Source organism: Dendropsophus ebraccatus, chromosome 7 (assembly GCF_027789765.1).
Source record: "Dendropsophus ebraccatus isolate aDenEbr1 chromosome 7, aDenEbr1.pat, whole genome shotgun sequence".
Lineage (NCBI taxonomy): Eukaryota > Metazoa > Chordata > Amphibia > Anura > Hylidae > Dendropsophus > Dendropsophus ebraccatus.
The window spans coordinates 32,828,921-32,898,078 of record NC_091460.1 but is presented as its reverse complement, the minus strand read 5'-3'; the positions used below and the strand labels follow the sequence as shown (position 1 = coordinate 32,898,078).

The following is a 69,158-nucleotide window of genomic DNA, read 5'->3' as shown; positions in this document are numbered from 1 at the left end:
CCCTATGTTTTTTTCCTTCCCCCCCCCCTTTAACTCCGCCCGATTCCGCCCCCACACTTGTGTCATGGATCCAGCCCTCTTCATTATTACCATTACTCCTCCCCGGCCTCACGACATACAGCGTCATATAATCCATATGCCACATTGTCCAGCGTCATCCGGCACGCCCGCCCCGTCCCACTCTATTCCGCCCACCTTACCTAATCACGGAGCGTCAGCCAATCACGCTCCTCCACGGCCGCACGTCACATAGCCCCTCCTCCGATCCACTGCGCATGCGCCGCTCGTATATAGAGCGGCCCGGCGCAGCTGTACGACGTCATCATCCCGCGACTAAGCTTCGCAGAACTACAAGCCCCTCAGCAGATCTTCGCCCAGGTAACCATGCTCTTCTCCTCTTTTCCTCCCCGATTATACTGGCCATCACCACTCACCTCCCTCTTCCCTCTCCAGCTGGACGATCCGGTGCCTCATCCCACACAGTGTGGAACCCTACATCCCGCCCGGAACTACTCCTCCAGGGTAAATAGTAACCCCAATTCTACCCACTTATGTAACATCCTCTCCTCAGTAATCTATACACCTCATTCCCCTCAGCAGGCGCAGCCTTGTCATATCAGCTCCATGTTCTACCTTCCACTCCCTGCTGACATCTACTTCCAGGTATTATTCTTTTCGAATCTTCTTTCCCCCCCTCCGTTTGTTCTCCTTTCCTTTGTTTTCTCCTTTTTTTCCCTCTTGACTATAGCACCTTGACTTTGCACTGTTCTACCCGGTACTAATGTTATCAGCTTACACCATGCCTGTATGTATATATGACTAATCCTGTGTATATGCTTTTTTCTGTAGCCATGGACTACACCACCACTCTCTCCGCTCATCCTTAGACCTAGACATTCCTCTGTATCCAATAGTTGTGTTCTTTTTGTACAAACCTTGATTATATACCCCTTATCCCATTTATTATTGCTTATCTATTATGTTGCCACGGGGTTCCTCCCCCATATCCCCTGTATCATGTTTACCATTGTTACCATTATTTGTGTATCATATCTATCATATTCGTGTATTACAACCTGATGTTTATCTCTGTATTTCATATTCATAGACTCCTTGAGAAAGGTGCATTCACCGAAACGTCGGGATATGTCTGTATTCACCAATGTTATTCAATAAATGATGCACAAAAGCACTTGCAATTAAGTACCTAAGACTATATTGTCCTTATTTCCATTATTTGGACACGGTGGATTACTATCTATACTAGATTTACTTCTTCTCCACCGCCACACACTACTGAGTGATACTCCTTCCTTCTACAAATTGTATAAGTACTTTTGGAGCTACACCAGTCCTAAACAACTATGGCTTTCCACACGACTTCATTCAACAATGATGAGGCACGAGAGATTATGGCACGGATCACTAGCTCCAGCCAGTTCTTGCAGATACCATCAAGCGAATTGCGGGGCCGTACCTATGAGAGAGAACTAAAACGCATCACATCTCTGGAATTACACAGTGCCACTCTGGCAGAATATCACAGAGTGCAGCGGATACCACGAGGTCTCAGAGTCAACCTCAGACCTACTCTGTTCAGCGAGAATCAAGATTACTGCACCAAGTTCGAAGGTATTCTAAATAAATGCTCTATGGACATAATCCTGTTATCATTGCAGTTCCTGGACCAGGCTATCAAGGATTGCAATACAAGAATTAGTACCATGGAAACCCAACTCCAGAACAGCCTGACACCTGAAGATTGGTCAACATTAAAACAGAACACTGACAAAACGACAAACGACTTCAAGACAAAGCTAGAAGACAAAAAGAGGAACAAGTTCTTCCGTGACACCGAAGATTATCTACGAGACCAGGTTTACAAATGGCAAGAAACCCTACCTCCTCGCCACCGCTCCCATAGACAACCACAATACTCATCAGAGGACCAGGCATCCTCAAGCTCGGGTAGCGATCTTGGACCATATCGAGGCAGAACCTTCCAGGGCCCACGGAACCGCAACCGCCAGGGTAACCGCACCAACCAGACTACCACTAGAGGATATCAACCCAGGATGCAGACCCGTTCCCAGGTAGGAACCGAACCTCTTGTTTATAACATTTCTTCTAAGACTTTATCACCAGCTGAGATGTCTCTCCTACAGAAGGGACTCTCATTTTGTCCAACACCACGATTTGATAGCTTCAAGCTCGATCAAGAACTTTTCCGGTTTTTCCGGACATTGCGCTTGAGGGCCCATTTTGACAAACTACCTACAGATACCGCAAGACCAACACCAACAGGGATGTTTACCCTGAAAGGTGTCGGACTTCGCAATCGCAGCTCCTACAACCCACCGAGGACCTACCACCCCATCGAAACGTATATCTCTCTAGTTCAAAGAGATATTAACCAAACCATAGGCAAGATACATAAGGGGAATTACCGTCTACAAAACAACTTCCCCCACACAGAACGCATAGCACTTGACACATTGGCCAAAAACAAGGATCTTATCATTAAACCTGCAGACAAGGGCGGGGCCATTGTAGTCCTAGATCGCTCATACTACATCTCTGAGATTCAGACACAGCTCAATGACACAAATACATACAGGGCCATTGATAGGGACCCCACCCCACAGATCTCTCGGGATATCCAATCCATCCTAGATAGATTCATTCAAAACAATACCATTGATAACCATCTACAAGAGTTCCTTACCAATAACAACCCAGTGACCCCGGTGTTCTACACCCTACCCAAAATTCACAAAAACCTCCAGAAACCACCAGGTCGCCCTATCGTAGCCTCAACTGACTCCATCCTGTCACCTCTGGCCATATTTGTGGAAAAAATCCTGACCCCCCTAGTCAGACAAACACGGTCCTTCTTGTTAGACACGTCTGACTTTCTGACGCACCTCAAGGAAGCTAGCCCCGTACCCCCGGACAGTATCCTTGTTACTCTTGATGTCTGTAGCTTGTACACATGCATCCCACATAACGACGGTCTCACTGCCACTAGTATACTCCTTAACAACGACCACACACTAACACAATCTCAGAAGGACTTCTGCCTTGAACTTCTCCGAATCATCTTAACTAAAAATTTCTTTCTGTTTGGAGACCAATACTATATACAGACGGCTGGCACCGCGATGGGCTCTAACGGGGCACCTCCATATGCTAACGCATTTATGGCCAACTTCGAGAATACAGTTGTCTATACACACCACCTGACACACCACATCAAACTCTGGAAAAGATTCATTGACGACATCTTCTGTATCTGGACAGGCACCATAGATACATTACTAGAATTTTTCAATGACATCAACCTCCACACACCAGGACTGAACTTCACTATACATTATGACACCTCTACCATCAGCTTCTTGGATACACAGGTCATCAAGGACGACACTGGCAGACTCACCACAGACCTTTATGTTAAACCCACTGACAGGAACAGCCTTTTACACTTCTCCAGCTGTCACCCACGATCAGTGAATAATTCCCTACCTAAATCCCAATTTTGCAGGGTTAATCGTATTGTCACTAACTCCACTACCAGACAGACACGACTGGACGAGATGTCTAGTAAGTTTACCAGTAGAGGCTACCCGCACCACACGACTGACCACACTAGGATTGATTTCATAAACAGACGAGTTAGATCAGAAACTAAACGAATAGCATTTGTCAACACCTACCATCCCTTCTCACCCCTCATCCAACAAAACATCAGACGACATTGGAACATTCTGACCCAAGCCTATCCTGATATTACTGAATTTCAGAATCCACCCCTCATGTGCCACAAAAGACCACCAAACCTACGTGACCGCTTAGTACGGGCTGACATAGGATCAACCATAAGACCGAACAAACAGACCTTTCTAGCTACACAAAAAAGAGGCACCTTCCCCTGTCTTCACTGTCACCAATGTTCTAACATCACTAAGGGTCCTTATGCTACCCATCCCCACACAGGCAAGAAATTTAATATCAATGGCTTTCACACATGCGATAGCAGCTATGTCGTTTATCTCATCAAGTGTCCATGTGGCCTAGGTTACGTTGGTGAAACCACCCAACACATAAGGGACCGCATCTCACAACACAAATCAACTATCAGATGCGCCCGCACTCTGCTACCCATACCAGCCCACTTCATCTCAGCCAAACACAATATTTCCCAACTACGCTACCAGGTACTTGAACAGATCCCCTCGGCACGCCGAGGTGGCAATCGGATCCAGAGACTGAAGGAACGAGAGGCCTACTGGATCCACACCTTGGGAACACTGGAACCGAGTGGACTAAACAGAGAGTACGAACTCATGTACAATTAAGTAAGAATGGGTCTACCTTGACCCTAGTGTATCCAGTAATACATACATCTTCATTTCAACAGAATATCCTACCATGTTTACATTCTACTGAGGATGTGATATGCTGATGCCACCATATCCCTGCTGTGTGACAATATTAACATCTTTATACCTCCTCACAGGTTTGACCCATGCCCGCTCCCGCGACTGACAGGTAGTATGAACAGTGCATAGCCTGACAGTCCCTCTGCTACTTCCCTCTTTCCCTCTCCTCCTTTTTCTTTCCTTTAGCCCCTGTCTTGTCTCTTATTCTATATCATGTTCCCTCCTAGTATATCTACTTACTATCCTATTTGTGTACCCTATTCTTAGCATTATCCTACCCAGACTAATTGTATTTCCCCGCCCCTAGTGGTTTATACATATTCATACCCACATTCAGGCCACTTCCCTCCTTCTTGATACCTCTCCCTTTCTCGGCCCTATGTTTTTTTCCTTCCCCCCCCCCTTTAACTCCGCCCGATTCCGCCCCCACACTTGTGTCATGGATCCAGCCCTCTTCATTATTACCATTACTCCTCCCCGGCCTCACGACATACAGCGTCATATAATCCATATGCCACATTGTCCAGCGTCATCCGGCACGCCCGCCCCGTCCCACTCTATTCCGCCCACCTTACCTAATCACGGAGCGTCAGCCAATCACGCTCCTCCACGGCCGCACGTCACATAGCCCCTCCTCCGATCCACTGCGCATGCGCCGCTCGTATATAGAGCGGCCCGGCGCAGCTGTACGATGTCATCATCCCGCGACTAAGCTTCGCAGAACTACAAGCCCCTCAGCAGATCTTCGCCCAGGTAACCATGCTCTTCTCCTCTTTTCCTCCCCGATTATACTGGCCATCACCACTCACCTCCCTCTTCCCTCTCCAGCTGGACGATCCGGTGCCTCATCCCACACAGTGTGGAACCCTACATCCCGCCCGGAACTACTCCTCCAGGGTAAATAGTAACCCCAATTCTACCCACTTATGTAACATCCTCTCCTCAGTAATCTATACACCTCATTCCCCTCAGCAGGCGCAGCCTTGTCATATCAGCTCCATGTTCTACCTTCCACTCCCTGCTGACATCTACTTCCAGGTATTATTCTTTTCGAATCTTCTTTCCCCCCCTCCGTTTGTTCTCCTTTCCTTTGTTTTCTCCTTTTTTTCCCTCTTGACTATAGCACCTTGACTTTGCACTGTTCTACCCGGTACTAATGTTATCAGCTTACACCATGCCTGTATGTATATATGACTAATCCTGTGTATATGCTTTTTTCTGTAGCCATGGACTACACCACCACTCTCTCCGCTCATCCTTAGACCTAGACATTCCTCTGTATCCAATAGTTGTGTTCTTTTTGTACAAACCTTGATTATATACCCCTTATCCCATTTATTATTGCTTATCTATTATGTTGCCACGGGGTTCCTCCCCCATATCCCCTGTATCATGTTTACCATTGTTACCATTATTTGTGTATCATATCTATCATATTCGTGTATTACAACCTGATGTTTATCTCTGTATTTCATATTCATAGACTCCTTGAGAAAGGTGCATTCACCGAAACGTCGGGATATGTCTGTATTCACCAATGTTATTCAATAAATGATGCACAAAAGCACTTGCAATTAAGTACCTAAGACTATATTGTCCTTATTTCCATTATTTGGACACGGTGGATTACTATCTATACTAAATGTAATTTTTATGTCATGAAACAGCAGGTTAGTCTGTCTCCTTCCAATGTCATTGCTTCCTGTATGTACTACAATGACATGAGGAGGAGGCCACATACCACTCTTTTCTTCAACTAGCTCCAAAAACTGGTTCCACTGCAACCCATGAATGCCAGCCCAATATTAGGCGTGTACACCCTCTTAACTGCTCTCCTATAGCACCCTAGCACCCATATAATAATCGGGGAGGAACCTAAAAGAAAAACAAAATTGTACACATACGTCAGGGCGAATATACAACCTAAAGCCACCAGATCTCCATTTACCCAAGCTACGAATGTAAGCATGTGGTATGTGAGAGACCAGACAGGTATGCCTCGGTGGCTGCCCCAATCCTAAAGGAATTCGCGCTGAAGCATCTACCATCAATGCCCAGTCTCCGAAAACATTGGTGACAAACTACAGAGAATTGAAACCTGGACAATGATAAACAGTCTTCATCAATCAAGAAAGAATCAGAAACAGCAGGTCTCAAACTGAAATAATCCGTAACAGCCTGGACGGGACAAGCCACCGAACTGCACACACGATTCAGCGACACAAGAGAACCCCTACCAGCTCGGTCAGTCTTAGAGCGTCTGATACAAATATGCAAACAGGCAGGTGTACAGGTAACATCCAACAACAACAATAAAGGAGATCGCAACCGTGTATTCATCACAACCAATTCCCCCAATCTAAAAGCTCCAAAAAAAAACTAAAATGAAAGCAGTTTTTAAAAAAAGCTGAGCGTCAAAGGCAGAAAAACACCCAATAATGACAGCAACACTCTAAAAGTAACAGGACGTCTCTTGTCTCTAACCACTCTAGAAAACCTTTCAACAGTTGCTCAACTTGAAATCGGGACGACATCAGGGGGTAACCGAGCCACCTCTGGGGAAAAAAAGACTCCACAAACAATTTTTTGCACATTAGAAAAAGATAGCCTAGCATGAATTAGCGCAGCTTATAAAGTGACAAGATCAGTACAAGCGGAACGAACGCCACAAGAATCACAAAACGCTTCCCATCTTCTCCACACAGCAGTATAGGACAACCACGATGTCCACGACAAAGAATTCCTCAAAATCCGAGAAATCAATCCCAAATGATATGCCACAAGTGTCGAGGGCAGAGCTGACCGTCTGCGTCCGTATCCGTAACGAGTCGTCGAAACCTCTGAAATTGGAGAAGGGATTAAGCATCCGTCATTAACCATACCAGGAACATACTTCACTTTACGCCAGACATTCAGTTGGAAACAAAGTAAAACTAAATGACGCAATAGTTTTACAACCAAATTCGATTTAGCGGAAAGGCAATTCAAGGCAAACAAAACGCCCTTATTGTCCGTATGCACGAGAATCCTCTTATTCCTGAAATGATCGCCCCACAACAGGAAAGAGTTTAAGGAGAACAATGTTACCGGTCAGACCATGTAAAACCCAGGATTCATCCCAAGCGCCAGCAAACCAGTGCCCAGAAGTCAAGCCCTCAGTAGCCAGATAAAGATGCTGTAAAAATATTATACCCATGGTGATAACCCGATCTGCAAAAATCAGATTGCCCAGCATACATTGCAGCTCTCTTAATATAACCTTTTTCTCAGATAGCATAGCAGAAATGAAGGAACAAATTCTGACCACCTTACATTTAGGCAAGCAAAGCTCCATCTTAGCAGTATCAATAACAATACCAAGAAATTCCAACTTGTCCAAGGCCAATGGGACCCTGAAATAATCACACAGAGCTTGAAAGGACCTCGACAAAAAAGAGCACTCCCCTGATCCACTGCAGCCAACAAACAAAAACTCATCAAGGTAATGCACAGTAGAGGTCAACTGACATTCATACCGCAGAACCCACCCTTAGGCTATGTTCACACTACGTATCAGACCGGCCTTTCCGTGACCCCGTCCGGCGCCCGCCCGCATCAGAGCTTCCCATGACACACAGTGAAGCAAGCGGCCGGAGCCGTTCGCTTCACTGTGTGAACTGACAGGTCTTTCTGCGGCTGGAATTCACTGAGTTCCAGCCGCAGAAAACTGACATGTCAGTTATTTGCGGCCCCGTATGGGATGTGTATACGCTCCGGACGGGATTCCATACCAGATAAGGTTATGTTGCATTCCGCAAAAAGTACGGCCGTTGTTGCCGATGGCAACAACGGCCGTACTTTTACGTAGTGTGAACATAGCCTAAAACTGAACTGAAAGCTTAAAAATAATAACAGGAGAGACTAAAACCCATGGATAGGGACTTATGGAAATAAAATTGACCATCTAACGTGAAACCTAGGGAATTATAGCCAAAGGGAGAAACAGGTAGTAAGAGAAACGCGGCCTTGATATCGACTTTGGCCAAGAAAGCCCATTCAAATGTACTAGTTCTATAGCATCATCAAACGAACGATAGGAAACCGACACCACAGCACCCTTAACAGAATCATTAAGCGAATCCCCTTTAGGGTAGGACAAATGATGTATAAGCCTGTACGTATGCGCCTCTTTTTTAGGGACCAAACCCAATGGAGAGATACGGAAATTAGGGAAAAAAAAGGGGGGGGGGGAGTAAATAGCCCCTCGACCCGCCCTTCACTATTCTCCTTCGCAATCTTCATCCTAACTATATGCATTCTCAACCAAGCAGATCTAAGATTGTCTACTAGCGCACAACTGACCCCTCTAAATTAAGGCACCATGAAACAGTCAAGAAAACCAGACCACAACAGCTCAGCCATAGGTTTGTTTGGGTAAATTTTGAGCCAGGGGCACATTTTTGTTACCATCACCGGTGTCAGTGCCTTTTGAAAATGCCTCTCTGGCAAAGGCTGACTGCTGTGAGGCCTGAGTGGCCTTTTTGAAACATCGGAAAACAGGGTTTACTTGCACTTGCCATACCACTTACATTGCCCGTCATTATAGGCGAAGCAGACTCCTTTACGAAAGGAGCTGCTGGTGGGCGTCATTGTAGGTCTGTTTTTTGCGGAATCATTAGGTTAATCCATAAACCCACATTTAATCCCAGGATCCCCCGATAGCTTTTTATCTAAACATCTCATTGTATAATAGCCAGGCGGTACCACCAAAATTTCTGTACGCCTCTAAAATAATATATAATAACACTTTTATCAGAGATATTTTCACCCAGAACAGCCGCATAGATACAAAAAAGACTGTAACCAATCTTAAAAATGTGGCAACAAGGTGAAAACATCCATGTATTCCATCTTCCGAAATTTTTCCTTAAAGGACAACTCCCACGGAATTTTTTTTTAGCTTATTTAACACACATTACAAAGTTATATAACTTTTCTGGCCACCTTCCCCCACTTTCGGACCCCCGACCCCGATCTGGTGACGACGACGTCAGAGCCGGGGGGCGGTCCCGGTCTTCTTCCTCCTCGGCGTCTTCATAGAGAGTGAATGGGACGGAAAAGGCTGCTGGTGCACATGCGCACCAGCAGCCTTTTCATTGGCTGGAGCGCATCACATGGCTTCCAGCTTGCTCAGCCCTGATTGGCTGAGGTTGCTGGAAGCCATGTGATGCGCTCCAGCCAATGAAAAGGCTGCCGGTGCGCAAGCGCACTGGCAGCCTTTTCCATCCCCAGGACCCGGAAGTCAGAGACATCGCTGGACGGCGGTGAGGGTGAGGCGGACGGCGGGCGAATGGAGTGGCGATCGTCACCGGAGGGATGGGGAGTATGGTGTCTGTGTGTGTCTGTGTTTTTTTTTGGGGGGGGGTCCCGCCGGAGTTGTCCTTTAAGGCTCTGTGTACACTGAGAAAACTGGCGGAATTCTGCCAGCCTCCCTGTCATAATGACAGTCTATGGGAGGTGGACAATTCCGCAGCGGAATTTTGCCAGTTTTGCTTCGTGTGAATGGAGCCTAATAGTCAAGGGAAGGTGATGACCCAAAGGTGACACAGTACAAGTAAGAGCCTCCTTCATACAAATGTCAGGCACACCAGGTTTAGCCACAGGGACGACAGAAAGCTCAGACTCACTGCTAGACAACACAGAAACCAGAGCAGGCATCTCCCAGTTTTTTCCCAGCCCGCTTCCTGCCCTTCCTGGATGGAGGCGTAACCAATTTCTTCTGCTGCCGCGCACGTCTGCCGGCGCGGCGGTGAACTGAACCTGCACCGCTGCCATTGGCTCCTCCTGTAGGTGGTCCGGACCTCCGATCGCCCAGAGGCCTTAGATAGCACTTTGTAGTATAAATCCTCCATGACAGGAAAGGTAAAGGAAGTCCCACTCAGGCAGTCAGAGAGTATGAAGTCACAGATCCAGTCTTCTCGGCTTGACCACGACGTCCGACTGAAACATCTTCCCACCAAAACTCCTTTTGAGGTCCTTGTCTCCCACGTGATCCTCTTCCAACTGTCAATCAGAAAGCTACTTACCTGCTCTCTGTGTAATCACCTAAATTCTTCCTGTAGACACCTAGATAAGGAACAATCTAGAAAGATTATACCATTTGCCCCATGAAGAGGGGGGCTTGGTTAAACCATTTTGTTATAACCCTAACTATTAAGAGAGAGCCCTAACAACCACTATACTCATAGCCCTGACCTTAACCTCACTAAGGAGAGAGCCGATGCAATCCCATGTACCCCTTTCATTAAAGGAGAAGTCCGGCGAAAATTTTTATTAAAGTATTGTATTGCCTCCCACAAGTTATATAAATCAATTAAGGCTTCACTTCCTGGATAACATGGTGATGTCATTTCCTGGATAAAATGGTGATGTCACGACCCGAATCCCAGAGCTATGCGGGCTGTGGCTGCTGGAGAGGATGATAGCAGGGGGATGCTCAGTGTTTCTCCAGTGCCCTGTGTCACTCAGTGACCCCCTGCCATCATCCTCTCCAGCAGCCACAGCCCGCATAGCTCTGGGAGTTGGGTCGTGACATCACCATTTTATCCAGGAAGTGACATCACCATGTTATCCAGGAAGTGACATCACCATGTTATCCAGGAAGTGAAGCCTTGGTGCAGTAGTAAGTGCAGGGAAAAAAGCACTTTATCTGCATTTTCCGTAATAAGTGTATATTGGTGATTTGTATAATTTTTTTTTTTGGGGGGTGGGGGGGTGTTTAGGGCAATACAATAATTAATAAAAGTTTTCGCCAGACTTTTTCTTTAACCACTCCAGAGGCCTTTCAGGAGAGGTTTTCTATAGAGATTTGCTACTGCTCTGGACAGAGGTGACAGCAGAGAGCACTGTGTCAGACTGGAAAGAATACACCACTTCACGCAGGACATACAGCAACTGATGAGTACTGGAAGACATGATATTTTTAAATAGAAGTAAATTACAAATCTGTATAATTTTCTGACACCAATTTTTTTCGCTGGAGTACCCCTTTAAACAGTGGCAAGTCCAGGTACAACCCATAATGATTGGTGAATCATGACTGCCAGCGCTTGTGATTGGCTGAACTTGCCACTGGAGTAGTCCAGAGAGTAACAATATTTCTTAATACATTGCTTTAGGAAAGTTATATTAGTTTGTAATATAACTTGAAAAGAAATGAATACTTTTTTTTGTTTTGTTTTGTACATCCATCTTCATTGGTGGCAGCAATAAGTAGCGACATGTGCCCCTCTGCTGCCATCACTAACTGCAGGGCTATATGAGCTCTACACTTCCTGGTCCCCTGCTCTGACCCAGCAATGTTGGTCCAGAGTAGGAGCCACTTGTCTACTTTGTATTCTTATTACAATATGCAGTACCCAGGGGGAAGCAGACTGGTAACACAATCGTCATTTCTTGGTCTGGTTAACTCTAACTTGTTACCAAGGGTCACGGAAGTTATTTTTCTAGTGGTTTCCTGCGAGATGTTAATATATATTATTTTTTTTTACAACCCTTTCACTCATGGCAGTTTCACAAATAAAATCTGAATTAAAGACAAAAAAAAATCATGCCAGTATGTCCTGTGCCTCCATATGTTGCATTTATTTTGAACTTTAATATGATGTCAGCCTAAGCCAGGGGTAGGGAACCCTGGCTCTCCAGCTGTTGCAAAACTACAACTCCCATCATCCCTGGCTTTTGGCTGACCAGGCATGATGGGAGTTGTGGTTTTGCAACAGCTGGAGAGCCAAGGTTCCCTACCTCTGTTCTAAGCTCTAGAACTAGAACACTCTAGGTATAATAGATAAACTAGCCTTGTCCAAGGAAGCTGTGTATTATTCAGTGCAACTTTTGGCACACTAAAGCTACGTTTACACGGAACGATAATTTGCCCAATCGTACAATTAACGATGTCGGAGTAACGATTTTTTTTCATAACGATCAGCGTTTAGACGGAACAATATATTGTACAGAAAAATCCTTTTAAGATCGCCTGGCCCCCCGCTCGCAGCCCGGCCCCCACTCATCCGCATCCCCCTGCGCCGGCTCGATCGCCACCCCCGATCGCCCTACCCCCCCGCCGCTCTGAGCGCCACCCCCGCCACTCCGATCGCCACCCCCGCTGCTCTGATCGCCATCGGCGCCGCCGCTCCGAGAGCCCCCGCCGCCGCCGCTCCAATAGCCCCCGCCATGAGCATACCTTACCTGCTCAGCGTAGCGGGTGTTCGAAATTCCCGGCTCCCCTCTTCAGTGCATTGATTGGCTTAAGAGGGGAGCCGGGAATTTCAAACAGCTCCTCTTCAGCCAATCAGTTCTGAAGAGGAGCACTGATTGGCTGAAGAGGAGCTGTTTGAAATTCCCTTCTCCCCTCTTCAGCCAATCAATGCACTGAAGAGGGGAGCCGGGAATTTCGAACACCCGCTACGCCAAGTAGGTAAGGTATGCTCGTGGCGGGGGCTATCGGAGCGGCGGGGGTGCTGATCGGCCGGCGGGGGTGGTGATCGAGGCGGCGCAGGGGGCTGTAGGATGCGTGGCCGGGCTGCGGGGGGCCGGGCTGCAAGCAGGGGGCCGGGCTGCGGGCGGGCGGACTTTCGCGACGACCGTTTACACGGAACGATCTGCAAATTTTTTTGCGAACAACGATTTAAGAACATTTTGAAAGATCAAAATGAACGATTTCTTGTTCGTCGTTTGATCGTTTGCTGCGTTTACACGTATGATTATTGCTCGAATTCGATCGTTATCGCGCAAATTCGCACGATAATCGTTACGTGTAAACACACCTTAAGGCTATGTGCACATTATGTATGAGACCGGCCGTTCCGGCCGCTCTCTGAAAAGATCATCTCGGCCAGTACTGCAGTACCGGCTGGATCATCTTTTTGGCTGCATCCGCATCAGAACTCCCCACTGCACATTATGGAGCGTGCGGACGGAGCCGCTCACTCCACAGTGTGCACTGACATGGTTTTCTGTGGCCGCTATTCACTGAATAGCGCCCACAGAAAACTGACATGTCAGTTGTTTGCGGCGCCGCTAGGGATCCCGGCCGGAGCATATACCCTGTGTATACGCTCTGTCCGGGATCCTATAGACTGAGAGGTAATGTATATTTTCGTAATAATGACAGCCGTTGTACAACGGCCATGATTTTACAAAAATATACGTTGTGTGAACATAGCCTAAAATGTTACATTACCTATTTTACATGCAAACTTTTAATCTTGAGCAGACAACTAAGGATGTACCGGTACGCCCTGGAAGTCTGTGCCCAGACGACTCTGGGCGTACCTGTACGTCCTTTGCCATGAAGCGCGCTCCGGAGCGCGCTTCATAGGAGGTGGGGGCCTATAAATAACCTATAAATAACAGGCTGCAGCGACCACGGCGTTTAAGTGTAAGTGACAGGGGAGTCCACTGTCACTTAACGATCGGGACTCCACTCCGGGAGTCCACTGTCACTTAACGATCGGGACCCCCGCAGTGTGACTGCGGGGGTCCCGATCGTTGTAACAGACCGCCGGAGGTCTCTCACCTGCCTCCGTGCGGTCTGATCGGCGATCTGTTCACTGAGCCTGAACAGGCAGGCTCAATAAGCAGATCGCCTATCACACTGATCAATGCTATGCCTATGGCATAGCAATGATCAATGTATTAAATCCAAGTAATGAATGTAAAAGTCCCCCAAAGGGACTTAAAATGTGTAAAAATCATTATTACACTGCCCCAAAGCCCTTCCCCGAATAAAAGTTAAAATCACCCCCCCTTTTCCATTATATAAATAAAACATATAAAAATAAGTAAACATATAATATACCGCAGCGTGTGTAATTGTCCGATCTATTAAAATATAACAATCGCATCGCAAACGTCGAACGGCGTACACGAAAAGAGCGAAAAAAGTGCACAGATTACCGATTTTTTCTTACATTATATATTAAAAAATTAATAAAAAGTGATCAAAACGTCCGATCTTGACAAATATGGTTTTAATATAAACTAGAGATCATGGCGGAAAAAATTACACCCCATACAGCCCCGTAGGGGAATAAATAAAACTGTTATAAGTGTCATAATAGGCCCATTTTCTTAATAATTAATTGCAAAAAAAAGGATTTCTTTAAAAAATGTATATAACATTAGAAAATCTGTGTAACCTGCATATGGTTGTGTTCGGACTGACCTATAGAATAATTGTATCATGTCGCTTTTACCATATAGTGCATTACGTAGACACAGGAACCCCCCAAACCTTACCATATTGCATTCTTTTTTATTTCACCAATTTTTTTTTCATAAATAATATTTTTGGGGTTCCATCATACATGTTATGGTAAAATGAAAGACACCATTACTAAGTACAACTATTCCTGTAAAAAAAAACAAGCCATTACATGGCCCTGTAGATAGAAAACTGAAAGTGCTAGAGCTCTTAGACGAAAACACAAAAATCTAAATTTGCGCGTTCCACTGGGTCATTTTGGGCTTTGTCCTCAAAGGGTTAAGCTGCAGTATATCGAATGTGAAAGAGCTGTAATTCTACTTGATGTGGTTCCTGGGCAGGAGACCTAAGACCATTAGAAATTTAAATAGTTTATTATTAATTTTATTATCACCATTGTGTTCCATTGTTATATTTTTGATGTATTCCTATAAGAGTTCTATTTTCTGTATTAATACAAGTGAACAACACCCTAGGCAGGTATACAGTGTGTATGAGAATTTATAATATATATACACATATATATATACATATATATATATATATATATATATATATATATATATATATATATAAAATAGTGTTACAAATGCACCTGTGACATTCCTTTTATAGTCCACAGGGTGGCGCTGGACATACACATAACATAACAGAGTGTATGTGAAACTAATTAAGTAATGTAGTGCAAGTTTTCCCCCAGTTTTAGAGTGATGGCATACTTATTGACTCTCCTAGGACCATCACCCATCAGCATATTGACAGGGCAGCAGCACTTCCCTGCACTTCAATCAGGGCTGGCGTTCGCACCCGACTTACCTGGGAAAGGGCTGTGGCCCAAACTTCTCTATGGGCTCCATTTTCATTTCTCACTCAGCAATGATCTATTATAGCTCATTGCTGAGTGAGGTCTGAGGAGGAACCACCATCCAGGGCCATCCCGGCAGCCTGGGATACACTTTCCTGGGTGAGTGCATCAGTAAGTTGAGCGCACCGGAAGAAAGAGCAGAAGAGAGCTGTGACAGTCGAGCTTCAACAATGGGGGAGCAAGTTTTTAGGTGAGGTTTTTTTTAAATCTGGTTTGCACATAAGAGCCATCTGTAAGGGGGACAACACAGAGGGGACCAGCAATATAGAAGACCACACAGAGCAGGCCATCAATATCAGAGCTCACACAGAAGGGGCCATCTGAAAGGTGGACAACACAGATGGGGCCATCTGTAAGGGGGACCACACAGAGCAGGTCATCAATAAGGGAGCCCACACAGAAGGGGCCATCTGTAAGGGGGACAACAGAGAGAGGGCAATCTGTAAGGGGGACAACACAGAGGGGGACATCGATAAGGAATCGCACACAAAAGAGGCCATCTGTAAGTGGGACAACACAGAAAGGGTGATCTGTAAGGGGGACAACACAGAGTGGGACATTAATAAGGGAGCCCATACAGAGGGGGACATCGATAAGGGGGAACCACACAGGTGGCAATCTGTTAGGGGGGGCCATATAAAAGGGGTGCTACACAGAAGGGTTCACTTCTTACTAGTTGCTCATTGGTGGCCTTCAGGATCAGTTCCACTGATGGGTTCAAGGTACACCTGTCCGACACTGGGGCTCGCTCAGACTGTAGTACAGCACAGATGTTGGGGCCAACCAGAGAATCATCCAGTAGGCGCCCAAGATCTGTGTTGTACGGCTGTCTCAAGAATCCTGGATGCATGTCCCAGATTCCCGGTTGAACATATATCTTCCATCTGATGAACGATAGAGGCAGCCAGCGACTTCTGGTATAGGCACTGTATTTGTACAATGTTGCCTCTGTTGGAACCTATGAGCGGAGAGTGCACTCTTGGAGAGAGCTGCTGGAGAGTGGATAGCATATGAGCTACATGGGGGCACAGAGGGGGCCTAACTACTAAACTGGGGCATAGAGGGGGCCTAACGCTACATGGTGGTATAGAAGGGGCCTATTATATGGGGGCAGGTTCTGCAGAGATAATTCATGGCTAGTGAAAGTCTTCATGATGGCCAGAGCCAGATGGAGAAGAAATAAGAAGTGAACAAGTCCAATCAGAGAAGATGCCCCCTGTGAGTCACTGGATGTAACTGTGCTGCTAACACTTAAATAGGGAAGGAGGATGGGGGTATGATTGGTTTATGGGGAAGTCCAAGCATATTTTTTGCACAGGGGACCTCTGCAGTCTGTGCCCACCAGTGACACACATTATTGTTGCTACATAACAATGTCAATTCTCGGTTCTTATAACCACAGGTTAACAGTTTACTTATTTTTAGAAGTGTGTCCTTCCTTTCTGTTCTATTATACCTCAAACTACTGTAGTCTTATCAGCTCGGTTAGTTCAGCGTCTTAGATCAGTGATTAGATAAAAACTTAAGGAAGGGGAAAAACTTTGCTTTACTTTGGGGAAGTTTTCCTTCTTACTCTTATTGACACCTTCTGTAAGCAATCTCTTAAGAAAGCAAACAAAATTTCTGGGTAGGGGAAAGTTACCTGCTGTCGAAAGCTTTGTAGGTCACATGACCATCTACAGACCACTTTCTTGCTTTCAGTTTGTACGTGAATAGAGAAGAAAACTTTTATGCCTCATTTGATTATATATATATATATATATATATTGTTTCAATTATTTTTTTATTTAATTTTTTCCCCATAAAAAAATGCTAAGTGATCAGTAGAAAATACAAAACATTTTATTATTAAGTGGAAATGTCTATACAAACAATTATTATGTCATTGTCAGTCATAAAAATGGCAAATAAAGTGCAGCTCTCACGCACAGGTGCTATATAACATGACACAGTTTTATAAGCCACAGTAGGAGGCAGCCGTTACATACACCCGTATAGCACTGTAATTTATGTCAACTGATGCAAATGGAAAAACATAGATATGGAAGGTAAGATTGGTTGCTATGGGATGATTATCATGACTTTTAAAGAGCATTTCCCCCTTGTGGCTGCAGAATGTCTCTTTCTCTGGGGGACTCAGTATGTCTCTACAATATACTGAGAATGGGAACTGTGTAATGCTTTATTTCTCCTGTTGTGGCGCTGCAGGGAAAGTTAATACTTGTTGACAAATACTCCCATAGGTCATAACTGATTGGTAGTGGGCAAATGGTCATTTGTAGCTTGAAGGCTGGAGATCAATGGCTGATACCTGGAGAGAACAAGTAAGAGGTCAATCACATGACCTATACTAGGACTGTCCTATCAAGGTCAAGAAGCCAAAAAGGGAGGGGTGGGGGGGCTAGTAGGCATGCATGATGCAGCTCAGCATGGCCTCTGTAAAATTGAGCTTAGAAGGAAAACATGATTTTATAACTTTGCAGACAATCAGCTAAGAGAAAGGTATCATTTGGTTTTATTTCCCTATCAGCTGTCTGCCCATGTCTGTAGCTCCCTAATGGGGCTCACAAACTCCTCAACAATTCTGAAGGGTTGCTAAGCTTGGGCAATCCCTATTTGTTAGAAGCGATCTCGAGGATCATCTGTAACCTGTGAGGAAACCTGATGGTAAGTGTTCAATTTCCCTGCAGCGCCACCACAGGTGAATGTAAGCATTACACTGTGTCCATTCTAATCAATGAGTTTATAAAATGTTTTCTAAATTACATCATTTCTTGAAAAATAAGTCTATGTACATATGAGTAAGTCTGTGGAGTATGAGAGGAAACCGGACCAGGGGAAACACCCACAGGAACACGGGAAGAACACATACAGTAAACCCGATTTTGGTTGGATTGACCTATGTATCTCCATTATGCTCAAAAATGTCATTACAAAGGAAACCGAAGACCAACCCTAACAATAAATCTTTACACAGATCAGTAAAATCCTAATGTACAATGCTGTCTCCAGAAATACATATAAGCCGTCATAGGAGGGTCATTCCTAGGTGTCCTGGAGAAATAAGAACAATTCTCTATAGAATATGGGGGTCTTCTATCTGTGGCATCATAGGCAAGCAGAAAGTCCGCAGAGAAGGCAATGCATTAAATCTGTCTTTTTGCCATATTCATATTACCATTCTTGTCATCCATGGGCCTGGTAAAACAGAAGTGGGACAAACGAGGGGTTAATATATAGTTATATATATTTATGCCAATACCTGACCACACTATATCCTACATTTTTTTTTCCATAGAATTGAGTGCATGTTGCTCCTAATGTTTCCTCCCTATTGTGTAGCTACACTCTGCCATGTTCCTTCATCTAGTGCAGAAGATGAAGAAGTTTCAGTCTTGTGTCCTGGTCCTGCCCATACTGCTCATCTCCTCAAGCTCGGCCCTGCCGCTCCTCCACCGCAATTTTTGCTTACGCCAGGTTTACGCTGATGTTTCTCCTGGTCTCGGCTTGCTTCTGGCCATAGCTGTAATACCATTCCTGTCCACTAGGGTGCACACCCATCTGCTTGCCTGGAATTTAAAGGACCAGTGTGTTTCCCCTATTTCTTCCTCCATCCACCTGCACCCATTTAAAGTTGCTTCATCTGTTCCTACTGGACTGAATGTTTTTAGTTCCTTGTGGTCCTGAGTGAAGATGTGTTCCTGTGTTTGCTTTTCCATGTATCCTGACCTGTGCCATTTCCTCAAATTAGGCTTATCTGACCCTGTATGTTGTTTACCTCTCCTGTTGTCAATCCGGACTGTCTGGCCTGCATCTGAAGCCACCTGCCCTGATTCTGCACCTGATTGGCTAAAGCTGCTGTCTTATCCTGATCCTGCTGCTGTCTTATCCAGATCCTGCCCTGATCCTGCTGCTGTCTTATCCTGATCCTGCCCTGATCCTTCTGCTGTCTTATCCTGATCCTGCCCTGATCCTGCTGCTGTCTTATCCTGATCCTGCCCTGATCCTGCTGCTGTCTTATCCTGATCCTACCCTGGCCCTGCTGCTGTCTTATCCTGATCCTGCTGCTGTCTTATCCTGATCCTGCCCTGATCCTGCTGCTGTCTTATCCTGATCCTGCCCTGATCCTGCTGCTGTCTTATCCTGATCCTACCCTGGCCCTGCTGCTGTCTTATCCTGATCCTGCTGCTGTCTTATCCTGATCCTGCTGCTGTCTTATCCTGGTCCTGCCCTAATCCTGCTGCTGTCTTATCCTGATCCTGCCCTGATCCTGCTGCTGTCGTATCCTGATCCTGCTGCTGTCTCATTGGCACTGCTTGGCTTACTAGAACTGGGTGCTACCCACATCGGGACCAGCGACCTTTCTGTCCTCTAGCTGCGAAAGTCCAGTGTCCGCATCCTGGAGTAGGATAAAGGGTGGAAACTTAGACTCTGCTCCCTGCGTGACCCAAAGCCAAACTGATTCGGTAGTGCAGCGGGTCCACATCCACTGCCCATTACAGGGAGTTACAGAGATATCCCCATTTGTCATCACTAGATGGACCATAAGAAAACTAATGCTTCCAGGGTCCATTTCAACCATTGCACTCTGCATAGACAACACATAATCTCTGAGAGTCCAGTCCTGTCCACGTCCATAGAGGAACTCCTACAACTTTTCCACAATGTGACATCTCCCAATGTTGCCATCTTCCATTGGGTATTAAAATAACATGGAGTTCCATAGATGACATTGGTTACTATACTACAGCCTATTTCTCTTAGTGAGTGTCCGGAAAGAGGGCATGTAATCGGAGACATTGTCCAAAAATGTAAAGGAAAAAATGAGAAGAAACTTTTCTGCAGTTACGATTATTAAGGAAATGAAACTTATGTGTGGTTGGGTTATTTTTTTTTGTGTGTGTATGCGCGACGGCTCAAATTCACAGAGTACAGTGGCCGTGATACCATGCTGACCACAGTGCTAGTACAGTCACACTCAACCACCAACCATTGGAAAAAAACTTTTGGTTCTCACCTCTCATTTCTGTCTCTTACATACTAGGGGATATGTGCATCTAGCTACCAGCTAAACTGTGCCAGGTACAGGGCGAGTCTACTATATAACCTCTTATTCTATGGTTCGTCAAGTTTCTGTATGGCACTATGTGGACCCCATTAGGCTCTATTCAGGCACAGTATGCCATTATTTGGGCAACATATTGCAGTACATGTGCACTCTATAAACATGCAGGAAAAGTATTGCCCTGACAGTGGTTCCTACAAACCTATACGTCCCTTACATCTTTATCGTCAGCACAAAAGTGGGGATTTCTCTGCCATGTGAACTGATATATCCCCACTATTGTGCTGCTGAGTGGACTAAGGGAAACCAGATTTATCTTCGAAATATTCCCTGGTAGAAAACCTTGGACAGATTGTACAATTACTACCAAGCCCAAGCCAACAAATGAAGGTAAAAAGCATCTTCAGGCAACTTTGCACCACTTTTTGGTGACTGCAGACTGTATACAGACCTCAATAGTTCACACTGCGTTTTTGCAGTCCGTTTAAATAACATATATGTTTTATGAAGAAAAAGAAAACGGATGGAAAAACAAATGCAATTGTGTGAAATCTGTTTGGATCCGTTTTTCCATTGACCTACATTATTTTTTTTAAAAAGTACAAAACAGATGGGGTTCCCCCCCTTTTTTAGCGTACACAAAAATGTGATTGCCCATGTTTTTGACGTTAAAAGTAACCATTTAAAAATTAATACATTGTTTCTATATGTGTTTTAAAAAAAAGTTGTATAGAAACTTCAATAAAAACTATCTGATTTAAAAAAACAAATGGATACATTAAACAGACTGCAAAACCGCAGTGTGAATCCAGTCTAACTTTTCTATGTTAAATCAATGTTATACATGTGGCGAAACTGTGCGCCAAGCTCCCTCTTGGTCTTTTCTCTGTTCAAAGAAAGAGGCCAAACACTGGTAGTCCCAGTCCTTTGCGCGCTCACACAAGGGAAGATACCAGTTTATTGTGCATGTAACTGTTGTATATCAACTAAGCAGGGCCGCTTCTGCCATGTGTATTCCGCCTCTGGTGGCAGATTTTGCATTCCTGGAGTTTGACTTGACAAATATGACAGCAGTACAGTCAGTACAGGACAGTCGGATTGGTGAGTGAAGTCTAACACCAATAAAGTGTAGTATTTACATGCGTATATCACTAGAGATATGGCCGTAGGCAGAATGACGGTCATTGGCAGTTAACCAAATGGCATCTGACATTTGAGAAAGGGCAGAAGAGAGATGTATAGGATGACTGATTGGTTAACTATGCACATTGACCTGGTGAGGTCACTGAAGGCACCTATAAATAAAAGGCAATAGTAGCGCTACCTAGCCACAAGCCCTACCCCTGATGACGCCCAGGCTACGGTGAAACTAGTCGAGGGGCTATACAGTTGTTTTTTTTTTAACTCCCCCCAGTACCGGTCCCGGTACGGAGATATCCCCGCGGGAAGCCCGGCGCGAGCGCCGCTGAGATGGGTCTGAAACTCATAGAGAATGAATGGTGAGTCCAACGCTCCATTCATTCTCTATGAGCGTCGGACTCATCTCAGCAGCACGCAAAGTATGAGGGGCTCAAGCGGGGGTCGGGAGCCTGTCCTCTTTAAGGCCACTATGAATTTTTTATTTTATTACCAAAAATCATTAAAAGTTATATTTTATACCCAGTGGGAACAAGCCCAGCTGTGTTTTGGGCTTTCCGCCCTATAGTGTATATATTCTTTGTTATGCAATAATTCAGTCATTATAATGTCACTGTGAGGTTACAGAGGTTTTGGTGAAGTGTGACAGGAGAGCTGACCATACAATGCAAGCACTCCCAGGATTCTCTGCTACTGAATGTGGATGTGTAGCGGCTGTACTCATGCGCAATAAAGGGAGACACCTAGTGGCCATATATATAACCTTAATTTAAACATAGAAAACTTTAAAAAAATAAATAAATAACTGCTTTAAGTGAAATCCAGTAAAATAGTTTTATGGTCACATCCAGTGATCATGTCATGTTGGGGGTTGTAATGTTCTATGCATAGAACATAAGAGATTGTATTGACGTCATGTCTTGAGGTATAGTCATTCTATGTCCGTCTGTATAGAGTTTTATAAAGCTGATAAGTCTACAAAAATACGAACAAACAGGAAATACCACCCGCATCTTTGATGTGTTTTATACCACATTATATTCAGCATTAATAGTCCTGCCTGATCTGAGGACAGTGAGAGTCGAGCATTGACCTCAGCATTGAGCTGTTCTCACCTTGGCTTACAGCGGCATCGCCGTCTTCTTGTTCCTAAAACATTAAAAAAAAAACCTTATATGACTTCAAATGATGGAATATAATGGGAAAAGAAATGCTCTAGAAGCAATATGGTTTACAGGTTCTCTAGTATTCACAACAAGCATATGGCATGATGGAAATAGAGAATGGTCAGACATCATGTATTAGGTGCTTTAGGCTATAGATACAATGGATAGTACAGCAATGTGGAAAGTAATGGATGGTGCTTACGTAGCACTGGCTTATGTGTTAGATGAGAAAAGTTACACGCTTGGATTTTATATGGATTCTATATTTTATTTAAAGCGAATATACCACTAGTACATTGCTTTTTTGTTTTTAACATGCACATACCAGTGCGGAGATGCTGGTGCTGTGGTCCTTTTTTTGAACCACCACCCGATTCCCGCGCACGGGGTTGGTCTATTACGGAGCACCGGCCGGGCGTGAAGCACTGGGGGCAGACCTGGCGGCCCCCAGTGTGATGAAACCCTCTCCCATGTGTGACTTGGCTCTATTAGGGTACTATTACACGGAACGATAATCGGCCCGATTCGCCCGATTATCGTTCCGTGTACTAAAGACAGCGATCAGCCGGTTGATCGTTGATATAAGTTCAGACCTATAATCGTCAGGCGCCGACCGTGCAACGCTACGTGTAATAGTGGTGCGCGGCTGACGATTAGCAAAGAAGAATACATACCTAATCCATGGTCCAGGCTTCCTCTTCCTCAGAGCTTCTTACCGGGTCCCGTGCGCTCCGGCTTCTCAGCGGCCTGTGTCAGCTGACAGGCCCCTCGGCCAATCACAGGCCGGATCCGCCGCAGCCAGTGATTGGCCGAGCTGCCTGTCAGCAGAGACAAGCCACTGTGAATCTGAAGTGCGCGAACCCGGGGAGAAGTTAAGAAGAAGAGGAACCCTGGACCATGGATTAGGTATGTATACAGTTTAAACAAAGGCTGCAAGGACATCGGTAACGATGTCACTGCAGCCCTTGTTTAACGATTATCGGGCCGTGTAATAGGCCAAGTAAACGAGCAACGATCTAGCAGATTGCTGCTCGTTTACAGGTATTATCGGGCCCCCATCGGCCCGTGTAATACCACCCTTAGAATACAAAGCCGCTTCACAGAGGACAGACTATCACACTGGGGGCCCCATGACTGGCCGGTGCTCACTAATAGACTTACACCAGGTGGCGGTTCTAAAAAAGGACCGCAGCAACAGTATCTCCGCGCTGGTATGTGCATGTAAAAAACAAAAGAGCGATGTACTAGTGGTACATTTGCTTTAAGAATGTTGATAAATTCTTTTCTCTTTGATGGTAGGAGATAAAACTAGATTTCCCACCCGCAGCCTTATAGATGGTCATAGAAGCTGCCTCATGTAAGATGCCTGATTGTAAGTATACCGAATATCACAATATCACCGGCCTCCTGGGATATAGATGGACCAAGTTTGCTTTTTTTTTATGCCGACAATCTTTTATGTTTCTATGATATATACTGTTTGTAATTGGTTACAGTAATTTATATTATTGTAGCTGACATATATGGTCTTAGTTATCATCAGTAATATATTACACATAGTCACGTTAAATGTTGCTTTTTAACTGTTTCAGTCTATAGATGCCCATACACCTTATAATAATCAATCATGGTGGATTTGGATGTTTTTCCAAGTGTATGGCAGCCTCCCAACTCTCTACCCATAGATGACATTGGATGGGTTGGAGTATTTCTGCCCAACCCTTTGTTGTTGGAGGGATAAACTGACATCAGAGCTGTCTGGCTGCGGCTTACTCCTCCCTCCCCATAGAGATGATATAAATGTTTGGCTGTGCTGAATATTTGTGTGTACGGGAATGACGGGAGAGATAACTGGTGGCCAAATGGACAGGTATTAAAAATGTACGGCCACATTAAGGAGTTTCCCTAACTCTGAGTCCACAGGTTACCGCACAAATAAAATCCATTCCATTATTCTTAAGTAAAGAAGAGGAGATCAAATAATGGGCTATTCAGCTGTCAGTATATAGAGAAAGCTGCAAAGTGATGTATTCTAATAAGGCTTAGTGGGGACGGAAACCAGAAAAAGAATCACAAGCTACTATTTTGAAGAAATTCAGAAGTGAAGGAAGATAGATGATAGGCAGATAGAAACATATAATCTAGATAGATAGATTTTACATAGATAGATAGATAGATAGATAGATAGATAGGAGATAGATAGATAGATAGATAGATAGATAGATAGATAGATTTTACATAGATAGATAGGAGATAGATAGAAGATAGATAGATAGATAGATAGATAGATAGATAGATAGATAGATAGATAGGAGATAGATAGATAGATAGATAGGAGATAGATAGATAGATAGATAGATAGATAGATAGATAGAGTTTACATAGATAGATAGGAGATAGATAGAAGATAGATAGATAGATAGATAGATAGATAGATAGATAGATAGATAGGAGATATAGATAGGAGATAGATAGATAGATAGATAGATAGATAGGAGATAGATAGATAGGAGATAGATAGAAGATAGATAGATAGATAGATAGATAGATAGGATACAGATAGAAGATAGATAGATAGATAGGATACAGATAGAAGATAGATAGATAGATAGATAGATAGATAGATAGATAGATAGATAGATAGATAGATAGATAGATAGGAGATAGATAGATAGATAGATAGATAGGAGATAGATAGATAGATAGATAGATAGATAGATCTAAAATATCTTACGGCAGCAGAGCATTATGGAAGTGATCAGAAGACAGATCAGGAATACTCCACATAGTCCTGCCAAAGGAGCCCATACAAACAGGTCACAGGATAATCCCAGGGCTTCAGGCTCTTTACTTTCTAAATAACCAAAATAAAATAATTGTTATATACACAATATATACAGAGACAACTTCCTATAATGTATGGCCACAATCTTACTGACTTGTCATAATCAGCGGTGAGTCGTATACTATTTACAATGTAATATTATAGGTAACATAGACTGCACTCTTGGAACAGCACGGACAGAGGGTTCGGCAGCAGGTGAGTATTTTTTTTTTTTTTACACTTTTTCACTCCATCTTGAGCACATACAGATATAAAAATTAATTCTCTGAATAGAATTACAGCATATACATGTTTTTTTTTTTTTTTTTTTTACTATAATTGTTTTAGGAAGTTATTTTTTATTTTTTTTTTAAGTTAAGTTAGTTCAGATGAGAACAGTTGCGCCATGTATAAATTTATAATCCCTATTAATCCCTTTTGTCATGTTCTGAAAGGGTTTTTCCAGGCCTAGAAAAACCTGGTCGCTTTCCTCCAGAAACAGCACCTCTCCTGTCTTCAGGCTGGGTGTGAAGTTTTGCAGCTCAGTTCCATTCAAGTGACTGGAGATGACTTGTAATACCACACCAAACCTGAGTACAAGGGTGGCACTGCTTTTCCAAGAAAGTAGTTTTTCTTTTTCTAAGCCTAACCCCTTTAAGGGAATATAGATGGGAAAGCTGAACATATGACAATGGGACCTAACATAGGGCGATCACTGCTTCTCACAAAATCATCCCTCTGATATCCTCTTGCCATCATGATTCCTGTTACCCGATTGACTGTTTTGTCCTTTCTTATGGTCCTTTTACACGGAACGATTTATTGTTCGAATTTGCACGATAACGATCAAATTCGAACGATAATCGTACGTGTAAACGCAGCGAACGATCAAACGACAAGCGATAAATCGTTCATTTTGATCTTTCAACATGTTCACAAATCATCGTTGATCGTTCGCAAAAAATTCGCAGATCATTCAGTGTAAACAGTCTTTCAACAATTTCACCTATGTGTGAGATAGGCTTAAGGGATCGCAAAACGATCGCATAGCGAATTTTCCATACGATGTGCCCTCAACCTCCTTCAATACACAGAACCCAGCACACACATGGACCAAGCCCCCTCCCCCGATACACCCATGCCACTCATACAAAAAGAATGCGGAACATACCTGGCGGACAATTACATGGATTTACTGCAACCGTCGTTCTAGCTGGAGGTGGTTTGGTTGTTTTTGGTTTGGGTGTTGTCACTTAAAAAAAATGAGTAAAAATAATCAAAGCATAAATATAGAAATATATATTTAGAAGATAAAATATATTAACAAAATATAAACACAAAACATAAATACAAATAAAACCTACGCGTAAACTGAATTAAAAACAAACTGGGAATAGGTAAAACAAAGGTTTTTTCTTTTTTTTTTTTTTTTAGAAAATAAAATATATAAACACACATATATAAATACAAACAAGAAATGCAAACAAATTGGAATATATATATACAGTATATTATTTATAGGTAAAAAGCATAAATATACAAAGATATTTTCTTCAGAAAATAAAGTATATGAACAAATCATAAATACAAAATAAGAAATACAAATAAACCCCAAAATAAATAGAAAAAATAAGGAATATGGAGAACAATGGAACTCAAAAATGTAATTTTTTTTATTGTTTGATACCAGAAGATGAAAAAACTGTATGAGGTGGTTACCTTCAGGATAGACGAGTGGTAAGCCGGGGCTTATTTGAAGCACTGAGTTTTTATTGATCATACAGTAGTAAGTGCCTTGGTCCATCTTATCGAATACATTTACTGTCAGGATGAACTGGGACCCTCCTGAAGTTGAAACTGACGTGAACTTTTCCGAAGTTCTGGTATCCTTGTATGTTGGCTTCCCTGTGTTGCTGAGATATAGAATAGATTCTGGAGATGTTTCCCCCTTCCTATGACGGAACCAAAAGACCCCAACATCTTTGGCTTCTCCGACATCAAGCTCACAGTACACCCTGACAGGCCCGGTGCTGCCCTTCTGCAGAGGAACGCTTGTTATCTTCAGCTGGTGAGTACCTAAAAGAGAAGCCCCATAAAAAGTCATAGGGAGATCATATGATGTATCATGGAGCAATGACCAATGTTGCATCTTATTTGTAGTTTTATTGTATTTTGTTATTATTATTGGCCATACACATGATGAATATGCTTGCCATGGTGGAGGCAGTAGTCACATCATGGTGATCATGTGAGGCAATGGCCATAGCTCCCTTCAATGGCAGGCATCAATGGGGGCATCTGAAGGCAAACAAGAAAACTACTGTGGCCCTTTTATTGTGTCATGGATCTGGCATCGGAGGACCGCAGGTTATTTTTTGTTAGGGCAAATCTAGATATGCAATAACCATTGCCTGTATACTATACCTGCTAATAGACAAATAGTGTCTTTTCTTTTTGTATATTAGTCGCACTTGAATGTTTTCGATCAACTACTTTAAATATTAGACAAAGATTACCCAAAATAACACTCTAAGATTCATGTACCGATTTATCTTATTTTAGCAAAAATTACCCTGTTGAGCCCTACCTGGCCTTGTGTAAAAGGTTTCTGCCACCACAGCCAGTTACCGAAATTTTATAGACAATCAGATTAAGCTTCACTGGCCAAACCCATGATGGTTCCTGTCAGATCTGATGGATTTACACACCACATTTGTAGAACTGGAACAGCAATGTGAAGCAGCTAGAAACCCTCAAAGAGCAGCATGTGATGCCACATTATAGAGAGAGTCACGTACAGATGCCAAAGTCATTGAAGTCTACCAGTCTGGGATGGATAACAGCACCATTACTAATGCTCCAGGATGCAGAATCACAGTGAGGGCTACACTAAAAGTTATTATCCACAGGATAGGGAATAAGTGTCTGATGGTGGTGGTGGTTTGACCACTGGGTCCCTGACCAATCATGATAATGGGGGCCCGACTCTACGAGTCGCTGTTCCAGAGTACAGCGCATGGACATCTCTAAAAACTCCTGTAGACTGAGCAGCAGCATCCATGCTGTACCGCCTGCTCTATTGTTACTGGATGGAATATACCTTAATGGTTACCCTACACAGTTTTACAATAAGAAACACACTGGGCAAAAATGGCTTCCATGGGAGAGTCACAAGGTAAAAAACCATACTACTCTAAAAAGAACACAAAGTCTTGTCTCACATTTATTAAAAAAATCCAGACTTTTGGGATAGGTTCCTGTGGACTGTGGGGGGTGGGGAATAACATGTGGGTTTCATTATACTAGCAGTGAGACATGGTAGAGGCAGTGTGATGGTTTCGGGCTGCTTTGCTTTTGTAGGACCTGGGTGACTTGTCTGAATTGATGGAACAGTGAATCCTCTCAATGCAAAAATCCTGACGATGACTGTCTGCCCATCGTTCCAGGACCTAAAGCTCCAGCTCTGTTGGGTTATACAACAGTACAGAGATTCGAGGAACACATGGGAGTGCAAAGTCAAATTTGAAACCCAATAAGATGCTGTGACAATGGCCCAAATTTTTGAACAGTATTATAAAAGACTAAAAGTCTGGGGCTGCTTGGCTTTTGTAGGACCTGGGTGACTTGTCACAGTTGATGGAACAGTGAATCCTCTGTACGAGAAAATCCTGATGGTGACTGTCTGCCAATTAGTCCAGGACCTAAGGCTCCAGCTCTGTTGGGTTATACAACAGTACAGCGATCCAAGGAACATATGGGAGCGTGAAGTCAAATTTGAAACCCGCTGAGATGCTATGACAATGGCCAAAATTCTTAAACAGTGTTATAGAAGTTGATACTGCTTGTGGTGGCACAACTATTATTATTAGGTTTAGGGACCTGATATAAGTTTGAAATAACCCCTTTAAATTTAAAAAGCAGAAATAAAAGTACACACATACATATGAAATGACCAATAAACATATATGTGGTATCCCCACAACCCCAAACTGTCCATGATTTGTATAACAATTGATGGTTAGTGTATGCTGTAAACAAAAAAAAATTTCAACTAGCAGAATTATACCCTATAAATAAAATCAGAAGTTGAAACCTTGTGAATGTTTGTGTAAATAGGATTCTCACGTTTTGATCTGTAAATGATCTCAGGTCTTGTGCACATATATGTGGGGTCCAGCATATTTGCCGCCTGCCCAAGAGGCACCATATCAAAAAGCATGGCATAATTGTTTTTTTTATTTTTTTTATTCAGGGAATCCAGGCTTGATGGCCGGATGGTACACACATCTGGTGTTGCACCCCAATTTAGCCTATGGGGCAACAGATTAGATATCGGATGAAGAGGTTCTAGCTTGTGGCATCTGGCCTTCCCATCTAGTCCCATCAGGGACAATGTCGTATGACTGGACAAATGTGAACCAAGCTTTATATGTTAGTTCAAAATGTCCAACAACCAAGAAATTAACCACTTTATCCCCTTCTACATGTAACAGGACAGTGATGGTGCTGCTTGATGGACTTGATTTACTATTACACACTCATTTATATAAAGTGAAGCCTATATTAGATCACCCAAAATTACCTTAAAAATAGTCTTCTAGGGCTGAGGTCTCTTTGAAGAAGATGCCAATATACGGTATATAAAATTAGGGAAATCAAAAATATCAGATCCAGACAAGAGGTGTGTTTTTTTTTAAGGAGGTGGAATTTTTCTACTTGACCCACAAAAAACAAGCCCTATAAAGCTATGTTGACCAAAAGTAAAAGTTACATGACATATATTAGACCTGGTCCTCAGAGGGTTTACAAAAAGTAAATATATATATATATATATATATATATATATATATATATATATAGACAGGAGACCCTAATACCGGCAGCATTACTGTTGTGAAGAATAAGAGATTCAGTATTACTGTACTCTTTTCATAGCTCTGTGGTAATCCCTTCAACTTTCATAGAATTGTCAACTAGTAAATCTATTTTCCTGTTATATTTAACCCACATAAGAATAAAGATGAGGTCTGAGTCTTATCTTAGATTACATTGTCTTACGTGGAAAAATACAGGGGTTGTATTGCAATGAAAAAAAAAAACACATTGTTTATATGCCCTATTGAGAAACATATGACCATTAACCAGAGTGGATGTACAGAAGGTGTCCATAATTATCGTCCAGATGATAGTTGTCTCTCTCGTTTACTTCATACACCCGGCTGTTCGGCTCAACCAAGCATTGTGAATGGGGAAAGGGGAAATAAGCCGTTGCCAGACAACTCTGATGGCAGCGTATCTCCCAGAAAACAAAAGGGTCAGGCAGTTGTAATCCAACATGCCGGATTCTTCTCTTTCCTGACAATACTGTTCAAATAACTAGACAAAAAAATGCAGTCAGCGCTACCTTCGGTCCAGTTAAAATCCAATGAAATAATGGACACTAGCCAGCAACAGCAGACCCTATTAAAGTCAATGGGGCCTGTCAGGCTATGTAGGTGCCCAACCTGCAATAGCTCCACTGGCTCAATTTACCCCTGTTGAATGAAATCTGTAACTAAGAACCTGGACTGACCCTTGAACACAGATGTAAAGCCACCCTTAGAGACTGATCTGGATGAATTGGTGGGGTTGTATGACCTTTCTCTAAGGTGTCCGACATATCTGACCATGGCAGGGGAAATGTTGCTTTACAAAGACACCACCTGGCAATAAAGGAGTCAAGCCCAACAGCTCCTCTATAAGAGGGAGCTATTTAGTGAAACAACACCTTTATTGGAAACTACAATAACAGAAAATCCACACTGATGAGGGGCAACACCCATACTGATGTTTCCCAGTAAACAATGCACCTAGAATTTCACTGCATTGAGCGCTTTAACTAGCAGCCTGCAGTGTCTTCTTTAGTTGGTCTCCCTGAGATCAGGGATCTGTTTGCCATATTGGCCTACTAGGCATCACTCCTCATTAGCCAGAATCCTGCTCCACGCTGATGAGGGGCAACAACTTGAAACAGCTGTCTGTGGATGAATACGTGGCCTTGGTATTTCTCTGGTCATATCATCAGACTTGTAATTGGGTTGGATATTGACTAAAGGGACCACCTAATATAGTAGTTTTGGCAATCTCTGTACAGGAGCCACCCATTTGCTAGATCCTTCCCTGGAGGGATATCTGGCTAGTCCCGTGTTTTGAGACTCATAACTGAGGCTCCACAGGCTCTTTTTGCAATAATAGAAACACTCGTGTCTATATTGCACCAACAGCTTCCATTGACTTTTACTCAACTGTAGAGATGAGAGAACCTGGAGCATGCTCGAGTCCATCCGAGCCAGAACTTTCGGCATTTGATTAGCGGTGGCTGCTGAAGTTGGATAAAGCCCTAAGGCTATGTGGAAAACATGGATATAGTCATTGGCTGTATCCATGTTTTCCAGACAACCTTAGAGCTTTATCCAAGTTCAGCAGCCCCAGCTAATCAAATGCCCAACGATCGGGTTCGGATGGACTTGAACCAGAACCAGGTTCGCTCATCTCTACTCAACTGTTATTGCTTACAAGTCTCCTAGTGACATGAATGCAGCAATGAAATTGAGTTTGGACTCCTCTTGGACTTCATCTTGGACTTCATTTTAACTCAGAGACTACAGAGGTTCAGCCCTAAAAAATCAAACGTGACCACCCCCCTGTGTATAAATGCTGCCCAGGGTCTACCAGCCAACAACTATGAGAAGCCCCTTGAAGGATGAGGTCTCTATTGCTATTTGATTTACAAGGATCCCATTTTCAAGCTTTAATTATAGCTCGTACTGAGTATCTGGTTGAAGTTTTTGCTGTTGAATAAAATAAGGAAAACTCTGTCCAGAGAAGCAGTTCTAGGACAAATAGTAATGTGAGATTTACCCTACAGTTTTTTTTACCCTACAACATTTTTTTTTTTAATGACTTGACTAAAGATTTCTACCGAAAGTTATGAAAAACAAAAAATGATGAAAAAAAATTTGTTGTAATGTACTGTAAGGCAAAGCTCACATTTGTCCGTGACCAATATTTTGTGTTATTGGGTTCCAGTCTGTAAAAAGGTTTTTTTTAAAAACATGATAGGGATTTTCCATCTATAAAAACCTATTTGAGTATCTTAAAGAGGTTATCCAGCGCTACAAAAACATGGCCACTTTCCCCCCTCTCTTGTCTCCAGATTGGGTGGGCTTTCAAACTCAGTTCTATTGAAGTAAATGGAGCTTAATTGCAAACCACACCTGACCTGGAGACAAGAGAGGGGGGAAAAGTTTTGTTTGAAAATGTTTTTGTAGCGCTGGATAACCCCTTTAAGCATTGATGCACATGTATATTCTTATCCAATAGCTAATAACGCACAAAACTCAAACACTCAAAAAAATAAATAAAAACAAAACAAATGAAAGCTATTTTGGTTCTTTCTGATGAAAAAAAGGTTCTAGCTAGATTATGGCAGACAATGTTACCTATACTTGTTACGCCCATGATCAGATTTGAAAGACGCATCCACTTTTACAAGGGTACACATACCCTTGAATCTACAGTATGTTTGGCTTTGACTCCCGGAGAAGAAGGATGCAGCCATAGGCCAGAGGCAGTATCCATGTTTTCCAGCCAGCCTAGGGCTGCATCCATCTTCTCCAGCCACAGGGAATAAATTGCCAAATGATTGGGATCACATGAAACTGAACATACTGTAGATTCACTCATCTATACTTAGAATGGTGGGTGGTGAGAACCTGTGTAGGCTTACTGAGCAGGTCCTACAATTCTAGCAAACAAGGGGTAATAAACTAAAAATCATTAAAATAGAATGTAAACAAACAAGCACCAAGACCCTCCGATCCTGAGTGGTTACGCTTGTGGACCAAAAATGGGCCCATTATAATCTTTGCTATGGGACCCTCTTAGCTCTATGTACTCCCTTATCCATAACAATCAATGGGAACCAACTCAAATATTCTTGAACCTACATTAAACTTTCCATAGCCTCTACAGTATGTAGAGAGGCAGCCTAAGCAGATAAAAGTAATACTCCTCTTTACGTCATACAATGAGATATATGTAAGCTAGAGATCCTTCATTACTCATTTCATCATAACTACTAACATCCCCTATGTTCTGCCGAACCTGTGTAACTAAAATCTGATTATATTCATATTGCTGCATCAGCTGAGCGTCCATTTTTATATCACTGGGGAAGCGCAACCTAGTACATCCTGTCCATTTTTTTCCCAACCTCAACCATCAGGGGACAGTCAGGAAATACTCCATGTAAACATGAGATTGTTGAGTGAATATGTATGATGGGCTTAACTTCATCATATACCATACCATCTCCTGGAACCACTCCAATGTAGATTTCCCATAATGGAACTTATTAAATTATAAAAATAATTAAATTAAAAAAGTAAAAAAAAACAACTAACTAAAACCCCTAAAAGTAACAGATAAATTGTTGAAATTAACTTCATGAAATTAGCCAAACCCAACAGGATCAGAGTACAGTATAATGTTTTCTGATTTCCATCACCCCAGTGATATGATCTCATAGATATTTAGACATCGTCCTATTCCCATGTGGATTTGAAAAAGAAGAAAAAAAAAAAAACATGCTGATAAATTAAAAATATCAGAGTTTGTTCTTACTTTGGTGAAAAATAATTTATAAAATATACTTAAATAGTCAACTAAAATACATCACAACACCGTAAAATCCCTGATATTTAGAGAGTAGCCATGTAATAAACAGGAATATGGCACAGTCACAGAAGGCTGTGTATATAAATATATATATATATATATATATATATATATATATATATATATATATATTTTTTTTTTTTTTTTTTATGAGAATATAGTACCATACCCCATGGTAGAGAAAAAAAAGCAAAAGGGCCTAATCACGCAGAAAAAGTTTATATATATATATATATATATATATATATATATATATATATATATATATAATTAGATGATTTTTAGAAATGTAAAATGATAAAAGAGACAATAAAAAATATAACCAGGTCAATAAAAGTAAAAAAAAAAATTAAAGTAAGAAAAAAGTAAAGTAAAAAATAAAAATGAAACTACAACAAAAAATCATAAAACAAACCATGTACACAATATATTACTAAAGATGAACTTTGGAGGCCTATGATATAATAATGGAATTTAATGCCTGAAAATGATAATGATGGAAATTAAAAATGATAAATGTGACTTACATGAGAAGAGGCAGAGAAGGATTGTAAGGGAGGTGAACATGGTGTGAGAGACCATGACGGGGCTGCAGTCCTCGCTGACTGGCAGCACAGGACGTGAATCACACACCTGGGGTCTCAGCATCAGGGAGGATGTGATGTCAGATTCACACACAAAGATAACATTAAAAATGCAGAAAACAAGTAAAACATAATACACCGTGTATAAGCATAGTGTTATATTCATGAAGGTACAGGCTGCCAAATAGATGGACCCTAAATATAAATGCTCGACATCCTTCTATGACTGATGGGAGGCTGACCTCGAGAGCCCCCACTAGTCCTGGGACAGAAGGGGCCACAATGTACTGTACTCTGCTCTGAGCGGATCAGTACTAAATCCTTAGAGCTGATGGAACGCATATTACCTGCACTGGTTGGTGGTGGTGGGAGGCTACAAGAAATTTAGGGACTTTGAGGGCACTGTAATGGGGATTAAACGGCGCGGCAGTGCTGTCTGGCTGCTGACGGTGAGGGCATAGTGGGTGATGGTCCATGCCCGCCCTTCATAACCCCTCCCTCACATGGCCAAAGGAACTTACTGTTAATGCAAAGCTCTGATGACAGAGTGAGGAGCCATTGTCTCCCTGCCCTGCCAATCACTGCTGTTGCCACAGGCAGCATTCTGCCTCCAGCCACAAGAGGCCGCTCCCTCCCTCAGTGCTCCTGTACACCAATGATGTCAATCCACATGAGTATGGCTTTTTTTCTACCACTGGGAATGCCTACCATGGGGGACACTATCTATTGGGGAGGGCAGTACTAGAGGAAATGCCTACAATGGGGGACACTATTGGGGAGGGTAAAATAGGGGAGAAGCCTACCATGCAAGGATGCTATCTACTGGGGGGTGAGGTATTAGGGGAGATGCCTACCATGGAGGACATAATCTACTGGGGGGGGGTACTAGAGGAGATGCCTACCATGGGAGGACACTATCTACTGGGGGCGGGGGGTACTAGAGGAGATGCCTACCATGGGAAGACACTATCTACTGGGGGTGGGGTTCTAGAGGATATGCTTACCATGGGAGGACACTATCTACTGGGGGGGGGGGGGGGGGTACTAGAGGAGATGCCTACCATGGGAGGACACTATCTACTGGGGGTGGGGTTCTAGAGGAGATGCCTACCATGGGAGGACACTATCTACTGGAAGGGGGGGGGGGGGGTACTAGAGGAGATGAGGAGATGCCTACCATGGGAGGACACTATCTACTGGGGGGGCGGGGGGTACTAGGGAAGATGCCTACCATGGGGGACGCTATCTACTCGGGAGGGGATAATAGGGGGGATTCCTACCATGGGAGGATGCTATCTACTGGGGGAAAGGGGGGAACTAGAGTAGATGCCTACCATAGGGGACACTTTCTACTGGGGAAAGGGGGGAACTAGAGGAGATGCCTACCATGGAGGACACTATCTACTGGGGAGGGGATAATAGGGGGATGCCTACCATGGGAGGATGCTATCTACTGGGGGAAGGGGGGAACTAGAGGAGATGCCTACCATAAAAGACACTATCTAATGGGGAGGGAGGGGCGGGCCGCACTGTAAGGCTGCAGGGTTGTTCTAGAGTTTTCATGCGGACGCATTTTTTTCTGTATGCAGCCGCGTGTCAGCGACTATAGCTACGCGTGTCAGTGCTAAAACAACATGTCATAGGTTCGCCATCACGGATCTATTGGGTGGGATACTAGGAGGTGTCTACTTTACTCATTACTCATTACTGGTGTTGCTGTATTACTATTCTAAGAATACAGTGCTATATAAAGCATAACACCCATGACTGAGACCTGCTACAGTCAATATCCTTTGAAATACCTAATGACATATCCTAATTAATTATAATGACAGGTACTCTCCCTCTCATCTCCCCTTCCTTGCTGTGCTGCTGCTTCTTTTAGATAGAACCTTGTACAGCCAGTGCATCAGTAACCCCTTTCTCCATTCACATGCTATCTATAGTACTGTACTGTAAATCAACCCCCAGCACATTGCCTGTCTGTTTAGTCCAGTGTAGTAGTAAGGACTAGGTGCTATCATTAGTTACACAAATAAAGTAAAGGACTTCCTGATTCAGGAGATACAACTTTTATTCTAATTGTCGCTCTAGCACTGTATAAGGCTTTAGAAGTTTTCAGCAAATTGGGAAATAAAGGCCAGGGGGAAATTTCCTGGGCCACCATTGTTCACAGGGTTTGCATCTACATGTCAGTATGGGAAAATGTTTAAAGTTTGTATCTTAGCGCTGGAGTGATGGATTGAAATAAGAGTTATATCTTCTCATTCAGGATAAGAAGCCCTATTGTACACTGACTTTTCTATAGTGAGGAAAAAGCTGCTGATGGCTTAGATTTAGGGCCAGTTCAGACGAAGCAAAAGCGACAGAATGGGTCTGTGAATTTTTTTCTGACACTAGAAGATGGCCTTCCTCGTCTGCCTCAGTGTCACACAGTGTGTCAGTAGGAGAGCTCACACGTCATGTCAATTCTTTGAGCGAAGAGTGACAGAAGCGGAGGGGCGCGAGCCTTCCCATTGACACACTGAGGCAGGCAGGATTCCGCGGCGTAGAGTTCTGTGTGAACTAGCCTTAAGGGCCAGTTCACATGGAGCAACAGCGGCGGAATGGGTCTGTGAATTTTTGTCTGACACTAGAAGATGGCCTTAAGGGCCGAATCATATGGAGCAAAAGTGGTGGAATCCCTTCTTCCTCAGTGTGTCAGTGGGAGGGTTCGGGTGCTTCTGCTTCAGTTTTTTCAAAGAATTTCTTTGTATCGTGGTTTTTACATTACTTCTGGTGTAGAAAGGGTTGGCAGAAAATTTTTGAATTTTTTTTTAAAAAGTTGCTTATAATAAATGTGGCTGAAAAACTCACCGCTTAAGCCACGCCCTGTTATAACAAAGCCACGCCCCTCTATCAGAGGAAGCGCAAGACTGAGTCACTAAAACACAAGAAAGTCGCACATTTTTGAGCACAAAAAGGCTTGTGCATAAATATAATAAATTTGCTGTATATACATGTGTGTATTAAATATTGTACATTTGTGCTTGTGTGTTCTCATTTACAAAACACGAGAATACCAACAATTTACACATCACTTATATTATTAATAGTGATTGTGAATTTCCTGTACGGCGGCCGTTTTACAAGCATGTGATAAACGTTTATGTTTTCTTAATATTATCTACATATAATTGCATTGTTTGCTACTCCTTGTGATATGTTCACATATAATAATTTTCATGTAAATTTCAATGTGTAAAACAAATGCATATTTATGCATAATACCCCTCCTCCCATTGATTGCAATAGAAATGACTTGCTGCAGTTGACTTGATGTGGATTTTTCTGCTGCAGGTTTGAAATAAAAGAAGAGAAATGTCACTTACTGAAGCGGATTGCGTGCAGACACCATGAGGGGTAACCACATGATGCTAATCTACAGGTAGATCCACAGTAGATCAAACCGAAAAATCATTTTTTTAACTGTTAAAAAATTTTTTTTATGGGTTTTAAATTTTTATGTAACACTAATCAATCACCAGTTTGCCCTTAAAGGGGTATTCTGGCAAATATTTAAAGAAACCCAAAAAACATATATATTTTTTTTACAGTTACATAACTTTGTAATATAACATTAATAAAGAATATATCTTTTTCTTTCTTTTTTTACATTGAGTGGCATCAGTAAGGGGTGACATGACCCCTCTAATATTACCAATGGCTGTGTTGGGAACTGTAGGGCTGCTAAAGCCCTGGTCCCAGCACAGTTACATATTGATATTGCTGGTGCATGCAGTGTTAGCGGTACTGATGCTCCGTAATGTCTATTCTAATGCATTAGATAGACACTAGATTTTATAAATCAGTCTGTGTCACGGCAGGTGTGGCAACCTGTAGCACAGCGGGCTGTGATTGACAGTTATCCCTTCTCGCTCTGCTTTAGGGCCCTTGCACACTATGGAAATTTCTTGGATAAGCTCCGGGGGATTCCGTGTGCTCACACCCCCATGCTTCCCCAAGTTTAATATTTATTCTATTGCTAACATGTGTTATAATTGATATCAGGGGATATGTAATACATAACCTCACCAGGACCAGGGCTTGGGCAGCCCTACAGTTCCACAAAAAAAATAAAATAATATATATATATATATATATTATACAGTTATATTATAAAGTTATGTTATATAACTTTATTAACGAAATGTAAAAATAAAAATCATGAAATTCTTATATAACAAAAGGGAATGGATGTACTAACCAGGAAAATTTCCATAACTCTTTGATCTACTATATGTATTCATTTTTTTCCATGTACAAGTTCTCTGCCTGCTGTCAATGTATGGACACATTAATTGTTTGCAAATTATTCAGGTCTATACTTGCAATTTACATATAAAGAAGATAGATCCCCAGCACTCACCATATGGAGATATAGGGGGAAATTTATTAATATATATTTTTGGGTGAATAATTGGATATTTCGCCCATTTTTGGCCTAAGTTCTATATATAAACCAGTATTTAACAGGTGAATATTTTTTAGATGCAATTTTTTTTTAATCTGCCTGTTTTGTGTATTCACCAAAAAGTTCCCCTAATCCGGGATTAGCGCCCAATTCATCATTTGCAACTTTTTAAAAAGTCACACAAACAGGTGCAGGCCTATGTATGGTCAGTACCAGGTGAATATGGATGTGCAATTTTTGCTTTTTTTGCTACTTTTTCTGCTACTTTTTTACTTAGATAAAGTCACTAGATATTGGAACAAGATATACACCAATCCCTATTCGAATAATCACACACATTAGACTGCTTAGTAAATGTCCCTCATAGTCCTTTATTTAAAGTTCAGGCCCCAGTTGTTTTGGTATCTTATAAGCTTTATTATTATTTCATAGACTCTAATTTATTACAATGTATAAAGTCCGGGGCAGTAAGCAGTAAATGTTAAAAAAAAAAAAAAAAAAGTTTGAATTATACATCTAAGACCATATTCACCCATTGATGTGTTGGTAATGTATGTGAGTGAAGTATTCAATAACCAATAAAACATCTGCATAAAATAAAATGACGACAAAATAGAATAGGTAAACCATCACAATAATAATAACAACAACAGAAAAACAAAAGTACAAATTATATATACTTGTAAAATATATACAAAATGAGTACATATCAGTCTGTAAATGTATTGGTTGGTCTAACCTTATGTTTACCACAATAATACTTACACATATGCTAACTACAAAAGACAAATCATATTCATATTTATATAATCTCATAATAATAGTAATAATAATAATAATAATAATAATAATAATAATAATAATAATAATAATAATAATCATTATCAGAGCATGACAAACTATATACAGTACTAACTGTATCTAATATAACTATACTAAAACCCCTGGTCGCTTGTAAAATAAATCAGTTGTGCATAAACCAAACACCACATCCCAAAAACATATAAAACAAAGATATATCCACCCCCCCCCCCCCCCTTTACACCCAACTCCCCACTTAAAACTAAACCCCAACCCTCGGTGCAGATCAAACACTAAAAATGATATATACATATATAAATCTACACAAATAATAAATATAATACAGTGGTACCTTGGTTTAAGAGTAACTTGGTTTAAGAGCATTTTGGTTTAAGAGCTCACAGTTTTTCAAAATTGTGACTTGGTTCAAGAACATTGCTTTGGTTTAAGAGCTCCCTGTACTGGGTTGGAGCGTGAGTGGGGAAAGGGGCATGGTCTGCATAGCGGGGTCTACAGCTCTGTACTCTGACCCAGGAAGTCTCCCTCATCTTCCAAATCATAGCAGCTCCACTTCAGGCTGGGGCTTACATCAGGGGACAGGACTATGGAGGTAATCTCTCCATAGCTGTAACCTCTCTCTCCCCGGACAGAGAGCGCTGCATGTATGTGCCCACATCTGCCCTGCTCATTCCTTCATGCTCCCTGCAGTCTCTGTCCGCCTTTGTGTTTGCCATCCTCTCCATTGTACAGTAACTTATAATATCACAGATTCTGCTGTTTCAGAATGTTTGTTTTATCTGTTTTACATGTTCTTCAGAATAATAAATCATTATTTTTGGGGTGTGGAACCAATTGTCTGCATATCAGTGATTTCTTATAGGAAAATTTGCTTTGGTTTAAGAGTGGATTTGGATTACAAGCACGGTCCCGGAACGAATTATGCTCGTAATCCAAGGCATCACTGTATATAAAAATACAAAATAAATACACACAAATACATACAAGCACTAATAATATGTACAAAAACAAATTACATGTAATAAACCTACAGACCAAGCACTAGTGAGGCCTTTAAGCCCCCCACACAACCTCTAAAGCCCAGGTTTAGCCCTACAAGTCCTATAATTACAGCCCGACCAAAAGCCTAATGTGTCAGCATCAGCCCACCCACCAGGAGAGGCGACGTAGGCCCTAGCAGCCCCGGCCTCATACTCCACAGAGCGCACCTTCACCAGATCACCGAGTGTGGCCCTATTTACCTCATCCACAGGGAGGCGACACTAAACACCGTGCACTCCACCTGTGGTACCTGACCACTATGCTGACTAGGAATAAAGTGCTCCGGTCCCAGCCACCAAGGTTTCTGAATGCTCCATAGGCCAATTCCGCATAGGAGAGATGGGCCAACCTGGGCCACCCGATAGAAGTACCCACCCTGTATTAAAGGGACAATGCTCCCTGCTTTCCAGCATGCCTTCACATTCATCCCGAGGACATCCCCGATCCTCAGAGCTCCTGCACTTCAGACTGTCCCTCACATACAGTTTTCCATGGAAGCAGCGCCAAGCTAAGTCCCACAATTTCCATAGGATCCTAATAGAATTCAACAGGCCCCAAGCAACCTCCAGATCCCGGCTTGGGTAATCCTTGAGCGCCCGCAGCCCTCTTGTTGAGGAATGTTCTTCACATAGTCCTGATCTTCTATATCCCCAAACCCCACCGATGAATTACCTTCAGAACCGGGGAAGCATAAGCCAGAAGATGCCCATTTGGTGTGTGAAGATTCTGCACTTGAGTGACAGCCTATATTATACTCCAGAGCTGCATTTACAATTCTGCTGGATCTCATACTAAAACCTCAGCTTGACTCCTATAGTTCAGTATGCCCTTCACTGGTCTACTCTACACCTCCCAGAAAGCAAATTACAAGACCAAGCTCTGCAAGAACATTGAACCACTATAGGATTCTGGAGATTTCAGCTCTGAAGCCTGTAGAATAATTAAAGCAGCTCTGAAGTATATTATAGGCTAGGATTACTACAGGATAAGTAATGCAAATATCATGTCTGAAAAAGTGGGAGGGTCAAATCAATAGTGTTTCTTGGAAAAAGTCATGTTTCTTATTTTTGTATGGTAGGAAGGTGTCTGCGCGGTGTCTGTACATCCATTGATGTTCTCCACTCGGCAGCAGATGTGCTCAGCCAGGTGGAGCATTTACTTTCTGAAGAGGAAGTGGCACACGTTCCTTGGGGGTCTTATAAAACCCACCACTGAAGTCCTGTGGTCCAAGTATCTGGTGTCTCTGCACACGCCTAACTCTGAGTGTAACCACAATTTACTTCCACCCTGCAGAAGGTGCCTGCGAGCAGTGTAAATGGAGGATCGCTGAACTCTCTCAACAAGTCTGCCTAGACCACAGCTACACCAGTGTTACATGGGAAAAGGTTTGGTGGTCTACTCAAACACATATCCTTCCCGGGGTTCATCTGTGCTTCAATACATCAATCTTATATAAGTTGTATAGAAAAATTTCTTCAAAAAACATCACTTTCATCCATAGACCATGACTGTTATCGCATCTCAGTCCCGATCATCTGCAGGACTTAAAGGGAACGTGTCGTTAGAAAATTACCTATTGTTTTAGTCTCACGAAATAAAAAAAAAAAGTCATACAGACAGGGGTGCAGGAAAATAATAAACAATGTAAAGTTACCCGTCCTTGTGACGCATAGCGCCGCTCCCAGGTCCTGTTTATAGTCGCTGGTGTCCTGCAGCTTATCCAGCAGCAACGTCACACACCCAACTGAGTGACTGTCCGTTCAGCCAACCAGTGAGTGGAGCTCAGCCTGGCTGTGATGTTGCAGCTGGAAAAGCCGGGTACGTGACATACCCATAATGTAAAGATGACAGTCAATGGGATCTGGGAGCGGCACAATAGAGGCAAAGGGATGGGGGAGTTTACTTGTTTAATATTTCCTCACACCCCCCATCTGCCATTTTTCAATTTCATGGGACGTCCTCTTTAAAGGTTCATTCACACATACAGGATCTGCAGCAGATTTGTTGCTGTGTTCAGTTATTTAGATCAAATCTGTTGCGGATCAGCAGCAGACAATCCACTGCGATACTGTGTGTGTGAAGCTACCCTAAAGATACATTTTTAACATTTCCCTCCATTTTAGTATTTTATTATCTCATTATAAAATATAAAATTCTTCTAAATTTAATATTTCTTATATTATAATTCATTTAAATGTATTCTTTTTTTATACCCCCCCCCCCCCCGCCTGCCATTTTTTTAATTTCCTGGGACTTCCTCCCAGGAAAACATTTTTTGTTAATCTTTCTTTTGCATTTTATCTTATTATAAAATATAAAATTCATCTAAATAAGACAGGTCATGTCTATTCTGCCTATGGACCATGGGGCTTGCTGTAAAGCACTTCTCTAAATGCTGTTCAAATGGCTGAGGCAAGATGGCTGCCCCCCATAATAATGTTTTGAACAAAAGAACATGTTTGAGTATCTGGTTCTGATCAGTAAAAAAAAAAAAGCAAAAAAACCCCCAAAAACTAGGCAATGCTTTCTCTGTACGAGAGCTGTCTTATGGTGTGCACACTGAGTAAATAGGACGAAAAGTCCGTCACGTAAAACAAACGCTCGCGCCCGCTCGCGGACAGCGGCGGGCGCGTGCGTCTCCGCCCGTGCCATAGTTTCCATTTTACTCGAGTTCATTCTTCGGGCGGAGGAAGGAATCCGTCTGTGCATAGAATGAAGTCTAAGGCACGGGCGGAGACGCGCGCGCCAACCGTTGTCTGCGAGCGGGTGCGAGTGTCGGATTACACGACGGACTTTACGTCCTATTTACTCAGTGTGCACATACCCTTACATGGAAATCACTGAAAAATATATACTTTAAAGGGTTAGAAACTCATGGCTGCCGTATTCCATAAATAGCACCACTCCCGTCATCAGGTTGGGTGTGGGTTTCGCAGCTCAGTTCCATAGAAGTGAATGGAGCTGAATTGTAATACTGCACACAACCTGAGGACAGGGTTGGCACTGTTTGTGCTAGAAAGCAGCTGTGTTCAACTAGTTGTAATCCTGGATAACCCCTTTAAATTTGTACTGTGCTGCCTGAGAAAGGTTTCACATACACTGAACAGTAATACAGAGTGTCGGAGAAAGAGGAGGGACATACAAGAGCCGTCTGTAAGGGGACTAGACCGTCAGCCTCTGTGAGGCCCTGTGTTTTGGATGGAACCACCTATGCTTTGTTACTTATGTACAGCTTCTGTTCATGCATACTAGTCATACTGATCACACAGGCGATGCTGCTGTCCCCTTGTGGGGAGAAGTCCAGCAATGGCGGCAGCGTATTCCTCGTCGTTAGGACATTGTTAATGTACTGGAATACAGAAATATAAAACATATAGAAGAACACCACACAAATATTGTTTGACAGAAGATAAACTTTATTAAATGTATATAATTATAAAATTAGTTCCAAGATATAAAATAATGTACACTTTGTGAGTATTAGGCAAGGAGACACATGGTACCTTTAATATATCTGTCTGTGCTTCCAGAACTTAGAAAAAGGCTTTTATTGTGTCCTGTGGAAAGTATCAGCGAGGTGTTCCCAAGCTCCGGATCTGCTGCAAGCCTCCTCGCTCCCCCTCCTTTCCCTAATATCATCCCACAAAGGGGTTGATGTAGTTGAGAGGAGCTGCTTGCCTGGAGGTCCTTGATCCGGCATACTCCCGATGTTCAGGGCCTGTCACAGCAACTCGCTATAGTAGAAAAAGAGAAGGCTGGATCTGCTGTCATGGAGCTGCTCAGTGTAAACCTCTGAGGCGCATACATATAGGTTGAATGCACATTTATTGTGTATAAAAACACACACTAAAACAATGAAACACAATCTATAGGGTAATAAAAAGGTTGCAGATAACGCATTTCGGGACCTAACGTCCCTTCACCAGATCTGTAGATGGATGGTAGAATGATTGTATTTATGTGTAACTGAGTATTTAAAAAACCATGAAAGCCCAGAGAGGGGGCTAAGTGTGGTACTGTATTGGTACGCATTATCTGCAACCTTTTTATCCTCCTATAGATTGTGTTTTTATTGTTTTAGTGTGTGTTCTTATACACAATAAATGTGCATACATTTTATATGCCTTTTGCGCCTTGGAGATTTACATTGAGCAGCGCCATGAGAGGAGATCCAGCCTTCTCTTTTTCTGCTATACAGAGTCCTCCTTACATAGTTTAGTACTTTCTTACTGTGCAATCCTTATACAAGGTCATTTTTTAGGTATTCCCATTCCCAAACTACAATTCCCATCATGCCTGGGCAGGTAACTCGAAAGCTTTGGCTGTTCAGGCACGATGGAAGTTGTAGTGTAGCTACAGCCACATGTGGAGTGCTGCATTAGGCTGGGCACTCAGTATAACACAGAACAGTATGAGATAGTATATTCTATTAACTGATACATAATATCACAGCGCCACCTACTGACGGGTCAGCTAACTGCACTATGCCATCAAGTCACACAAGAGCCTCATAAAGAATTCATAGATTGTATCAGTCACCATGTACTTCTCTGTTACCATGTACTTCTCAGTTAGGCCATTAAAGGGAAAATATTCAGTTTTCCAAGAAAAACTTGGAATGTTGGAATTTCTTCTACATTGTTAAACCCAATAAGGTTCTAATAAATTGATATTTATATGGATGATGTTATACAATGCTGATGCAAAGGACAGACATGAGGTTTCAAACAACCATATTGGCCATCGGAGCCTGCAGTGAGGGTGATGAGTGAGTAGTATCTTCATTATAATGATAGGATATTAGGAACAATTGGAATGATGGGAGGAATTAGAATGGCAGCCAATTACATGGTCAAAAAAAGGAGCAGAAGTGAAGCCTTTAGGTGGTATCCCCCATTGTATGTAGGTCCCCCTGTAGGAAGGTCGCTCTGTACATAAGCCCCCCTGTAGTTAGTAACCTTTGTATGCAGTATTTCCCCCTGTAGGAATTACTTCCCTCTAGGTAGCCCCCCCCCCCCCACTATAGGTGGTCCCCACCCTCTAGGTAGGCTCCCTGCAGGTAGTATCCTCCTGTAGATTGTATCCCCTTGTTGGTTGTACCCTCCCAGAAGGTAGGCACCCCATAGGTAGCCCCCCCCCCCATGCTGGTAGGTACCCCCATGTAAGTAGTACCCCTGTAAGTAGATCCCCCCCACAGTTAGTCCCCTGTAGGTAGCATCCTCCTGTAGGTTGTACCCTGTAGGTAGCCCCCCCCCCCGTTGGTAGTTACCCTCTGTACATATCCCCATGTAGGTAGCCCCCCTGTTGGTAGGTACCCATTGTAAGTATCCCCCCTGTAGGTAGTATTTGCCCCCCTGCTGGTAGGTACCCCAAGGTAAGTAGTACCCCTGTAGGTAGTATACCCCTGTAAAACAAAAATAAAAAACACCATACACACTCAACCTTAGTTCTTTGCTTCTGGTTACTATGCCAATGGTCTTCACCCTGTCAAAATTGCTGCATGTAACAGCTGAGTTTCCACTTGCTCAGGTTCACTGGCCCTTCCACTTGGTGGAGTCTGCAATCACACTGGTGAACACCCCCAAAAGCTGTCCCTGTGCTCATGTTCTGCACACAGAGGTGTCAGGGCAGAATTCACAGGGGAGTGTTACCTGGTAATAAGAAGTAATAATCTCCTCTCAGAATTTTGCTACATTTCACTCGTTGTTTATGGTTAATAGAGCGCAGCTGCCACCATTGTAGGTTTACTAAATTAAGAGGTTAAAAGGGAAGGAGCTACTATCTAGCATCTCTGACACCTCCTGCTGGAGAATTTAGAGATCTGCAAATACAATACAAATAAATGATGTTGCAGTTCTTTAGTTTTGTCACTAGGTGGCAGTGAAAGGATTGATCAAACTGCTGACTTGTTGCATATATAACTCTGAGTGAGCAATATCTGTCAGACTAATAATGTTCTAAAGCAGAATATAATAATATAGACCAAAGGATCATAAGATAAAGAATGACCATCTTATTTATGATTGCTTCTATATAGAACCAACATATTCTGCAGCGCTGTACAGAGGTCATCACTAACATCCATTAACAGGGCTCACAATCTAATACATTATAGGCAGGGTATAGACACAAGGGTCCTATTGCAAAACACTATCTTTTTGTGGGTTAGACTGTATATTTCTGGACCTTGAATCAGGCCCGGTGAGGTCTGTATTATTGATTATATGGTTTCCTGTGCTGCTACAATAGACTTCATAGATATAATTTCATCATAACACAGAAAACACACCAGTATATAGATAACACAGACAGGAGCACAGTGACAGGTGACACCAGTATATAGATAACACAGACAGGAGCACAGTGACAGGTGACACCAATATATAGATAACACAGACAGGAGCACAGTGACAGGTGACACCAGTATATAGATAACACAGGCAGGAGTACAGTGACAGGTTACACAAGTATATAGATAACACAGGCAGGAGTACAGTGACAGATGACACCAGTATATAGATAACACAGGCAGGAGTACAGTGACAGGTGACACCAGTATATAGATAACACAGACAGGATTTATTTATTGATTTTTTGTTTTGTTTTACAAGGATAACTATGTACTAGGATACATTACTGTTATGGCCTATAAGGGGTTAAGCAAGCATCTGTAATAATGCTTGTTAGTGTGGTCAGGTTGCTACATGCCAGCGTAACATAAAACTGGAATGGCACATTATTCTACTGCAGGACAGGAAGGGGTTAATACTTACTTATAGGACCTGGGGCTTTGACAGTTGGGATCTTCACCATGAAAGGATGAAACGCTAGGTAGATAGTGAACTTTTGAATATTAATAATAGGAAAATTAACAAAATAAAAAAAATCTCTATTTCATATTAGTTTAATTACATTTGTCCATTATTTATTGATGTTAAAGTGTCTTTGTTGTTATAACCTTCAAAATCTAAATCAATGGGGGATGTGAGCTGCCTTCAGGAGACTGAATACAAGTAAGTATAGCTGTTATGTAGCAGCCTTCAGGGGACTGGACCTGGATACAGTAAGTATAGCTGTTATATAGCTGCCTTCAGGAGATTGGACCTGAATACAAGTAAGTATAACTGTTATGTAGCAGCCTTCAGGGGACTGGACCTGGATACAGTAAGTATAGCTGTTATATAGCTGCCTTCAGGAGATTGGACCTGGATACAGTAAGTATAGCTGTTATATAGCATCCTTCAGGAGACTGGACCTGGATACAGTAATTATAGCTGTTATATAGCTGCCTTCAGGAGACTGGACCTGGATACAGTAATTATAGCTGTTATATAGCTGCCTCCAGGAGACTGGACTTAGATACAAGTATAGCTTTGTTATATAGCTACCTTCAGGAGACTGGACCTGGATACAAGTAAGTATAGACTTGTTATATAGCTGTCTTCAGGAGAATGGATCTGGATACAGTAAGTATAGCTGCCTTTAGGAGACTGGACCTGGATACAAGTAAGTATAGCTGTTATATAGAAGCCTTCAGGAGACTGGACCTGGATATAGTAAGTGCAGCTGTTATATAGCTGCATTCAGGAGACTGGATCTGGATACAGTAAGTATAGCTGTTATATAGCTGCCTTCAGGAGACTGGACCTGGATACAAGTAGGTATAGCTTTTATATAGCTGCCTTTAGAAGACTGGACCTGGATACAAGTAAGTATAGCTTTGTTATATAGCTGCCTTCGGAAGACTAGACTTGGATACATTAAGTATGTCTGTTATATGGCTGTCTTCAGGAGACTGACCTCGATACAGTAAGTATATCTGTTATATAGCTGACTTCAGGAGACTGGACCTGGATTCAAGTAAGTATAGCTTTGTCATAAAGCATGAGAACTAAAAAATAAATTATGAATGTAAATTGAAGACATACTTTATATGTATATTCACATCACCTTCTGATTTAGTTTAGTTAGATATAAAGTAAAGTTTTCCACTGGTAAGAAAACTGACACGCACCTCTGAAAGTGCTATAAACCCATTCAGTCACTTTTCAGTTTTTTCCATGCATTTTCATTTTTTTTAGCATTTTTTTCTGGTGTTTTACTTTATGTATGAATAATCTTTTTTGGGGTTTAGGCATTTTTGTTTGCTAAACTTTTTTTCCTCTGCCACCACATCACAATCAGAACAATTCCATTGAAGTTTATGGGAGAAAAAAATGCCACAGTTTGCCAAAAAAGGCCACACCCTCTGCATGCTCCGTTTGGAAAAACTGCCACAAAGCCTCGAAAACACCAAAAAGGAAAGAAAAACGCCAACCCAAAAAACACGATTAAAAACACATTAAACTTCCCTGACAAATAATTTTTCTTAAAAGAAATAAATTACTGCCGTTTTTATTGTCGTTTTCTGAGATTTTAAGGCAGCGTGAAGCAAGCCTGAGGAGCGAAGATATGAGGAGCTGTTTGGTGAGGTCTTTACAGAAACACTGGAGAACACTGGAACTCATGGACTAAAGATATATAGTTAGTTACATAGATAGATAAAAATAAATGAATGAAAAAATTAAGCAAATAAAGTAAAACACAATTATTTTTATATAAATAAGTTTATTTGTAAATTTAACAACTAATAATAAACATAAGCTTGGTATTGGTGTTTAAAAAGCAGAACCCCTCCCCCCTCCAAAAAAAAAAAAAATCCATGAAAAAAAAAAAGCATGTTTAAGTAGAAAAGTGAGAAGTCAAACAACTAGATGTGAAAACATTCAGGTTATGTTCACATGTTCTAAAATAAAGGTATAATACGGCCATAATTTTTAGGAAGAAATATGGCCTTATTTTCAATGTAAGGCTATGTTCACACAACGTCCAAAATAGGAAAAAGCCGTCCACTTTTGGGGGTTAAAAAAGACGTCCGTTATTGCATCAGTTTAAGTGACTTCAATAAAATGCATTGAAGTTTATGGAATAACGGACGTCTTTTTCACACAGTGTATTGAATGACGGCCGCCTCAAAAGACTTCCGTCATTCAATACACTGTGAAAAAAGAAGTGTGTTATTCAATAGACTTCAATGCATTTTCTTGAAGTCACTTAAACTGATGCAATAATGGACGTCTTTTTTTAACCCATAAAGCGGATTCCCTTTTCCTTTTTTGGACATTGTGTGAACATAGCCTTATACTGTGCTCCATTAAAGTCAACAGAAAATTGGCTGGCAGTGCACACAGTATAGAACAACGACTGCAATTGATTTCAACCATCCAAATAATGAATGACCTGCTATTGCAAAATCTGGCAGTGTTTTTCACCTGTTTTTTTTTTTTTTTTTTAAGTTAAAATTAAGATTGAATTTTAATTTTTTTTTTTTTTTTTTTTTTAATATAGCCTAAAAACTCCAAACAACCACTAGTGAGAATTAAAAAGCAATAACAGTCTGGTCTAATGTAAAAAAAAATTGTCTGGCCATATGGATACCAGGACTGCTTTTTGGGGGCCCTTTAACAACCCAAAGTATAAAAAAAAATGATGTTGCAAGCCTATATGAAAACAATAAATTACACAAAAACATTTGCTAGTGAAAGCAAAAACTCGGTACCTGTTCCTAAAACTCAACATGTTACCATCTGCAGCCCCCCTAACTCCCAGACCACCGCGCAGCACAATGATACCCGCCGCGCGCAGTCCTCACCACATCACAGCGCCCGGCTGCAGGTGTTCAGCACATTCACAGCAGCTGGAGGGGGGCTTCATAGTGTCTTGGGGTTTGTTTGTTTTTTGCGTAGGATTAAATAGGGTATGAAACCAAATAGTTTGACTGGAAGCTGCCCCAGATACCCGTCCATACAAGAAGGTGGGCCTGAGGAATAAAGATGTCACCCATAATACATAAGATAGAAAAAAGTGAATGTTTTCTTAGTAATGTGTAATACTATACTATCTATCTATCTATCTATCTATCTATCTATCTATCATCTATCTATCTATCTCCTATCTATCTATCTATCTATCTATCTATCTATCTCCTATCTATCTATCTATCTATCTATCTATCTATCTATCTATCTATTTATCTATCTATCTATCTCCTATCTATCTATTTATCTATCTATCTATCTATCTATCTCCTATCTATCTATCTATCTCCTATCTATCTATCTATCTATCTATCTATCTATCTATCTATCTATCTCCTATCTCCTATCTATCTATCTAGATAAATACAAAAGCAACTGCAGCACTCCAGTCTTGATGAAAAAAACTGAATGGTACAAACCCACACACCGTATACGCAGCAGATTTGATGGTTTAGATTTGATGCTGTGTTCAGTTATTTAGATCTAATCTGCTGCGTATTTGCTGCGTATTTGCTGCGTATCGCAGCAGTAAATACGCAGCGTATACGGTGTGTGTGTTTATACCCTAAATCAGCGATTTATATCTATCTATCACCTAGTCATATATACTATCTGTCTATCTCCTATCTATCTATCTATCTATCTATCTATCTATCTATCTATCTGTCTATCTCCTATCTATCTCCTATCTATCTATCTATCTATCTATCTATCTATCTATCTATCTATCTATCTACTATCTATCTATCTATCTATCCTATCACCTAGTCATATATACTATCTGTCTATCTCCTATCTATCTTCTATCTATATCTATCTATCTATCTATCTATCTATCTATCTATCTATCTATCTATCTATCTATCTATCTATTATAGTCATATATACTATCCATTTATCTATCTCATATCTATTATCAATCTATCTATCTATCTATCTCCTATCTATCTATCTATCTATCTATCTATCTATCTATCTATCTCCTATCTATCTATCTATCTATCTATCTATCTATCTATCTATCTCCTATCTATCTATCTATCTATCTATCTATCTATCTATCTATCTCCTATCTATCTATCTATCTATCTATCTATCTATCTATCTTCTATCTATCTATCTATCTATCTATCTATCTATCTATCTCCTATCTATCTATCTATCTATCTATCTATCTCCTATCTATCTATCTATCTATCTATCTATCTCCTATCTATCTATCTATCTATCTATCTATCTATCTATCTATCTATCTATCTATCTATTATAGTCATATATACTATCCATTTATCTATCTCATATCTATTATTAATATATCTATCTATCTATCTCCCTATTTTTTTTTAGCTTTTTGCAAGTTGTTGTAGAAACTAATTTGTGTCGGAGTATAGGAATAAGGTTGGGTTCTGGTCTGAGCCTCAACCACAAAGTTTGATCGGCCCCAAAAAACTGAGCCAAACTGTGTTCCAAAACGGACACTGATGCAGACGGATACCTCAGAGGTCCCATTGACTTAAAGGAGTTATCCAGCGCTACAAAAACATGGCCACTTTTTCCCCTTTCTTGTCTCCATAGTGGGTGGGATTTGGAACTCAGTTCCATTGAAGTAAATGGAGCTTAATTGCAAACCATACCTGACATGGAGACAAGAGAGGGGGAAAAGTGGCCATGTTTTTGTAGCGCTGGATAACCCCTTTTAAATGGAGTCTACTGAGCTTCTGTCTGGTGTCTGATGTCCGTATATTTTGCCAAATTTGAGCAGACAAAAAAAAAATTAAAAATTTCAAATTGTTCACACATTGGTTTTTTAATTTTTTAACTGTCTTTACTATGAAATTGGATTTTTCAATTAAAGTCACATCCAAAGGGCAATCAGTCCACCTAAATACGAATAATGCACCAACAGCCATCATTGTAATGACAGGCATCGAAAACACTGATGGACGTCATTTTAAAAATTAAAAAACGGAAAGGAAAAAAACATCATGTGAACAAAGCCTTTGACTGTTCAGATCCTTCAAAATAAACGGAACTTGCAAACAGAAGTGTGGACCTAACCTAACACTTGTCCTGTACCCAGATAAATCATTTCATTTAGTAAACACAGACATTATTACAAACAAGTAAAAACAAATAAAAAATTATAGTATAAAAAATGTATAGGGGGGGGGGGAATCACTGTGCAAAAGTTATATCTGGTGGAAGCCTTCATGTATAAAAAAATAAAGGTAATTTATCAGTTATTTTAATGCGTACATTGTGAAGTTTGTGAGATGTAATAGTCAAAAAAAAAGTCTTCTTTGCCAATGGCCTTGTAGAAGGAGATGTAGCCTAAAAACATCTGAGGGAGGAAAAAGGTTGGAAAAAAATTCTACATGGCATAAAAAAAATCCTGAAAGTTTTTGAGATTCAAAATTTCAACTAGCAAAAAACTGTGTGTGCACAAAGCCTTTGGCTGGGTCCACATTTAGTATTTTGATCAGTATGTTCACCCTGAGGAATAGGCGAGGAATTTCAAGCCGGCCTTAATTTTACGCATATTCTGCTAGAAATTTTGCCACGGATCCACTTTCCTCGCAAAGAATTGACAAGTCAATCCTTTGGGTGGATTCTGATAGAGAAATCTTTGAATTCCTGCTTTTCGTTCGAATTCCGCTAGAGCTGAAGTAGAGGAAATGACACGCCTCTTCAATTCCTCACCTATTCCTCAGTGTTAACATATCCTAAGAGTGGAACCCCTTCTGGTTTTGGCTAGAAATAATTCTGACCAAATACTACGAGTGAAGCCAGCCTTGCCCCTTAAAGTAGCTGACCACCACATATGACCCCTGCTATCCATTATGTCCACTTACCTTCCAGCAGGTTGAAGACAGTCCAGGTTCTGTGATTTTTTTTCCGATATCGTTCAAAAACTTTTAGAAAGTGTTATTTATGCACCCAGCCGAGACTTCTCTGTGATTCCTGCTGATATACTCTTCCTAGCCCACTCATCTGAGCCACATTGTAACTAGACAAGATAATACAGGGTTTACCCTTAAGCACTAAATTCTCAAAATGAATCATGTTCAATGTAAGGAAGGTGCATGTCACCACAGAAAGGAAAACTCTTAATAATTGACGGGCCGGGTAAGTCCTGACGTCTTCAGATATCGAACAGCCTCAGGATTGCCATAAACACAGTGCAAATGGGCATGAGGACAGATGAGAAAACTTTTAAAAAGTTACTTTTAGCTGGTTTGTCAAAATAAAAAATTGGTACCAAGTAGTAACTAACAGATTGTATATAAAAAAAAAATACAAGATCAAGAATTTTTCATGCTTTTTCAAAATGAAAGGGAAACTAACAATAGGTTAGAAGACTCCACTAGTGCAAAGGAATTATCTTACTTTAATCCTCAGTGATGTTTTAGTTAAACCTCCGGTTTTATTAATATTTAAATTTAGTGGTTTGGTGCACTGCTGGTGGTTCAAAAGCCCTCCGAACCACCCCACCGGTCCACCCTTGTTCATGAAAATTCATCCGTTGCTCTGTAGTGACGTCAAGCCGACGCTCATCATTGCAGAGCGCTGGATGAATATTCATGAGGAGTTATGCAAAGGCAGACACATAGGTACACTAATGGCTGTAGTACCACCATCAGTGCACCAAACCATCTAAGTTACAAATGAATACAACTAAAGATTCCCTTTTTGTGAAAAACAACAGTTTTTTTTTACCACCAAGAAAACAAAGAAACAGTGGCCTTTTAAAAAATTATCACCTTACAAGGGGTAGCAATGGGACTGTTGTCCTAGATAGTGTGCAAAGGTGACAGAGACCTTTCTATGCGCTGCTCTTTTAACACAATTAGTGTACCAAAAATACCAAAGATTGCACACTTAACTTGCACTTAAACATATTATTTATGTCTAGTTTAGGCCATGTTCTCCAGTCCATGTATTCAGTGGTTTAGTCCATGTTCTCCAGTCCCTGGTGTCTAGTGGCCTAGCTCATGTTCTCCAGTCCCTGGTGTTTACTGGTTTAGTCCATGTTCTCCAGTCCCTGGTGTGCAGTGGTCTGGTGGATGTTCTCCAGTCCCTGGTGAGCAGTGGTCTGTCCTCATGAGAGCAGTCCTCATACATGCAAGTGCCCAAGCCAAGCTTATAACATAAATACTAGGGATGAGCGAACCGTACCATTACGAACCAGATTCGTTACGAACTATGAGATCAACAACATCATCCCACTCATTCGTGTTCTGGAAAGTGCGCTGAACAACATAATCAGCGAGGATTCCCAGGCCACCACTCCAAGGCTGAACATCCTCCTCCTCTGTCAATTATCTGTTCTCAACCATACTGGCCTGGGTGCCATCAGGTACTGCCTCCTCCTCCTCAAATAGTCTGTTCTCAATCATACTGGGCTGAGTGCAATCAAGTGGTGCCGCCTTCTCCAATAGTCTGTTCCCAATCATACTGGCCTGGGTGCAATCAAGTGGTGCAGCCTCCTCCAATAGTCTCTTTTCAACCATACTGGCCTGGGTGCAGTCAAGTGCTGCTGCCTCCTCCTCCTCCGTCAATTGTCTGTTCTCAACCATACTGAGTCCAAGGAACTTTGTGTCCTATGTCCCATGTAATCACTTACACCTTGGCTAATTTTTTTTCACTATTTTTGCACTTTTTCCAATTTTTTTTTATTGTAATAGCAACTGCAACTAAACGAAACTATACCCTATCAGACTTCCACTATTGTAGCTGCAATTATTCAGCTGTTAGAGCAAGGTTCGTTTTAGGTTCGGTTCGTACGAATCGAAAGTTTGCCAGATCGAACCGAACCAAACTTTTCAAAAGTTCGCTCCTCCCTAATAAATACAGTACATGAATCAAGCTCAGTATATAAATACGGTCCCAGAACCAAGCTCACTAATACCAGAGTAACGGTCATTACATTAATACAGTATCAGAGTAAAGATCATAACATTATACATTAAGTGTTTGTGATGTGTGCCACACAAAATGCCCCTAAAACCCCCCACCTAGTAAAGCCATGAAATGTAATTGCCCCATAATATGCCCCTGAAAGTTAACTCAAATAATAGTGCTGCTACATTATGGGTCAATGTACATGTGTCAATCACGACTTTCCATAAATCCTAAAGAATAAATACTAAAGTCATAGTTACTATAACACAGGGGAGACACCTGTCAGGATCTCTCCCGAAAGAGAAAGAGTCAGGAGACAGGGCTTACCCAGAGGCTTCTCTGAAGTCATATGAATCATCTCCCCTAATAACACAAGTTGACAATGACCACAGAAAGGAAAACTCAGAGACTCGAGACCCTCCGGGGGACGGTAAGAAAGAGACTGAGTCAGACTAAGACCTACAAGTACGTTATATTTACAGCAATGGATGACATGTGAAACCTGCTACTCCCACCTCTGCCTGCGAATTACACAAGAGACATTACAAAAAGCTGATTTCACGAATTAAAGGGTTGAGATGGAAATTATTTTATGTTCTTGAGATGGGACGGAGTGAAATGGAAAAATCTCATTGTTTTCTACAAGACGATGTGGCACCCTGGGGCCATACTGCTCTTTACTTGTCAAGGATGCGTAGACAGGGGGCCCTATATGACTGTATGGCCCTAAAGTCTCTTATACATCTAGAGATATCCCTGTCTGAGATTCTGGGCTATTATACCCTAAATATATCATATGCTATTAAAGGGGTACTCCAGCAAAAATATTTTCCTTTCAAATCAACTGGTGCCAGAAAGTTCTATAGATTTGTAATTTGCTTCTATTTAAAAATTTCCAGTCTTCCAGTACCTATCAGCTGCTGTACGTCCTGCAGGAAGTGGTGTATTCTTTCCAGTCTGACACAGTGCTCTCTGCTGCCACCTCTGTCCATGTCAGGAACTGTCCAGAGCAGGAGAGGTTTTCTCTGGGTATTTGCTACTGCTCTGGACAGTTCCTGACATGGACAGAGGTGGCAGCAGAGAGCACTAAGTCAGGCTGGAAAGAATACACCACGTCCTGCAAGACATACAGCATCTGATAAGTACTGGAAGACTGGAGATTTTTAAATATAAGTAAATTACAAATCTATATAACTTTCTGAAACCAGTTGATTTCAAAGAAAAAGATTTTCACCGGAGTACCTCTCTACGTATTGTGTTAGGTTACAGTGTTAATTAGAAAATGTTTTTTTTTAGCTTTTTTGATTCTGTAAATGGTTATGTATCTATGACTCTTCTTAGCTTGTGTGCTGAACACTGCTGTTTGCTCTCAATTGCTGAATCCAACTCTTGGCCACTCGCAGTCTCTTGTACAAGGCTGTCATCCCTGTACAGTCCTGATGACCTGCAATACACCAGCATGGTAATATGGTATATAATATCTATGCATCTTCTGCACATTTCAGTATATACATTTTATATATATATTTATATATATATATATATATATATATATATATATATATATATATATATATGTATATACGCATGACAAGGAATACTATTAGCAGGAGTATAAAGCTGGTTTAGTATTGTTACTCTGCTTCTTCTTATGTTGTTGTTTTGAAAGCTGAATGGTAAAAAACACATTTTACTTCCTCTGTAGCTCGCAGACAGTGCATTATTCCTAAAATGGCGTCCGTCATTTTGAGGCAAAAACAAACAAAAAAAAAGACCCTTATTTTGTGATTTAGCCACCCCCATCAATATATTAATGGCTGTTGGTACATTATTCTTGTTTAGGTGGACTTATAGGGGAAGATTTATCAAACATGGTGTAAAGTGACACTGGCTCAGTTGCCCCTAGCAACCAATCAGATTCCACCTTTCATTCCTCACAGGCTCTTTGGAAAATGAAAGGTGGAATCTGATTGGTTGCTAGGGGCAACTGAGCTAGTGTCACTTTACACCATAGGGGAGATTTAACAAACATGCTGTAAAGTGAAACTGGCCCAGTTGCCCCTAGCAACCAATCAGATTCCACCTTTCATTCCTCACAGGCTCTTTGGAAAATGAAAGGTGGAATCTGATTGGTTACTAGGGGCAACTGGGCTAGTTTCACTTTACACCATGTTTGAAAAATCTCCCCATAGTCCTTTGGGTGTGTCTTTAATTAAAAAGTCCATTGAATTTAATAGTAAATAGTGAAAGGATGGTGAAAAAAAGAAAAACTGTGTGAACAACTTAAAAATAACGTCCATTGTTTACAAAAGACATTCAAAACTAACTGTCATACCAGCATCATTTTATTATTCTGTTGAGTTTAATGGAAAAACGGCTGTTAATCCACATGCAGATTGTGTTTATAAATTTTTATAAAGTTTTTAAGGGGAAAAAAAAGACCACAAGCAACAACTAAAATGCTGCAATTTTCCCAGATGTATATGTTTATATGTCTTTAGTTTAAAATGAGGCTCAAAAAACAATGTGTGAACATGGTCACGGTAAAATGTCCTTTTCGATTTTGCCCTTTTATGGCTCCAAAAAATACCTTAAAAATACCATAAATTGAAATTTTAAGGTCTTGTTTTGTCACACAAAATGGCTGGTTTGCAAGTTGCATAATAGCATTTGCTGTAGCAAAAATAAAAATTTATAAAACATATCTGACAAAAGTCTTTTAAAACCAGCTAAAAAACAATACACATCAAATAAAAGAAACTATTTCTATTAAGGCTGAGAGTACAGGCCAAAACTGTGAAGACTACCAATAATAAGTATAAGATAAAGAAACTGAAATCGCACAGGAGCTCAGTGTATTTCTGAGAAAGAAAACAGGAAATGTTTAATTACCGAAAGATGTATTTAGAAGTCCACAAATGCAATTGACTTAAAGGGGTGATCCAGCGCTACAAAAAGATGGCCACTTTCCCCCTACTGTTGTCTCCAGTTTGGGTGGGGTTCTGAGACTCAGTTCCATTAAAGTAAATGGAGCTTAATTGCAAACCACACCTGACCTGGAGACAACAGTAGGGGGAAAAGTGGCCATGTTTTTGTAGCGCTGGATAACCCCTTTAAAGGGATTGTCCAGTGAAAATCTTTTTCTTTCAAGTTAATGGGTGTCAGGAAGTTATATAGATTTGTAATTTACTTCTATTAAAAAAATCTCAAGTTTTCCCATACTTATCAGCTGCTGTAAGCCCTGCAGGAAGAGTTGTTAGACACAGTGCTCTCTGCTGACATCTCTGGCAGCGACAAGAACAGGAGAGGCTTTCTATAGGAATCACCATAGAAAACCTCTCCTGCCCTGGACAGTTCCTGTCTCGGCCAGAGATGTCAGCAGAGAGCACTGTGTCTGAGTGAAAATAAAACAACAGCAGCTGATATGTATGGGAATACTTGAGACTTTTTAATAGAAGTAAATTACAAATCTTTATAACTTTCTGACACCAGTTGATTTGAAAGAAAAAGATTTTCACTTGACAGCCCCTTTAAAGGTAACATGTTCCCTGGGGCAGAACTCCCCAGACCCCCTGATACTTACCCAGTCCTGCCAGTCCCCCTCAATATGCAAATGAAAAGAGATGAGTCATTGGACTCATCTCTTTTCATTTGCATATTGAGCACACAGACAAGCAGGAGGCGATTTCTCCATGGCGAGACAGCCTTGGAAGTGGGACCGGCAGGAGGGAGTAAGTATAGGGGGCTCTATTGGGGGTTGGGTGGGTTCTGCCCCAAGTGCCAGGGGAACAGGTTCCCTTTAAAGTGTCACTGTTGTTATAACTTTCAAAATCTCAATCAGCAGGGGATGTGATATAAAGCAAGTTTAAAATTTACATTTATTATTATATTTAGTTCTCATGCAGTAAAACAAAGCTGTACTTACTTGTATTCAGGTCCAGTCTCCTGAAGGAAGCTTTTTAGTGCTGGTTGAAAAGAAAAAGAGACTAAACTTCCTGGAGTTCCAGTCAGTACAGAGTGTCACGGCTTAATGTGTCCATCAATCACATGACTGCCTTCTCTGTGAGCGCAGATGACCAGGACTTCCTGTATGCAGTCTTTTTTTTTTTTTTTTTTTTTTTTAACAACCAGCACAACTAGCTGCCTTTAGGAGACTGGACTTGAATACAAGTAAGTATAGCTTTACTTAACTAAAACAATTCTTGTAAATTGCAAAAATTCTGTATATCACATCCCCTGTTGATTTAGACTTTGAGTTATAATGACAGGTATCATTTAAAGGGGAACTCTGATGTCAGGTGAAAAAATAAAAATAGTGTATAGAGTATATATTATTACTTACACGTCTGCCTGATTCTAAAACCACCAAATATCCATTTTTTTTATGTGTTTCCTTTAATTTATGTTCATTGTAATTCTTGGTTGAGCAGTTGCTCAGTGCTACAATCTCCAGAATGCTATTTGCATCAGCTGTTTATCACAGCACCCCCATCCTTCTCACTCCTCTTCCACAGCACTGCTGACCGTTCCCCACCCAGACCTGCTGCAGAACATTGCTCTACACAGCAGACTCTCTCTCCACACAGCAAATCTGCAAAAGCTGCTGTATTCATTGCCTGCTCCTCTGCTTGTGGCATTATTTAGCAAAAGGGAGCATGCTGTAATTCCACTTTATGTTTCTCTAAGTGTCTCAATAAAGATATATGTGTATATGTGATACAAAAAATGATAACACTATATTAGTAAGTATTTTCTGATACCAGAATACCCCTTTAATATGGCTGTAATAAAGTGTGTTATGCTGCTGTGATATACTTTAGTATATGCACAAATTTTTTGGGAGGAAAACGTGGACCTAGCCTTTTTTGCCGATCACTTGCGCATTCATTACCCCCATAGCAACATGTCACCCATTCTACTGCTACTACCGGTACTGTGCATCTTGTAACCCCCTAATAGTATCTACACTGCTTCCTAATTCACCAAATTCTGTATTTCAGGTCTCCATGCACCAATCTCTCCTACATACAATTATGTCTTGTATCCGCCTGTAGATGGTCTCTATGCCCCCCTCTGTCACAAAGAGCCCTTCACAGCTGCCTCTCATGCACAGACTGGTTTCCATGCACCCCCACATACAGGGTCTCTGTAACTGTAGGATCATATGACTATGATGTAACCAAAGGTCCAGCAGTTATGTTGTATTGTGTATGCTCTCTGGAGATATAATATAATATAACTATAATGTAAGTCTTTTCTAGTGCTGGGGGTGCATTCTTCCCCTGCATTGTGCACCATACAGGCTATTACAGTCAGTGACTAGAGCACTGCACAGAATGCACAATGCAGAGGAAGACTAAGTAGAGTAGGCTGCCAGGAAGCAGAGGTAACTAGCCCACTTACTTAGGACACAGGCCCATCTGGCATTTGTGGGAAATGCCAGATGGGCGGTCCAGCCCTGCCTGATATGTACATGCAGTCAGTTCACGGACCTCTTCATGTATCCCCTCTTCAAAATGCTAAAAAAACAAATGTGTAATAGATGCGACTGGTGATAATAAAGCCCGACATATCCTGTTAGAGCTTAGTTTTATCCTCTGTTTATTTAGTAATTTATATTGCTATTTGTTTTCCTCTGCTGTTACTTCAGCATTCTGAGAGCTTTCTTCTTATTTGGAAGCTGCTTTTTTATACTGTTTGCTCTCACTTTTCTTGAATTCTTCTTTACTTTCTTTTTTATCCATGACATCTGTCTTTTCATCGGTATCATCTGCTTCTTTATCTTTGTTATTGCTGGTGTTACTTTTCCTGATGTTGATGTCCCTGTCACGTGCGCCTGATGTTCTGCCTCCGTAAAATAGAAATAATTTATGTCATTAACCCTTACTAATGTGGGTACTGAACATCCTTTACTGATTGGTCACACTAATGCTGCGTTTACATGGAACGATTATCGTGCGAATATGCACAATAACGATCGAATTCGAATGATAATTGTACGTGTAAACGCAGCGAACGATCAAACGACGAGCGAGAAATCGTTCATTTCGATCTTACAACATGTTCTTAAATTGTCGTTCGTCGTTAGCAAAAAATTCGCAGATCGTTTCGTGTAAACAGTCGTTCACTGATTTAAACTATGTGCGAGATAGGCTTAATCGATCGCAAAATGATTTTTCCATACAATATATCGTTCCGTCTAAACGCTGATCGTTATAAAAAAAAATTGTTACTTCGAAATCGTTAATCGTACGATCAGGCGAATTATCGCTCCTTGTTAAGGCAGCATAAAGGTGTAGGCTATTAAGAACTATGAGCAGGATAATAGATGGTAGCTGTCATGTCTATAGGCACCTGTAGATCAGGTCTTCATGAGGCTCAAAATACTATTCTGTGCTCTCTGCAAATAGTGGGAGACAGCTTTTTGGCCTTAAAGGGGTATTCCCATCTGGAATAGTTATGCCCTATAAAGAGTATGCACAGGATAACTAAGAGATTTCAGAGGGTCTGGCTACTGGGACCCCCTGCAATCTTGAGAACAGGGACCCCGGAATTACCACAGAATAGAGCTGTGTTACGCATGTGTGACGCAGCTCTATTCATTCTCTATGGAGACACCAAAGAGAGACGAAAGCTGCATAGCTGACTTCTTCCAGAAACAGCAACAGCTCAGTTCTATTCAAATGGAGCTAAATTGTAATACCACAAAGTGACTGTGGTTTTTCTAATCTGCATAATCCCTTTCAGTGGCTTTTGTAAGGACTACAATGTAAAATGTGCCCCCCCAATCAAAAAAGTTGAGGTGGTACCGGTGGTAGCTGGCTTCTCTGTGACTACTTCCTCTAGGTCATCATTTTCATCAGTGTCCACATTGTCATTATCTTCATTGCTTTCATCATTTTTATCAGATATCTTGTTTTTCATGCTAAAATGTAAAAAACACATTGTGATGAGATAAACATTGTTTTATGTAATTTTTAATTAAAATGTATAGCCCTCTTAGAAGGTCAACATGGTGCCAGCCTGGTAGGTCGGATCAGGCCACCAATCTATTCTTGGTTCTCCAACCTATTCAGACAACTAGGGATCTCAATGGCGGGTTATTTAGAAAGTTATATTTGAGATTCCCTGTCTCTAAGATTCAGATAGTCTTTCCCTTTCACTTTTTTAACATGTTGGTAGGTTGCAGTGGTACAATAAAAAAAAATCCCGTTTTCCCCATCATTCTGCCCTCAATACTTCCTAATAAGAATGTAAAAATACAAGAATAGAAAAAATGTTTTAGACCATACCCCGAATATGACCAAAAATTATAATGTCACAAATGAATTGTCATGCAATATTCATCATGGGAACAATGATAGAAGAACTTACCAAAGATAAAGAACGCCCCCGATGATTGTCAGGGTCAATATTGTGGCCGCATACGAATTCAGCACAATGTTTATTAATGCAACAAGGTAGAACTCTGTGTAAGAAAGAAATAAGGTCGACATGTTTATTAGAATTGTTACAAATGAACTATTAACCCCTTCCTTCCCTCATATGGACATGCAGTTATGTCCTTTATAATCCCCCTCCGCCCATTTCCATATATATGGACATAAAACGTGAAAAAAAAAGTACCCATATTTGGCATTGTACTGTGCATAAAGAGTTGGACAATAAAATTATCATAATTTAACTTACCCCAAAAATTCAAAGTCAGAAAATACAAATTTTGACATTTTTTTCATTAAATGTTGGCGTTTTTCACAAGAAAATCGTAAGGAAATGGGCCAAAATTTATTACTAACCTAAATTATAATATGTCACAAAATAGCAATATCGGAATCGCATGGATAAGTTAATGCATCACAGAGCTAAAACCCTATAAAGTAACACAGTTCAGATTTGAAAAATAGGCTCTGGTCCTTAAGGCCAAAGTTAGCCTGGCCCTGAAAGAGTTAAAGTGAAACTCTACTAAAATTTACCCCTTAATGCATCATACCTGTACATAATGGGGCCCTTAAAGGGGTAGTGCAGCGCTAAACAATTATTCACTAAATAACACACATTACAAAGTTATACAACTTTGTAATGTATGTTGTGTTAGTGAATGGCCCCCTTCCCCGTGTTCCCCCCCCCCCACGCTAGACCCGGAAGTGTAGTGCTCTATACTCACCTGATTCGTGTCGCCCCTTGTCCGCCATCTTGGGACAATGATGTCATCTTAGGGCGGCTGGCCGAACCGCTCCGACCGTCTCTCGTGCCGGCCGCCCTCTACCACGTCATCAGCTGCTCAGCCGTGCAGCTGATGACGCCGCAGAGGAGGGGGGGGGCGGCATGAAGGAGGGCTGGTGCGGTCTGGCCGGCCTCCCGAAGATTACATCATTGTCACAAGATGGCGGACGGGGGTGGACACGAATCAGGGGAGTATAGAGCACTACACTTCCGGGTCTAGCGTGGGTGGGGGGGAACACGGGGCAAGGCTGGGTTCACACTACGTATATTTTAGTCAGTATTGTGGTCCTCATATTGCAACCAATACCAGGAGTGGATTGAAAACACAGAAAGGCTCTGTTCACACAATGTTGAAATTGAGTGGATGGCCGCCATTTAATGGCAAATATTTCCTTTTATTTTAGAACAACGGCTGTTATATTGAAATAATGGCAGTTATTTACTGTTATAGGACGGCCATCCACTCAATTACAACATTGTGTGAACAGAGCCTTTCTGTGTTTTTAATCCACTCCTGGTTTTGGTTGCAATATGAGGACCACAATACTGACTGAAATATACGTAGTGTAAACCCAGCCCAAAGTTGTATAACTTTGTGTTGTGTGTTATTTAGTGAATAATTGTTTAGCGCCGCACTACCCCATTAAGGCAACATAGAGCAGGCTATAGTATTAATTTAAAGTGTATGAACAGTCTCCTAGGGTGATAAAAGAAAGAGTAAAAAAAAATGTTTTTAAATTTAAATAAAAAAAAACTCTCCTGAATAAAAATAAAAAATGAACATGCTCATTGTTTACAATACTGTTTTTCTTTGCTTTTTATTTGTTCACACATTGCTTTATTTTGACTCAAAATGACAACCATATTTTGGCAGTATTTTACTGTGCGTGAATAAGGCCTAACAGTTAGGCCTCTTAAAACAAAAGAGCAAAATAGAAAATTGGTTAAAATAAACAATTAACTAGTTCTCCAGTGGGGCAGGCTCATAAAGGAGGGATCTAAGCACAGCAGCATAAGAACCATCTATATTGGTCTATAGAAAAGCCGGGGCACCTGTTGATGTCATTGTCAGTTCCTCCTCAAGGTCGTATTTTCACAGTAGATGGACATTCTTGTTTTTTTTCTTAAATTAAAAAATGATTGCTACCTTATAATTTGGGGAGGAGGGGTCGGCATGGCCCTTTTCTATAGCATATAAACAGAGAAATCAGTGGGGCCTACTAGAAATAACATGAACTCCAGCCTATGGTTGCCATGACAACCACATCTAGAGTAATGGGAGTCAGACTGACAGTTGTATGGAGTCTCTGATCTATCAGTGTATATAACGCCTTATCAATTGCTATGCAACAATTTTGACCATTAATAATGTGGTACATCCAAACATTATCACGCTGTGTGCATCGCAACTAAGGTAAATAAATGGGGTCACACCGCACCCAAAGATGGCAGCCATCACCACCCAACAGTGGCTCAAAATCCCAGTTGTGACACATTTACATGGGTTTACATGGCGGTCTTTGGTCACATAATCCCAGCCATGTTTCTAACCTGTAAAAATCATTGCTGAAACTTTCACTTCTGCTCCATCTCTGATCATGAAAGCATAAACATGTCCTATCAGTATAAAGATACTACTCACTCATCATCCTGACTCGCTCCGAGGCTCTGATGGCCGATCTGAGCCCTATTCCTGCACCACTGTGACATCACATTGTGACATCATCTCTGTTGTCCTATGGTTTCCTTAGTAGGAGTGTGTGATGCAATAGCGTGATTAACTTACCCATCAGTAGGTGGCGCTATTTAACCCCTTAAGGATAGAGCCTGAAATGGCCTTAAGGACCGGGCAAATTGTCGCTTTTGAGTTTTCGTTTTTTCCTCCTCGCCTTCTAAGTCCCATAACTCTTTCATTTTTCCACCTACCGGGCCATGTGAGGGCTTGTTTTTTTCAAGAGCAGGTGTACTTTGTAATGGCATCTTTCAATCAGCCATAAAATGAATGACGGAACCCCCAAAATATCATTTATGGGATGAATTTGGGTCAAAGAATGCGATTCCGCAAACTTTTGGGGGGGTTCCATGTTTACGTAATGCACTTTACGGTAAAACTGGCATTTTTTCTTTACTCTATAGGTCAGTCTGAACACAGCGATATGCATGTTTACTAGGTTTTCTAACGTTTTACTATTTTTAATAGCAGTTATTTTGCAAATAGATATATTTAAAATGGTCCTATTGTAACTCCCATAGCGCACTTATTTTTTCACCTACGGGGTCGTATGGGGTGTCATTTTTTATGCGTCATGATCTCTAGTCTTTATTAGTAACATTTTTTTCTAGATCAAACGTATTGATTGCTTTTTATTATTTTTTTATACATAAAATGTCATTAAAAAAAAAAACAATCTGCGTTTTTTTACCGCTTTTTGTTCACGCCGTTTCACCGTGCGGGAATAATATTGTTTTATTTTAATAGATAGGACTATTACGCACGCTACTGTATATTATATGTTAATTAACTGTATTACTTTTTATGTGTGAAATGTATGAAATGGGAAGGGGGGTGATTTACACTTTTATTGGGGGAGGGGCTGTAGGGCATTTTGGAAAACATTTATTGATTTATTTTTTTTACACTTTTATAGTTCCCTTAGGGAACTATCATTGACATACATTGGATTCCTCACACTGATCCCTGCTATGCCATAGCATTGCAGGGATCAGTGTTATCGGCAATCTTCTGATAGAGCCTGCCTGAGGCAGGCTGAATCAGAAAACCAAACAGAAGACTGCATGGAGGTAATCTGTATACCTCCGGCAGTCAGGAAATGCGATCGGGACCCCTGCAGACACGCTGCGGGGTCCCGAACGCTAAGTGAACAGAGATGCTCTGGTCACTTATACTTAAACACGATTAAACACGACTTAAATGATTTCAGGTCTTTCGAAATAGCGGTCGTTTGGATCGTTTATCATTAACGATTATGCGAATGATAATTGTCCCGTGGAATAGGGCCCTTACGCCCTCCTACGTTAAGGCCCAGGCAGCGGGGTGTAAATGAACGCCCTGTGTCGTTAAGGGGTTAAAGGAACACTCCCTGATACACTGTGTATTACTTAGTGCAGAACCTTAAGGGGTTTATCCACCACTACAAAAGCATGGACACTTTCTTCCAGAGACAGCACCACTCTTGTCTCTAGTTTGGGTGGGGTTTTTAACTGAGCTCCATTGAAGTGAATAGAGCCTAATTGCAAACCACACCTGAACTGGAGACAAGAGTGGTGTTGTCTCTGGGAGAAAGTGGCCATGCCACACTGGATAACCCCTTTGAGGGTGTGTTCACACGTACAGGATCTGCAGCAGATTTGAAGCTGCAGATTTGCTTTTAATCTGCAACTTTAAATCTGCGCCATCAAATCTGCTGCATCCCACCCTTAAGGGACACAGATGCTTTCTTCCAGCGCCACCCCTGTCCTCAGTTTGTCTGTAGTATTACAATTCAGCTGCATTCACTTTAATGGAACTGAGCTGCAATACTACACACAACCTAAGGACAACAGTGGCGCTGTTTCTAGAAGAAAGCAGCTATGGTTTACAAATTCTGGATAAGGGTGGGATGCTACTTACATAATGCAGGTGTCATGCCTCAACCTTTTAGTTCTTGCACCAGGCATAACATTAGTTTTTTAGTGTTATGGATATTTCATATGGAGACACAGCTGCATTGATGGAGGAGACTGACAATTATTATTAAAATTAATTTAAAAATTATTAAAAATGAAAATGTTTCTTACTAGAATGAAAAATGTATAAATGTATATAATATGTACTCATCCATGGAACATATGTAACATGACAGAGGTAGCGGGATTTTTGTTTTTGAACACTTTGGCCCCAATGTACATTTAGGCCGTGTTCACACTTTATGTTGCAATGAAGCAATGGTAGGTAAATACAGCTTGTTTTCTATTTCAGTGCACCCCAATAAATATGTATGATTTTTTTTCTTGTAGACTCCGGAATGCCCCTTTAAATAATTAGTGAAAAGAAATACACACTGTATATATACAGGACATGGTTGGTTATGTCATTATATTTCTTTCTTTAAATAAAAGCCATAGCAAATACTGTATACAATCTATTTATTCGGATTTGGTCTGTAAATGAGAGTGTTAGTGATGAATTCTTTTTGCAGAAATCTCTGGATCATTCGGGGGTTTCAAAAAAATTGATGAGCATCTCAAAATGTTCCAAGGAAAAAATTTACGATATATACTTTGGCCTTTGGCTGTATGTTATATGTGATAATCTCAGTAGCTATAATGGTCTAGAGGAAACATCGTACACAGTTGCACCATGTTATTATTATTTTTTTTTTAATGGAATGGGAAAGGATAAAGTCATCTTAGAAAGTTTTGGCATATTCAGGGAGTGCGTTGACTCCTGTCCTGGTTACACGCCACTTACGGTTGTCATTAACCTTAAAGATGTGTCACCTACGTGACCAACAGTGGGTCTATTGGTGACTAATTTTAAAATGTCCCTGTCACTTTAAAAAACTTGACTTTGGGGGGGAGGGGGGGGGAAGATGTGATGTAACAACTCATATGGGTACTGTATACTCCCTAGAACTGGCGAACTCTGATTTCTTTTTCGGAGGCTCTTTATCTTTAAGTAAATGCTGTTTTATATACAATAACTATGAAAAATCGAATAAAAATATGTTTAAAAAAAAAAACTTGACTTGTCATAAAGAAGTTTGGCTTGATCAGGGTTTGAGAGTTCAGACACTACCAATCGCTAAAACCAGTGGGG

At 41.4% G+C, this 69,158-nt stretch overlaps 2 protein-coding genes across 6 annotated transcripts; both read right to left on the bottom strand.

Moving 5' to 3' along the window:
• Window positions 1-17,370: 17,370 nt before the first annotated feature.
• CD8A (CD8 subunit alpha) lies at window positions 17,371-35,055 on the bottom strand. The gene is made up of 6 exons (XM_069976376.1): window positions 34,988-35,055; window positions 27,462-27,818; window positions 26,914-26,994; window positions 25,653-25,772; window positions 22,868-22,901; window positions 17,371-18,748 (listed from the first exon to the last, which is right to left on the bottom strand). Exons 1-6 carry the CDS (start codon window positions 35,040-35,042, stop codon window positions 18,697-18,699), a joined length of 699 nt encoding a protein of 232 aa, XP_069832477.1. The 5' UTR covers window positions 35,043-35,055; the 3' UTR covers window positions 17,371-18,696.
• A 26,645-nt stretch (window positions 35,056-61,700) lies between these two features.
• On the bottom strand, window positions 61,701-66,122 carry LOC138796725 (serine/threonine-protein kinase rio2-like). 5 transcript variants are annotated; one of them, XR_011363804.1, is made up of 4 exons: window positions 65,487-65,610; window positions 63,491-63,584; window positions 62,926-63,041; window positions 61,701-61,964 (listed from the first exon to the last, which is right to left on the bottom strand). XR_011363804.1 is itself a non-coding variant. In XM_069976375.1 (4 exons), exons 1-4 carry the CDS (start codon window positions 65,986-65,988, stop codon window positions 61,758-61,760), a joined length of 420 nt encoding a protein of 139 aa, XP_069832476.1. In that variant the 5' UTR covers window positions 65,989-66,122; the 3' UTR covers window positions 61,701-61,757. The 5 variants fall into 5 exon arrangements, 4 of the variants coding, with proteins under 4 accessions (XP_069832476.1, XP_069832474.1, XP_069832473.1 ...); XM_069976375.1 differs by lacking the exon at window positions 65,487-65,610 and adding an exon at window positions 65,982-66,122 and having other exon boundaries at window positions 61,701-61,960; XM_069976373.1 differs by lacking the exon at window positions 65,487-65,610 and adding an exon at window positions 65,891-65,971.
• Between the last annotated feature and the right edge of the window lie 3,036 nt (window positions 66,123-69,158).

Excerpts from the sequence above, each read along its gene's own strand:
- LOC138796725 (XM_069976372.1), bottom strand. The coding sequence starts at position 65,939 with ATGATCAGAGATGGAGCAGAAGTGAAAGTTTCAGCAATGATTTTTACA. Across the intron at positions 63,585-65,890 it reads TTCAGCAATGATTTTTACAG|AGTTCTACCTTGTTGCATTA; the intron begins GTTAGAAACATG and ends TTTCTTACACAG. Across the intron at positions 63,042-63,490 it reads GGGGGCGTTCTTTATCTTTG|CATGAAAAACAAGATATCTG; the intron begins GTAAGTTCTTCT and ends TTTACATTTTAG.
- CD8A (XM_069976376.1), bottom strand. The coding sequence starts at position 35,042 with ATGGTCTCTCACACCATGTTCACCTCCCTTACAATCCTTCTCTGCCTC. Across the intron at positions 27,819-34,987 it reads CCTTCTCTGCCTCTTCTCAT|GTACTCACCAGCTGAAGATA; the intron begins GTAAGTCACATT and ends CTTCTCTTTTAG. Across the intron at positions 26,995-27,461 it reads ACCACTCGTCTATCCTGAAG|TGACAACACCCAAACCAAAA; the intron begins GTAACCACCTCA and ends ATTTTTTTTAAG.